Raw genomic sequence first — 71,440 nt, forward strand, 5'->3', positions numbered from 1 at the left:
TACTTCTAGCAATCAACAGGATGGACCGTTTTCTGTATCCTCCAAAGCAGATCGCACCCTGAGCTTCAGTTTGTTGTCAGCTAAAGGAAAGACAAGCTTGGTTTTGTTTGTGTTTCACCCTAAGGAGAATCAGTAGGAGAGATCAGAAGGGTGTGTGTGTCTGGTTGGGTACCATCAGTGCCCTCTGAAAATGCAGCTGGATACCATTGGCAAAGGAGGAGAAACAGCGGCTGCAGCTGCTATAGCCCTTTCCCTTTGGACCTATGCTCTGCCATGGCAGCTTTGCTCATCTGAGCAGGACCTGCAGGTGCCTTTCTACAGGTGGGCAAAATCAGCAACTGTCCATACACATACGTTCTCTGTTGTGGCCTGATGCAGTTAGGAGGGCCTGGCTGTCCACAAACTATGCTAAACTGAATTATTCAAGAGGGCTTTTTTGGCAAAGGTAAGAGGGTTATTGCATTGTTTTTGAATGTTTGTATTGACCTACCTGTGTAATCTGCCAGCTCTCAGAGCCTTTTTTGTAAAGATCTTTTTCTGTATTATGCCTTCAAATTATGCGTTTGGATAGACAGACAGATGCAATCATTTGCCCATTGTTCAGTTGTTGTGTGGGGCTGTTAACTTTCTGGGGTGAATCAGTGCCCCGTCCAGTTTTCTCCCGTATCCTCTCCCCAAGGTAAAGACAGCATGAAAAAGTGTTTTTAGCAACTGGATGTTTAGGTAGTGAAATCAGAGCAGAGGACCCCTTAGGAAAACATACTTTGATGTCTTCTCAAGGTGAATATTGACAGAAGCAGCAGGTTGGGTTATAGCTAAATGAGGATGCTAGAAATATAAGCAGAGCATGTTTCCTTAAATGTTTTGCTTAGCCTGGACTTCCTGCAATTTCTGAGAGGTTTTTTTTTCCTTTCCAGCTGCATAATGTATACACATAACAGCATACTCTTCTCATTATATAAAATTCTCACAAGCGTGCAGTCTCCCATGGGAAGCACAAACTGCAGGCTTGCGAGAATGCTGCAGCCCTTCCCCAGACCTGATTTGTGAATTCTAGTCTTCCACAATTCATATTGACATCTGCAGCACTGACAATGGTCAGACAGCAGTTGATTCAACATGGCACAGCACAAGTTGTGCTATGACAAGCCCCTGTCATGAGGTAATAGTGAAGCCAGATTTGGACACTAGACAGTCGTTCTGTAAAGGCACTCAGTTTTGGCATTCAACTTCTTTATAGCCTCATTTTCTGTCCCTTCCCATGAGAAGAGACAAAGAGGCCCAAAGTCATGTAAAAGTCATTGCTTTATGCCCACTGCCATGGCCCACCTTTGACTTTTAGAAATACCTGTCAGATGCTGCATGCTGAATCCAAAGCCTGTATAACCCTGTTGTCCAGGGCTGCTGTCAGAGAACACTCAGAAAAATTGTGGAGCTTGAGGGAAATTTGTGAAGATTGTTCTAGTCTCAGTTCAGACCTGATATGGAAAGATACTTTATTTACACTAACTATGGATAGCAGAATCATTCAAACACAAGCCACTTCACCAACTATAGTTAGTTAGGGTACATCAAATCAATATTTAAAACCATTGTTGGAAATTTGTTTGTTACCACAGGTAGTCTTAATTGTGGTTTTGCATGATGAAGGAACGTGGACATCCTAGCTTAATCTTGGCTTGCTTGCTGGCGTTTCCCTCAACACAAAGGATACAAGCTGAGTTTCTTACAGGGGAATGGAGGGCAAGGAGAGAGCATTCATTGAGGTAAAGAATGATTGTCCACAAGCTGAATCCTGGTTTCACAAACAAACCAGAATTAAAGTAAAACATGGGTGTGCATTCTGTTTGAATTGAGCCTAATAGCACAATCCTAAAAACACTTCCATGGGAGTAAGCCCCATGGAATCAACCTGAATAGGATTCTGAGCAGACTTGCTTAAGTATTCTCTTTCAGTGTCATTTCTACTATGATGCACTTTAAATATTAAATATAATGTGCTTTTCTACCATGCTGTTTTTGTACGAGCTAACCTAGGATGACTTCTGCCCTGAAATTTGCAGTATAATGATGGATACTAAGGCTTCTGTTGGAGATCGGTAACCCACTTATCCCACATTACATCACAGAACATTTTCTTAGGGGGGAGAAAGTGAAACTGGTTTAGGTCTGGACCAGATATTCCTGGGTTGTTACAGCTGTTTCTTAACAAAATCTTGTTGCTGCTTGCAGATGAGTTACAAGGACAAAAAGCATTAGATTAAATTGAATGGCAATTATTTACATAGAAAAAAATAAATATTTGATGGAAGCAAACAGACACTCCTTTTTTCCTGTTATACTCACAATGGGCTTGTGATACAATAACAATATCATCTTTTAAAGATACATTTCATACAACCCCAGAAAACATTTTCCCATTTAGATACCATAAACATGTATACTGTTATTTTCTCAAAATATTCAGAACTGCAAAATGCACATGATGGAATCTATAAAGCCATTCCACGAACACTGGCACGTTCCTCTAGAGTAAGGCATCTTCCCCTTCTCTTGTATCAGGGAAGGATCCTTGCATTGAGGGAAGGTACAGTTTCTTAGCAAATGTGTAACACTCAAGTAGGATAGACTGTATTTTGCCAAACAAATAGGTAAATAGGTAAAACGATTAGCAAGTAATCCAGTATTAGGTTTAAATTTCAGTGCATACCAACAAATTGCATGCATAATTTTTAAAAAAAGAGATGGTGTACTTCTTAAATGGACACAGGGCATTAAAATTATATTACCAAAACCTTTTCAAAATTCATTTGTATCTCTGGTAGGAATAATCCTGGATTAGCACCCGTGGTCAGATCTCACTCAATCCCCACTTCCCAGTTAGGCGTCTATGGACCCAAGCCCTGTCTCTTTGTGTGCACAGTCTATGCATGCATGGAAGATGCACCCTGTGGTGGATGCCCACCAAATTCTGCTATAGTTCCCATGGTGTCCCCTCTTGATCACCTCTGAGTCACCAGGACATATGAGAGTCCTGCATCCTTTCAGAAGCAACAGGGGACTATTATTTCCCCTGAAGAGATGCAGAAGATTAGCTCACCATTATTGTGTGTTTTCTGGGCCATCTATGCCCAGGATGAATGTCTTGAACATTGGAGCAAAAGCCAGCTCATATACTGCCCAGCACAATATGGAACATATTTTCATATATAGGGAAATTAATAGACAGGAGCAAAGGAAACTGAAACCTTCTAATGGCTCTTCAGTTATAACAAGTCACATATTCAGAAGAATTATATTTATGGGCCTCCAAAGGTGGCCAATATGGATCAAAACTGGAAGAGAGAGATCTTATTTGAAACCAGTGATGCTTAGCACTCATCAGTAGCTTTAATCTGAGGATGTTTCCAGTTACAAAGTTATGGTGGAAAAATTCAAAAGCACCGGTAATGTTTGTGTGTGTGCGCGTGCGTGCGCAAACCACCCCGTAATAAAAAGTCTGCCAAGAAAATGTCATGATGCGACATTACTGACCCCAAAATATCTGAAAGCCTGGGGTCCCGGCCATGGGTTAATACAGCCCTGTCTATATGGGGTTATATACTTTAGTATGTTAGTAATAATCAGGGATGCTTGAACCCCTGCCTGTTAGGCTCACATCCTATTAACTAGTTGTGAAAAGGGACCTGTTTTTTGGATGGACTATTCATCTGTTTATCAACCTGTTCATGGCTGATTGGCAGGTTGCTCCAGTTATTCCTTCATACCAGTACAATATGAAGCAATCAACATTTTGTGCATGCACATTCTCACACAGCCTAATGGAATTCTCCTTCTGCCCTCCTTGCTGTGCTGTTGCTCCTATCATCAGGCCATTGTTTGAACAGACAGTTCAACCTGTGCCACTCACCCCCTTTGATCTCCGCCATCTCCTCCTTCATCGACTCTCCTCCTTGCCTCCACTCCACTCCACTCCATTGCTCCAACTCAACCCACCCCACTCTGTGGGTGTGCTTCCCTTTTATCCCTTCAGCCTAGCCATGCTCTACCTGCTAACCACGCCCTCCTGCTGCCTTCCACCCATGGCCCTAGCTGGCCTAGGCAGCTGCACCTGTGTTCATTTGGTTGGAAGCACTGGGCTGGTCAATCTGTGCCTCGTTGGCTGGCTGTCCAGCCTCCCTGGCTGATCTGACAGCTGAAGGCAGGCACAGCTGAGCCTCCCTCGCTGGCTGTCCATCTCCTCCCACAGAATGCCTCAGGAAGCTCCACCTGGAGCTGCTTAGCTCCTAGCATCCCCTGGGCTAGGTTAGTGCTTTCCAGCTGGGCTGCAGGCTGGGGCGTGGCTCTGAGCTGCTGAGGCTGCTTCTCTTCCCTGGCTGGTAAGGCTTCAGCTTGGCCCGCTGCTGGCTGCCTGTCCGCACCGTCTTGGCCCTCTCTGTTTGCTCTAGCCCCCTCTGGGTTGCCCTCAGTCTCCTTACCTGGCCCCCTGGACTCCCACTGGAGGGTGGGGCGGGCTGGCCTCCACCTGCCCCTTCTAACCCTCTGAGGCTTGGGTGTCTCTTCCCTTCCCCCTGTGGCTGGCTGGTGCTGGGCCTGGCTGTCTGCTGAGGCACCTGGGCCGCTGTCTCCTGGGGGTCTCCTGTCCTTTTCTCCAAGTACGTCTGGGGGCTGGGCTGTAGACCCCGGACAAAGCTTATGCCATAATAAATGTGTTAGTGTCAGGTCCTGGATCATGACTACCATGCATCAGGATGCAGTCTGGAAAAAGCATCTTCTGTTGGCTTCAGATGGCGAGGGGTGGGGTCTGAACACCACCCTATTCCATTTCCTCCCCTAGTCTGCGCCCTTTGACCTCCTTCTGCCCTTTCCCTCTCCCCTTAGCTCTACTTGGGGCAAGCACAAATGATCTTTCTCTACCCAGAAGCACTGTGAGGGAGTGGCCAAGCCCAGTGAGAAACCAGAAGTGGCACTTGTCATCTGTGTATGGCTCTTTAAAAGTTGTGTCCACAGCCGCATGAGGCCTAGTAGACACTGGGCTTGGATCCGTGAAACATTGAGGGGAGGGAATCTCCAACCGTTTTTGGAGTCAGCCATTTTCTTTGTTAGTAAGTCTTTGTCCATAACTTTGGCTATTGTATGTATCAAATCACAACATACTTTAGAAGTACATTCCTTCATTGTCCTTCAGAATCACAGCTGAATTCTATGATGCATTCCTTAACATTTTTAGTGGGTAGTGGTAAACTGAGCAAAAGTGAAGCAGTTCTGAAGCTGACAGACTTCCTTGCTCTAACAGTATCCTGTTTTCCTAGTTACAAATTGATGTTTGTGTGTATTTTGAATGCCACCCTCCCAAAAAACCCAACCTATTAAGAACTGGAAGCACCAAAAGAGTTGTTTGTGGAGTAGAAGGTCGAAGAAATACTGGCAAGCTATACAAAGTTTGGGCTATGTACTTGCTCTCTTTATTAGCATTATGTGTTTTAATAAAATAGTCAATATTGTAAAATCAAATTAGTTAAAAATTTAAAAGCAGAGAGGAAAAGGGGGATCTAAAGTATAAATGTAGAAGTGTGAGAGCCTAGAATATCTTTGTTTCACAGGGCCTCACAGGGCAGTGGTGCTCCACTCTCCTTGGACCAAGGGAAAGGCGGCGTGAGCGGAGTGCCACCGCCCTGCAAGGCCTCTGGAGCCGCAGCGCTCTGCTCTCCAATCCAAACCTTCTTCGTTGAGGTCTCCCATCCAATTACTAACCAAGGCCAACGCTGCTTAGCTTCTGAGATCTGATTAGATCAACCTCATGTAGTTCTATCTAGGTCAGGGCTTAAACTTCATTATTTTCAATCTTTTATTCTATTTTTAATACCTTGGCTGGGGTGGGGGGCACAATTTGGGGTTCAGCATCAGGCATCACTTAAGCCACAGCTATCTTTCCTTCCTTCTTTAGCAGGAATTCTCACAATCTCATCCAGTCATCATGTAACACTTCTAGTGCTTGCAGCCCTGGAAGTTTAGAAAGAAAGAAAGAAAGAAAGAAAGAAAGAAAGAAAGAAAGAAAGAAAGAAAGAAAGAAAGAAAGAAAGAAAGAAAGAAAGAAAGAAAGACAGACAGACAGACAGAAAGACAGAAAGACAGAAAGACAGAAAGACAGAAAGAAAGAAAGTCTACATCATTTTGTTTCTGCTCAGAAAGAAAGGAACAAAGTGTCTTGCTTACAAGTACTGTCTGCCACTAGGTGGCTGGATGTTCTTTATCCTTCCATTTCTGTTCCTGGCTTGGTAAATTGTAGGCAAAGCCGGATTTAGATGAAGAGAGACCCTAGGCTACTCCACTTGTGAGGCCCCTCCCAATCCCCCACCCTCACGACTAGAAGAAAATGGAAGAGTGTTATAAACAGAGTGAAGCCAAGGATGATGACAGGTATTTAAAAATCTGCAATTCACAATTTCTCCTCTAAAGGACATAAGATGTTATTCTTAAATACCATAGTGATTATAAAAAAGGCATAAATGTTAAAATTAACACTGAAAAGCTTTTGCAATAACTGAACTTTGTAAACCTTTTGTGGAATAAGCATTAATTTTTAGGAAAATGAAGTTGTAATGTTATTCTTAAAAAAACCCCTTGAGTTTACAAATTATATTGCCTGGGAAGTGTAAATAACATGATCATGATTACCTGACAGTGTGGCACTATTAGAATCAACTTTATGTTGTCATTAAAGAGTCAGTTTTAAAATACATATTAAGAAGTAAACTACAACCATCAAATACAGTAAGACTAAAAATGTTTTTTTCTAGCCTTCTCATAGCAAAATCATCCAAAACTTCATCAAAATTTGTTTGTCTAAGTTTGTCACTTTCAATGTACAGAATGCTCAGTTCGGACAACCTCTCTTGAGACATCGTGGCCCTTAATTCATTTTCAATTCTTTTGAGTCTTGAAAAACTCCTCTCTCCCGAGCAGTTAGTGACCATAAAGCTAAGAAATAGTATCAAGATTGCTTCCACATTAGGAGGGGCCGTCTGAATTTTTTCCTTGTATATAATTTGATAAAGGTCTGTATGAGACAGAGAGTGCTCTTCTGTAAGCCTATGGCTTTGTCTCATGTACAGGTGAAAGTACAAAAATTCATCAATAAGTTTCAGGTCAATATCTTCTGGGTATGCTTCCATCAACAGTTCAACACCTTGCTGAATTTCTTGCTTAGTTGTTGTCAGATTAGCAAGAATGGAAAACAATTTAAAGAGAAGAAGTACTGTGTACTGTGAATGGAAAACAATTGTTTTCCATTCACAGTACACAGTACTTCTTCTCTTTAAATTGGTTTCAAGTGCATCTAATATAGGAATAAAGGATTTTATCCTAAACTTATCTCTTGAAAAAAGTGCATCTAAAGCATCTAAGGCCTTGGGATGAGGTTCAGTTACCCAACCTGCAGCCTGGCCTCCTGCCTTCTACAGGTAGTTCTGGATCCCTTCCCACTGTTGCCTTCCCTGATCCCCAAGGCCTCTCTCTCCCTCTGAGCATCTGCAGCAAGAGCCTCCTGGTCTCTCTGAGGGTTGCAGGACGACTCCCCCCTCCCAGGCTGGCTGGAGCATTTATATCTTCTGACTCTGCCCCCTGGCTTTCCCACACTTTTTGGCCATAGAGGTATCTGGGATTTTTAGGCCTACCCTAGAGTTTTGCCTAACTTCCCAGGGTGGGTGGCCATTTAAACTTAACTAAACAACCTAAAGTAAAGCAAACACAAGATGGAGTCTATTCTGTCACATCCAACAAACCAACCCTATAGCACAGCATCATTTTCCATTCTAAACATTTTCAAAAGTTTATAAACTCCCAAAATTGCCAAAAGGATTCAAAATAATTTTCTCCAAGACACATGCATTTAGGAGGCTTGAAAATGATGCAAAAACATCCTACTATATAATTCCCTTAGCGGGTTTCCTTTTTTTTTTTTTTTTGAAAATTTTTTTTATTGGGTTAGGATCATATATTTACACATCACAGTCAATTTTCCCATTTCCCAATTTCTAACCCCCTCCCTTTCCCCCCTTTTTTGTTGACTTCCAACAGTTTTCCAACCCTTTGTCCCTTTTCCCTTACTCTTTATATATTCCTCTATCTAATCAAATGTATATTCTCCTTTTATTCTAAGCAATACTTCTTTAACTATTTTTAATGCTCTGTACCCATAATGGATAAACAATTTATCCCATAATTCCGTTTTCAAATATTTCTGTATAACGTAAACTATATAAACTATATAAGCCATACAATCATATAAATCAACCAACTTAACTTATACTCTATATATTATTCATTCTATCTTCTTCTTTCTGTTTTAGTTATATTTGTTTACATTGATATTTTATATATGATATCAATCAATTTGACTCATATATACCTTCATATAAACATATTCAGTTTGGTACATTGTGCAAAATCAGAAAGAAAATATTATTAGTTAGTCAATCCTTATAATTAACCCTTATGATTAGTTATTTTCTATCAATATTCTATTTATTATTCTATATATATCAATCTAATAACATAACTGCTTAGAGATTCATTTTTACCTCTTCTCCCCCCCGGTAAAGTCACCCCCCTCTGCATTTTATTATACTTCAATAGTTCTCAAACTGCCACAGTTCTCCTCCCACCTCCCATTTCTTCTCCAAATATTGTTTCAGCTTCTCCCAGTCTGTGTTAAACTGTCCTGGGTCCAGATTTCTCAGTTTTCTTGTCATTTTATCCATTTCTGCCATATACAGCAATTTGTAAATCCAATCTTCAATAGTTGGCACTTCTTGTACTTTCCATTTTTGCGCGTACAAAAGTCTAGCTGCAGCCGTCATGTAAAATATCAACGTCCTATGATGGGCTGGAATTCCCTCCATTCCCAGGTTTAGTAGCAGGAGTTCTGGGTTCTTATTTACTTGAAATTGTAAAATCTCACTCATTTCTCTTATTATTTCCCCCCAGTACTGCCTAGCTACCTCACACGTCCACCACATATGATAGAGGGAGCCCTCGTGCTTCCTGCATTTCCAGCATTTATTAGAAGTATTCAAATTCCCTAGCGCAATCTTCTTTGGTGTCATGTACCAACGATAAATCATTTTGTGAATGTTCTCTTTAATGCTGGTGCATGTCGTTATCTTCATTGTAGTCTTCCACAAGTATTCCCATGCCTCCATTGTTATTTCTTTGTTGAAGTTAATGGCCCATTTCACCATTTGTACTTTAACTATTTCATCCTCAGTATACCATTTCAACAGTACTTGGTATACCTTGGATATTCTTTTCTTATCCTCTTTAAGAAGGGTCTGCTCTAGTTCCGAATTCTCTGTTCTTATACCTCCCTTTACAGAGTCCGAGTTATATAAATCTCTAATCTGTCTGTACTGGAACCAATCATAATAAGGTGATAGTTCCTCCTGAGTCTTTATTCTGAGTTTAGATGCTTCAATTCTAGTTATTTCTTTGTAAGTTAAACATTGTTGCTCATTATCAACAGCTCGCGGGTCTATCACCTCATATGGAACTACCCACAAAGGGGTTCCTTCTTGTAAATAGATTCTGTACTTCTTCCAGATTGTATATAAACTTCTCCATATATAATGATGCAGGAACATCGAGTTCGCCTTTACTTTATCATGCCATAGGTATGCGTGCCATCCAAATGTTTTTTTATATCCCTCTAGAGCTAGTAGTTTCTTATTCTTTAACGTCATCCACTCTTTCAACCACACTAGGCAAATTGCGTCATGGTAAAGTCTTAGATTGGGCAGTTGCATTCCGCCTCTTTCTTTTGCATCTTGTAAAACTTTCATTTTCACTCGAGGCTTCTTGCCTGCCCATACAAAGTCTGATATTTTCCTCTGCCATTTTTCGAATTGCTTAGAGTCTCTGATGATTGGTATTGTCTGTAGCAAAAACATTACTCTTGGTAACACATTCATCTTCACTGCTGCAATCCTTCCCAACCATGACAAATTCAGTCTGTTCCATTTAATCAGATCTCTCTCTATCTGAGTCCATAGTTTTTCATAGTTGTTTTTAAATAAGTCTATGTTCTTTGCCGTCAGTTCAATTCCCAAATATTTCACCTTATTTGTTACTTCACATTCTGTTATTTCCATTAGCGATTGTTGTTTTTGCTTAGTCATGTTTTTGCATAATACCTTTGATTTCTTTTTATTGATATAAAAACCTGCCAGATCCCCAAACTCCTTAATCTTATCTATCACTTTTGGCATGTTCTCCATTGGGTCTTCTACAATTAGCATTATGTCATCCGCAAATGCTCTGACCTTATAAGAATAATCCTTTATTTTTATTCCACGGATTTCTTCATCTTGTCGTATTTGTATCATCAGGATCTCCAATACCAAAATGAACAACAGCGGAGACAGCGGGCAACCTTGTCTTGTTCCTTTACTTATAGCTAATTTCTTAATCACTTCATCATTCACCACAATTGCTGCATTCTGGTCTCTGTAAATTTCCTTAATTGCTCTAATGAATCTTTCTCCCATTTGTAGCTTTTCCATAGTGGCAAACATAAAGTCCCAGTTTAAATTATCAAACGCCTTTTCAGCATCAACAAAGAAGAAACCAACCTCCTTATCACAACGCTTATCGTAGTATTCAATAGCATTTATCACTGTCCTCAAGTTGTCTCTGATTTGTCTGTCTGGCAAAAAGCCTGCTTGTTCCTCCTCAATAACTTCCGAAAGCCACCCCTTCAGTCTCTCCGCCAGTATCTTCGCAAAGATTTTATAGTCATTATTAAGTAGCGATATAGGTCTATAATTTTTCACGTTTGTCAAGTCTTGGCCTTCTTTAGGGATCAGTGATATATTCGCTTCATTCCAGGTACCTGGAATCCGTTGATCCTTTAAAACTCCGTTGATCACCTCTTTTAGGAATGGTGCCAGTTCATTGGCCATTGTCTTATAAAATTTAGCCGTAAGTCCATCTGGCCCTGGCGCCTTTCCCTTAGCGGGTTTCCGACGGGTTTCCGACGACTCACATTGATGCTGGTGCGCCTGTGCGGGGCGCACCAACATAAAAGCGCACCAGGCAGGCCGCTTTCGGAGGGCGCCACTCGATGCCGCGGGCTTCACAGCCCAGTTGGAGGGCGGAGGCGGTAGCGCGGGAAGGGCGGAGTGCCAGCAAGCCCCGGGGGAGCCGTGGTGGGAGAGAAGCCCACCCCCCTCTGACCCCTGCCGGAGCCGAGCTGCACCGCTTTCGGCAGGGATGGGGTGAGGGCGAAGCGCTCGCTGCCGCGTCAGCCCCGCCAGAGCCGGGCATGCCACTCTGCAAAGACCCGGGGCTTTGCACGGCAGCGGCGCTCCTCTCAGCCCTTAACGGCGGCGGCGCTCCTCTCAGCCCTTCCCACGGCAGCATGGGAAGGGCAGCAAGGGCAGCACGCCGGCAAGCCCCGGGGGAGCCGCGGCAGGAGAGAAGCCCGCCACCCTCTGACCCCTGCTGGAGCTGCGGCACGCCGCTTTCAGCAGGGACGGGACGAGAGCAAAGCACTTGCTGCCATGTCAGCCCCACCGGAGCCAGGCGCGCTGCTCTGCAAAGACGCGGGGCCTTGCACAGCGGCGGCGCTCCTCTTGCGGCGTCTCGCCCCGGGTCTGAGGAGAGCAGCACGCCGCGGCTCCAGGGGCCTCGCAGGGCAGCTGTGCTTCACTCTCCTCGGGCCCGGGAAAAGGCAGCGTGAGTGGAGCACCGCCGCCCTGCAAGGCCTCTGGAGCCGCAGCGCTCCACTCTCCAATCCAAACCCCCATTGCCTCCCTCCCTGCCTTTCCTCTCCACACCCCACCTGGCTCTCAGCCCTCCCCAAAACCCCATTGCCTCCCTCCCTGCCTTTCTTCTCCACACCCCACCTGGCTCTCAGCCCTCCCCTAAACCCCATTGCCTCCCTCCCTGCCTTTCCACACCCCACCTGGCTCTCAGCCCTCCCCAAAACCCCATTGCCTCCTTCCCTGCCTTTCCTCTCCACACCCCACCTGGCTCTCAGCCCTCCCCAAAACCCCATTGCCTCCCTCCCTGCCTTTCCTCTCCACACCCCACCTGGCTCTCAGCCCTCCCCAAAACCCCATTGCCTCCCTGCCTTTCCTTTCCACACCCCACCTGCCCCTCAGCCCTCCCCCAAAACCCCACATGTCTGTTGTTCACTGGCTTAGGGACCCTATTTGGGTAGAAAGGCAGTATATAATGTGATGGGTGGATGGATGGATCTCAGAGCTGACCTCCCTTAGTCAAGAAGTTATCTAGATATATTTGTACAAATGTTAATGCTTTCCCAAGAAGTCATGAGTTTCCTACACAAGTAGAAGATGCAGTCAGCAAATGTCATAATCTGATCTCCTGGAAGGAACTGAGATCAAATCACTCGTATGTGTGGATTGCCTTTTCTGCCTTACACAACTTGGGAGCAGCGGATTTAAAGGAATAAGAATGGATGAAGTCTCTCTCTCTCTTTTTTTTCAGGAATCCATTTGTCTTTTTACAAAAATAAATCTTCCTTCTTGGTCTCTAATTAGAGGAAGAATTTCTGCTTTTAAACTTTCATGGAAGGCTACCATCTCCCCTTTACAGTGAAATCCTAAGCAGAATTACTCCAGTTTCAGCCCATTGACTTTTTAAGTTCAGATTCTTGGAGACAGACAGAGCTTTTTTTGAGGAGGAACGCCCCGGAACGGTGTTCCGGAAGCTGTGGAATCTGCCCATGTGATTCCTTCCTCCTTCGGCTTGTGGGCTCTGCCGAGGAGGCTAAGCTGGTTTGAGTTCATTCTGCTTTCTTTTCATTCCTCTGTGAGTGAAAGAGAGAGCAAGAGCAAGCTGGGGCCCAGCGCAGGCTCTGCAGAGGAGGCTAAGCAGCTTTTTGAGTTCATTCTGCTTTCTTTTCATTCCTCTGTGAGTGAGATCAAGCTGGGGCCCAGCGCGGGCTCTCCAGAGGCAGTTAAGCTGCTTTGAGTTCATTCTGCTTTATTTTCATTCCTCCATGAGTGAGAGCAAGCAGTTCTGCTTTCATTTCATTCAGGGGTTTCTGTGTATACGTGTGCTGCTTTGAGTTCATTCTCTTTTATTTTCATTGGAGGAGTGGGTGGGTGGGGCTGTGTGTGTGTGTGCTGCTTTGAGTTCATTTTGCTTCTTTTCATGGGGGTGGGGCTCTGTGTGTGTGCACATGCTGCTTTGAGTTCATTCTGCTTTCTTTTCATGAGGGGATGGGGCTGTGTATGTGTGTATGTGCTGCTTTGAGTTCATTCTGTTTCTTTGTCAAGGGGTGGGTGGGACTGTGTGTGTGTGTGTGTGTTGCTTTCATTCTTTTGTTGATTGAAGTTGACATTGCTATGGTTCCCACAGCTTTTGAATGCAGATTGGTTCTGTGTTAGTTAAAATATCAATTATGGTTATTCCAGTTTCATGCTAGGAATGGATAGCTGTGTCCAAGTCACAGAAAGCTTTTATCAATATATTCCTCAGCCTATAGGTGTTCTTATGTCTTAATAGCTGTAACTCAAATGGTTCTCCCCACCCTCACCTGATAAACATCACTGAAATTGCAGTGTACGTATGGGTGTTAAGGAAGTTTTTACGAAGATTGTTTGTCTCGGACATTGGAATATTTATGAGCATTTCATAATGTCTCAACGGCTTAGCCATTGGTAAGGTAGAGTTGGAGGGCAACAAAAAAAAAGCCATTTTAAACTAAGTATAAATCGAATGCAGCTAAAGTTGAGTATCTTCTTCTAAATTGCTTCAGTGAAACAAAACCCTCCCTGAAAATTTGGAAATTCAATATTCATTAGATTAGGAGTTTCAGACCCTGTGGAATTTTGAGAAAGAATTTTGGATTTTTTAATATTGGTAACAGAGGGTTCTACCACCTCTTTTCCCAGGAAGAAAAGCCCTGGAGACAGAAAATACCAGGATTATCTTTTAGAAAAGCTGTGTACAATGTTTGTATTTTGAAAGATAAAGTTATGATAAAGTTATTAAATAACGACGGCTTCTTCCGCACGTAGAAATATGACTGAAGAATTTGTATCAAACCCAAACAAAGCCTCTGTTCTGTTGGGTCTCTTATTTCAGAGCTATATTTTCAATAATATTCAGTATAAACAACAGCATAACATTATTCATAACATGTACATAAATATTCATAAAACCACAACAGATCATTCACTCTAGTCTTCTTCTTCTTCCTCTTCCTCTTCCCCCTCCCCACTTTCTGGTGCTTCACCCTTAGCCTCCTCGTCCTCATCTGCTGCTGAAGATGCTCCTTTTGAACTGGCAGCTTCAGGAGTGCCCCCTGCTGCATCTGAACCCTGTTTCAAACTGGACGTTCGAGAAGAAGATGGTGGTGAAGGCGGTGGTGATGCAGCCGCAGGGGCAGGCTGAGGTTCAACTGTTGTGATAGATAATGCTCTTGAACTGATTTTCTTCACTGGGGCTTCTGGTAAGGAAGACCTTGCACTGCCCCAGTTGAGTATTTCCTCTGAGGATACTTCATCATCTAATTTGTCCACCATGTTCTTCTTTCGTATTTCACTCAGAGGCTCATACATGTCTTTAAGCCAAAGAGGCTTATCCATCAAAAAAGAGTCTGCTCTCTCTTCATTTGGTAATGGTTTCTTCCTTTCCTTAGAACCATCTCTGACTGCCGAACGCTGGGAGCAAATCTCAATCATGCAGACAACAACAATGATAATCATGAAAATGCCAGTCACCAAAATAGCCAACAGCAGCTTGTTTTCATGCACATACTCTGGAGTCCCCTGGCTTTCTAATGGCTTCTCCATTTTCCTTGAGCTTGCTGTGGTCATATTGGCTACATTCTTGGAAGGCCAGAAATATGACCTCCACAGGGAGGAAGTCTCGTTGACATTTTCTCTGTCACTGAAGAGTTTCATAAGGAGGCCTGTTCTGGCTATGAGTTTAGCGCAAGCCCTCTCCATTATGGGTTCCATGCAATCCATTTTCAGAATACGGATCACATGGGAGATGAGTTTCCTCACTGGCGCGTTTGGAATGAGAGAAGTCAACTGCTTGCTCAGCTCAGCTTGAAAGAGGTCACCCTGAAGCAAGTAATAATCCTGAGCTGCTGAGAAGTTCAGTGGGGGTGAAGCAGAGGTCCTCTGATGCTCCCAGTATGTCCCATGGGGCAATTTTATGTCAGGTGAGATCTCGCTTAAGGAGGGTTCTGAGCCAACGGCAGAGATTTCAGATGTACTTTCTCCCACAGGAAGGCTATGTCTGTGCAGCAGCCAGTTCAACAGTTCTTCTTCAGTCAAGCTCTGTGCTGTAACTCCATTTCCCAATACTGCCACAGAGTTTCTGTCACTAGAGGGGCTTGTTAAATCATTCTCATTATTGGAGGCTGTCAGCTTCAGGCCATTATTTGCAGAGTCTGAAATGGAGCGTTTCCAAGAGGACTGAAGTGCTCCTTGGTGAGATCTGAGATGGGACATGTCTAGCTGAGGGTCTACGTCTTCTGCTAGTTTCCTCCAGCTTTCAGCCTTGCTTCTTTGATTTGTTCCAAGCCAGTTTTCTGTCTCTACTTTCCTCGCATGCCTTTCCTTCCGGAGGGAAATATCCACAGACTCTTTTGAGGCCTCATCTCTGGACTTCTCTGAAACCGGGGAAGACAACTCAGTTTGGACAGCTGCTTCTGGATTGTCTTCAATAAGTTCCAAAATTTTTTCTTTGAGTGCCGCCCGCATCAGACTGACCAGCAGGTAAAGCTTTTTCAGCTCACCTTTGTCAGCCAGGTCCACATCCAAGGACTCATCTGCCTGTTGCATAATCGCTTTCAACAGGTTAAAACTGGCAGATAAACTGGAGTAGTTTGGGGCCAACATCTCATTGCTGGATGCAGCTCTATCTGGCAAGATGCTCAGCAGAATGCTACCATTCAGTTTCCTGGTTTCTAACCCCTTCATAAGTTCTTCTTGCAGCCTGTTCAAAGACTCTTCATTTTCACAAAGAGTTGCATTTACAGCACACGATTCTGTGCACTTCAACTTGACCGTGTCACACAAAACTTCAATGTCCTCCTTAATACGGCAAAGACAACAGGACAGCTTTTGGGGCAAGATGAGAGTTCTCAGCTGCAGGGAGGTCTGCAGCAGGTTCTTCAATATCCTTGGCGTTATTTCGGTGGCACCAAGGTCTAGCAGCTTCAGCGAGGGCAGTCTGTAAAAATAAGGATCCTGAATGACTGCCAGTGGATTGTGGCTGAGATTCACCTTGAGCAAAAATTGCGTGCCATGCCAGGCCCGGAATGTCCCATAAATGATCCTTTCAATGACGTTGCCACTGAGGTTTATGAACTGCAGGAACGGAACTGCCTCAAATGCATTTCTTTCAATAATTTGTATTTTATTGCATGACACGTCCAGATAGGTAAGGGACAGCAAGCCGTCCAGAGATGAGTTCTGAAGTCTGCTCAAGCTGTTGCCCTTGAGGACCAAGTACTCAGCCCATGGATAGGCCTGCCATGCTTCTTTTCCAATAGAAGAAATAGCATTCCCAGTAAAGTCCAAGTACTCAAAAGGATGCCGATGAACAGCCAGCTTGGGAAGTGGCACTTGGTGGAGTCCAGGAGAATTATTGATCCTGCTGCAGTTCACAGTTTTCAAGGTGCAGCGGCAGGGGACTGGGCAAGGCCATGAAGCTTCACTCAGCCTCATAAGGGACACCAGCAAGACCATGAGGAAGAGGTGAGTATAAGTCATGGCAAGAGGGCCCATGGCAATAGCGCCCAAGCACTGTCCCAGAGTGCTTTCTGAGCATTCAGAGTGCTTGTGAGCATTCTGATTGTGACATAACAGGACTTTTAGCATTATAGCATAGCAGTCTCTATGGCAACAGGGGAGGCCCTGACTCAGAGCCAAGGACTGATGGGCTTGAGACACTGGCAATGGCTGGACATTTTATTTATTTTTTATTTATTACCGTGATATTATAATATAAATATTATTACAGATGGAATCATCATAGAATGTACAGCATATTCAAGTATATCTAAATATTTTTCAAGGTTTCTTCCTTTTTTACACCTGTGTCTGATTTAATTTCGTTCCACTACAATAAAAAGGATACCATTTCTTAACAATGTATCTTCTGCAAATTGTTTACTATCCCATGTTTGTCTAGTAACTGTAATTTTCTCCATGTATATAATAACACCATATTTTATGGAGCCATTCCTCCATACTTGATCACTTCTGCTGTTTCCAATATTGTGCTACCAAAGTTCTAGCAGTTATTGCCAGCTCTTTACCTTTTCTTAGATGTTCTACAAGAACTATAATTGGATTACATGAGATCTTACTATGAATAAATTCTGATGTAATCTGATGTATTTCTTGCCAAAATATTTGGACAACACTACCAAATATGGATAAAAATACCCACCTGATGTTTACATCTCCAGCAAACTGAAGAGGATGTCAAACCTGTGTTTTCTCAGTCTTTATGGGATAGTACCTCCTATAAATCATCTTAATAGGATATTCTCTTATTCCAATATTCCATGAAGGTTTCTGAATACCTGTGTGTAACTGAAGTCAAATATTGTAAGGTATTGTGTCCAGTAGTACCTTAGAGACCAACTAGATTTCTAGATTGTGCTACTGGACCCAAATCTTGCTCTTCTACTACAAACCAACATGGCTAGTCAATTTCCCACCTCATCTTATAATAATTGGTCAATTTCCTACCTCATCTTATAATACTTATTTTTTCCTTTCCCTGTGTCTGCTAAAACATGCATGCATGCATGCATGTGTATATTTTGGTGACTAGCCCTTTCTGACCAGAAGGTCTGAATATAATCTGTTCCTATTTATTAAAGGGACAATATATATTTATCTAATAATCATAACAATAACAACAGTGTGCTTATATACTGCCCTTCTGGACAGATTAGTGTCCTCTCAGAGTAGTGAACAAAGTCAGTGTTGTTATTATCCCCACAAGACAGCTGGGGAGCTGGGGCTGAGAGGAGTGGCTTACCCAAGGCCGCCTGCTGAGCTCATGGCAGTAGCGGAAGTCGAACCAGCAGAGTGCTGATCTGCAACCTGACTACTTAACCACTATGCTACAGGAGCTCTCATTATAGGGACAAAATGGTACTTTTAATTTTAGTATATTGAGTATATTGAAACATTATAACTGGTGTTAGTCCTGTCTTAACATGTATTTTTGACAGGATTGGGACTGAATGTTCATATATAAAATTGCATGATGATGATGATGATGATGATGCCTCAATCCAAGGCTGAAATGGCCATATCTATCATCAGTAAAACAGGCGTAGATATATATATATATATATATATTTAGTTATCTTTCTTGTCTCACACATCTATCAAGACTTCTCAAATAAGCTTTCCTTTTGTTTTTGAGAGGAGCTTTTTGTTTATCCATAACCGAAACAAGATATGTTTATATTAAATTGAGTTTTGAACATGTTCTTATATCTTCACTTCCAAACTAATTAGATGACACCATTAGCTTCGTGGCTTTATAATAGCTTGTGATGTCTGGGGTGCTAAGCCTCCTTTAACCCATGGCTGTTGCATTACAATATTTTTAATCCTGTGTTTTTTTTCTGAGCCACAAAGTGATGGACAGAATAATCTGGAGGCCTACTGTAGCGATGGTGGTCAGCCACCAATGCAAAAGCAGTGCCCACAGATCCAATCCCTTAAGACATTCTGCAGGGGTAAATAACACCACCCTTCTTCAAGGCACAGATTGCATAGCAAGCATGGCAGAGTCTATAGCAACTCTGGCAATATCTAGCAATCAGACAACAGCCGATGATGCCCTTGTGAGTGGCACATACTGGTGCAGCCAATTACCATCCACTAATCCATCCACTGATGCTACTCCAACCCCCAATGGAAAGCCAGTGAACAGGGAGGAAAAAAACACAGTTAAAGCGCAACCCCCAACAGAAGCTTGTGGCCCAAGAAGCCCCCCCCTCCATCTTGTAGGGGAAGGGCATCTGTGCAGTGGACAGAACACTCTTCCCTTCCCATCAAGGGCTTGATTGGCAGCTAAAGTTCTCCCAATATGCAGCCATCTCTGCTCTGAGCCACACTTCCTTCCCTTGAAAAAGTAGTAATAGAAACACAAGAAAGAGGCAAGGTGTCAACCTGCAGTCCCACACTAAAGACCAGCATCCTAACCACTGGGCCAAGTGGGTAGTTTCAAAGGATGTATTAGGCTCTCCACTGCTGCCCTGATTACTATCAGCCACATGAGGCCAGGCAGCAACCATTGTGTACCTCAGTGGAAAGATACTGGGTTAGCACAGCCAGGGATCCTGGTTCGATCCCCACATGGGAAGAGGTGAAAGGCAGACAATAAACCTCAGAGTGCATGTTTGGCCCGTGGAAATCATGAAGGCAGGACTGGGATGGCCCAGCCAATGGAGCATCCTGAATATCCATTGTTTTGTCCAGGGCAAAACATGCAGACCCTCTTTGTTGCACCCATGCAGCCTCCTTACATTTACCCTGGTTCCTCTGCACCTGCACTGCCAAGTTGCATGGTTTAGATGCCAGCAGTGCTGTGGGGGAGAGTGGGGGACACGTCCCATGCCAGAACAGCCACAGGCATCCTTGGACCACCTACCAGCCCATTCCCCGTGCAAGCTGTACACAGCAGGTAACAGAGTGTGAGTATGTGTGAGTGGGGACCGATATGTGGGGTCGGCTTTCAAGACACCGTGTTCTGCAGCTGAACAAAACAGAGGTCCAGTGGCTCCAAAAAGGCCAGTAGCAGCAATTCCAGTATGGGAATCCCGGAGTCAGAGCCCACCTTCCCAGACGGGTGAAGAGGCAGCCCCAGTGAAACCTGCTGGGTGGACCCCAACTCAGGAACCCCAAGAAAGTCTGCATGCTTACCTCTTCTTCAGTCTCTCCTGAATTCAGGAAGACATGCATGGCAAGTGAAGCCAGGGTTCCTGTAAAATTCCAGCAGCCTTACTCTCTCCTGCATGTGATTCAGGAAGCAGCCCACCAAGTGGCATAGGTCTACTTGGAGGCAATCGTATCAGCCACCAACACCACTCCGCATACGATTCCAGTGGTGTCTCCTTGATTATGACTCAAAATAGCCTTAATGCACAGAAGGATCCTCCCAACATCTCCCTCTAGCATGAACTCATCAACCACCCCAGTCACAGCCATCAGGTGCACCCGGTCTTTTGTCCCCCAGAAGGATCGTGCCAAATTGTCACTCCGGCACTTACTATGTTCCTACCAGTACTTTTCCTGCCTAGCAGTTAATACCAAACTACCCAATAAAATCTGAACCTTCATCTGCAGTCCAATCCCATTTCAGAAGGACAGAAGCATTTCCGATAGCAGGATCATCAGTGCATAAAAGTAGCTCCAGTTTCAACGGTATTTTTCTGGCTCTTTTCTGGTTTGAGGCCTGCTTTGAGAAGCAGAACGGCAGCCATCTTTTGCCCCTCCCCCATTCTTATTCATCTCTTTTCAGTGTGACAGATTAGAATGCAGGATATTTATAAATCATTCGAGATCAGGGCTGGTGGGGAGAGTTACAGACCAGGAACTTTAACATAGGTTCCTCTGACCCAGAAAGTTTGGAGACATGTGGGAGATAAAAGAAAAACGACAGAGCCTTGGCTGCTTTATTAGAAGACAATAAGGTGACACCAAGGACCCAGCAGGAATTTCCCCTAGAAACAGAGGTAAAACTAGCCTGTTGAGTGACATAGACCAATCATGAGCAAAGGGGAGAAAACTGGGATTTGGGGAGCGTAATAGGAAGCCCAGCCTGACATGGATAGCCCAGGCAAGCCCAATCATATCACTTCCCATGGCCTTAGATGGGAGACCTCCCAAGAAGACCAGGGCTACTATGTGGAGGCAACTCTGTACATAACGACTGCTTTTTCTGTAGGCAGAAATGTGACTACATAATATGTGTCAAGTTCAAACACAGCATCCATTCTGTTGGTTTTCTTATATTTCAGAGCTATATTTTCAATAATATTCAGCATAAACACCACCATAACATTATTCTAGAAAATGTACATGAATATTCATAAAACCACAACAGATCACTCACTCTCTTCTTCATCATCTTCCTCTTCTCCTTCCTCACTTTCTGGTGCTTCACTCTTAGCCTCTGCAGTGGGGCTCTCAATTTTCTCAGCAGAGCCCTCCTCGTCCTCATCTGCTGCTGAAGATGCTGCTTTTGAACTGGCAGCTTCAGGAGTGCCCCCTGCTGCGTCTGAACCCTGTTTCAAACTGGACTTTTGAGAAGAAGATGGTGGTGAAGGCAGTTTACCAAGCCAGGAACAGAAATGGAAGGATAAAGAACATCCAGCCACCTAGTGGCAGACAGTACTTGTAAGCAAGACACTTTGTTCCTTTCTTTCTGAACAGAAACAAAATGATGCAGATTCTTTCTTTCTTTCTTTTCTTTCTTTCTAAACTTCCAGGGCTGCAAGCACTAGAAGTGTTACATGATGACTGGATGAGATTGTGAGAATTCCTGCTAAAGAAGGAAGGAAAGATAGCTGTGGCTTAAGTGATGCCTGATGCTGAACCCCTAATTGTGCCCCCTACCCCAGCCATGGTATTAAAAATAGAATAAAAGATTGAAAATAATGAAGCTTAAGCCCAGACCTAGATAGCCTACATGAGGTTGATCTAATCAGATCTCAGAAGCTAAGCAGCATTGGCCTTGGTTAGTAATTGCATTGGAGACCTCAACGAAGACCAGAGTTGCAGAGGCAGGCAATGGCAATCCACCTCTGTTAGTCTTTTGCCATGAAAACCCTGCCAGGGGTTGACAAAAGTTAGCTGTGACTTGATGGCACTCTCCACCACCACCAACGAAATCTAAACTCTGCAAAGTAGGTTGGCTTTTTGACCCTACTGAATAATTTGGTAGACAAGCCAGGCTCTCATCTTCTTTTCTTCCCTCCCCCACATGCGTTGCTAAAACAGTAATCTCCACTACCTGCACTTGGAGATCGAGATGCATATATTGCCATGGGTAAGACGTAAGCTGGATCGTGTCTTTAGTTAGTGGTAGCCCATTGCTTCAGAACCTGTGTCCTGGATAAATGAAGAAGAATCTTGGGACACAAAGGCTAATAAAGTTTTATTCCAGCAATGGACAAACCTGGCTATGGCTTTGTCAAAAGAAATAAAACTATCATTTACTCAGTCTTTTGCCCTACTAATACTCGATCCTCCCACATAATTCTATGGCATCTCATCACATTGCTGAAATGTGATCAGAGCACAAGCTAAGAAACTCCAATTTAGGAGCTCAGATTATCAGGAGCCACTGAATATTTTTAAAACTCATGAACGTTTAATGTTATAACAATCCACTTTCTGGCTAATTAAATGGGGCCTCAACTTTGACATAGCTGAAGGCTTCAGCATGTTTTAATCAGGTCCTGAACTTCATAGTGCCATATAGCAAAGACAGCTATATCTTCCTCAAACTGACCTCAATCAACATACCCAGACAGAATTTTCAATACAGAAGTGTCTGCTGGTCTAAAGTTGTGGGATGTTTGACCTCACACAGGCAGGAACTCTTAGCAAGCCCTGCAGGCCTAGCTTTTTTAGCTGAAACAGCTTCATAAAACAAATTGGCTGCTGAGTGCCTGTGATATTGTGATTGTTCTTGTGGTTATGCCAGCTGGGCTGTCATCTGTTTATTAAAATGTGTTACGTGGATTCCTGAAAAAAAGAGAGAGAGAGAGACTTCATCCATTCTCATCCCTTTAAATCTGCTGCTCCCAAGTTGTGTAAGGCAGAAGAGGCAATCCACACATATGAGTGATTTGATCTCAGTTCCTTCCAGGAGATCAGATTATGACATTTGCTGACTGCATCTTCTACTTGTGTAGGAAACTCATGACTTCTTGGGAAAGCATTAACATTTGTACAAATATATCTAGATAACTTCTTGACTAAGGGAGGCCAGCTCTGAGATCCATCCATCCACCCATCACATTATATACTGCCCTTCTACCCAAATAGGGTCCCTAAGTTAGTGAACGACAGACATTTAAACAAACTGAACTATACAATTAAAACATATCGCTGTCCAAACACAAATAGGGAGGAGGGCCAATTAAAGTTTACTGGGAGTACACCAAATAATACAGAAAAGTCTTCACCTGCTGGCGGAAGACAGTGGGCAAATCCACACTCACTCATCTTCTGCTTATCTTGCTCTGTCATGGCAATCGCCTTCATTCTGCTACCAGGCTGTGCATCCTCACATCCACCCTTCCGGTGCGTCTTCATGGCTCAATCAGTTCTCCACTTGCCACTGAGTAAAGCGTCACAGTGGGCAGTTCCATCCTCCGCCGTCAGAATTGACGGCGCTCGTCACTTCCCGTTTTTTTTTTTTAAAGGGTCAATTATCCAGTATACTGATATCTTGACTCCAGTGACCGTTTCTTCCCACTGCTCACTACAATTGGTTTACCAGTATACCGACCTTTATGCACTATGAAAAAAAAGGGGAGAAAACGGATTTCCGCGAATATCAGATGGTTTGGAGGGAAAGCGCAATAGTGGCACGGTGATGGCAGGGAACACGCGGAATGGGAAAGCATGTGAGTATCTGCATGAATAGCGCACCAATTGCGAAAAAGCCGCGGAAACAAATAGGTAGTGTGGATTCGGCCAGTGACCGAAAGACACAGATGAATCTCCTTCAGGAGGGAGTTCCAAAGTTCCAGTGCCATGTCTGAGAAGGCCCTTTTTTGGGTGGCCACCCATCTAGCCTTAGGTGGTGGGGGCACCCAAAGCCAGGGCTCCAAAGACGACCAGAGTGGATAAGCAGATTTATATGGTAGAAAGTGACTCTTAAGATATACTGGTTCCAAGTCGTACAGGGCTTTAAAGGTCAATACCTGCATCTTGGATTGAGCCTGGAAACAAAGTGTAGATGGAACAAGACTGGAATAGTATGGTCCCTGCAACCCACTCCAGTCAATTTTCTGGGCAGTCTGTACCAAGAGTAGCTTCCAGACGGTCTTAAAGGGCAGCACCACTGTTATGACCCTTACTTTCTCTAGGGTAGATTTTGCCTTTAATCCTTTCCTCACACCCTCTGGGTAGATTGCTGCCACCAGGAATATTATATTCCAAGATATTTTATTTAAATGTTCCCTTTTTTAACGTGCCTAAGCGTCAGGCTCCTTCGTGGTTCTATGTGGCCCTGAGGATAGGAATGGGATATAGCAATGACAGCCACTCTGGGATATAACAAAACAAAATAAACTTTTATTTTGTCAAGAAGCGTATCGGTTTCATAAAAGTAGTTCTCGTTTCTTAAAGTTACTTTATTTAAACTCATTCATACAGATCTCTTCTAAGGCTTCACACACAGTTAGCCTCTTTCTCTAACTCAATATTTCTCACAGACATGCTTAAAGTTACTCAGGCTGCACACAGCTTGCCTGCTTTCTCTAGACTCTATATTTCTCTCACAGAAATGCTTAAAACTCCTCACTCAGGGAGCACACAGCTAGCCTCTCTTTCTCTGAGCTTTGCTTTTCACTCTCAGTCTCAAACTGTATTCACTCTGCCCACACTCTCAGTCATCAACCAATCATATCACTCACTCATCCCTCTTTCACCCCCACTCTTCACCTATCTCACACCAATCATTTAAAGACACATGTACACATTTACTTGAAATCATTACAATCACCTACAGTGCATTGCAGTAATGTAAGCTGTTTGCTTGAGTGAGGACCTTGAAGCTGCACTGCTGTATTTGATGGAGTGGCTACTAGTGCAGTCCTACAGGGCTGCATGGGTTGCTTGTAAAAACTACAGAGTTGAATGGGTTGCTTGTATAAACAGGCCAATTCTGACCACGCCCGTCAAATCCTGAATCATGATTATACTCACGCCAAACTATGGAAGTGCATATATGTACAAACAGTTTAAAAATTCACCCATGTGTATGGAGCTAAAATAGAAGAATGGTTGGTGCAATTTCAACTTTGCTTCTCCCAATCCAATCTTCCTCTATAGAGCTAGGCTGTGTAGAAAAGGGTAAGTTTGCTGTACTGTGTAAGGTACATAACACACCTGTGATTTTGCACCACACCTCATGGATGGAACTTAACAATGGAAAATGGCGTAGAAAACTGTTACGTGTGAAATGACCCTTGGCAGTCAGGGATGAAGCTATCAAAATTGGATGATGTGTGAGTGCCGACTCTTCTTGGGGATAGCTTTCCTCCTGTCTTGTTCGGCAATCCAATCTCCCAAGCGGTTTCCTAAACAACATTGCTAACATTGCTAACAATTATAAGCTTGTTCTAGCAAAGGGAAGCACTTTGCACCCTTAGAGCTCAACTGTATTCAAAAGAATAAGCTAATTAGTTCTCAGATCAGCTTATGACCCAAAGCACCCTATTGATCTGGGACCTTAATAAGCCTTGCCAAACCTGAACTGCCAGATCGAAGCATCTTACGAATGAAAATACGTTGTGCAAAAACTAAGGCTATTGGACAGATCATGTAATTTCCAGGCAGGCCTTGCATAGGCTGTTTATGCCAACCTTTATAAATAAAGCAAAATAATAACAATGACTAAATATTCTGCCTTAAATTTTTCAAAGAAGTGTTCTTCTCTCATCCATTGATTTAGATGATCTAACGAATAAACCTCCTTCTGGCTGTAACCCACCATACTCCCCAGTGTTGCTTAGGGGGGGGGGGGTTCAAAGGATTCTCAGGAATGAGACCTGGGATGCTCGATCGGCAGAGGAGATGGGTACTCTTGAAAGCCTGCCACTTCTGCTAGCCCATGTAACCCTTTCTTTATGGAAGATGACTTTGGATACTGACCATTAGCTCTAATTGGATTGTGCCAAATGGTAAGAATAACTGGGTGAGGATTTTAGGGATGGATGTGGGGAGGAACTTTTCACTCTCAGATTTCTAGCTCTTGGTGGCTAAACCTTCTGTTGAGGGAAATAAGAACCATTAGTCATGGTATCTACAGGGAACCTCTATGTTCAGAGACAGTGTATCTCTGAAAACAGGGTGAGAATAAACAAGAGGAATGGGGCTGATTGCCTTCATGCTTGCTGGTAGGGGTTCCTGAAGACATTTAGCTTGTCCCTGTTAGAAATTGTTGGATGTTGAACCAGAGGAAACTTTGATCTGAACTAGTAGAGATCTTTTTGTTATTACTGTGATTAGAGATCTCTCATTTTTCAGAAAGGGAGAGAGAGATTTTTTGAAACTTTCTGTTGTAGGCTTAATAGGGGCAGGAAAAGTACAGAGTCGGAAGTTCTCGGCTCTGTTTCCACAGCAACCTCCTCCTGAGCAGAAGGCCATTTAAGTGTGGAACAAACAATAAGGGCACTTGATGGCTCACCCTGATTTTGAACTAAGACCTGCGTGAATGCACCACCTGTTCAACTGTGACCTTTCTCTCACTCAGTGTTTACATGAACCTCTCCAGCAAAGTGAACAGAAAATTAAGCATATTTTGCCACCTGTAAAGATGAAACACTGGAGTTCAAATTACCCAGGAAAAAAGAAATCACAAGGCCTTGAGCTCACACACATGCTGTTTTAACTAGGGTTGCCAGGTTCCCTGGAGTCCAACCCAGGGGAATGGGAGGGGTTGTGGGGGGCAGATGGGGTGTACTTATCTCACATGTGTGAGGAGCACATGGGAGCACGTTCTGGAGCTCCTGGGCCCATTCCCCATACTCCCTCTCCTACCAGCCAGATGAGTGGAGACGGGGTGAAGGGACTGGTAATGCTAGTTTTAACAGCTGTTCTTGTAGGCATTTCATACATGATAGTTTCTGATAACAAACCCATCCCTGTGCAGTATGCACACAACATCATGTCTGAAGCATTTGAAGCTATGAATGCACACACTAAGCAATTTCTGCGGCCTTTGGTGTTGTCAAAATTCACTTGTAACCTAGACTGGAAAATAGGCCTCCATGGTTAGGATGTTAAATAACTCTTCACTCTTTAAAAAATATTTATTTATATCATTTATATCCCACCTTTCTCCCCAGTAGAGACCCAAATTGTTCTCCTCTCCTCCATTTTATCCTCACAACAACCCTCTGAGGTAGGTTAGTTTGAGCATATGTGAATGACCAAAGGTCACCCATCAAATTTCCATGGCAGTGTGAGTATGTAAATCTGGGCCTCCCAGATTCTAATCTTCCACTCTAACCACTATACTGTACTGGATCTGTCCACCTCAGGAATATATCACTCAGATCATGACTTTGTTCACCCTAGCAAGATGTCATTCTAAAGATCTTGGGGTAAATACATTTCTTACTTTTAATTTAAGAAAAAGTTACCTCAAAATAAAACATTTACTCTTTACTCCCAAGGAACTGGCGACTTGAGTTTTGATGGTCTATGTCATCTGATGGAGAAGGAGAACAGAAACCTTTTCCACTGGCCAACTAGCCTTAGCAACCTCCCTCCATCAGCAACCAGTACCTTGGCAGGAACAGAAAGAAAGGACAGGAAAACCCTTCCCTTAACCCTTTTTTACCAATTTGTATTTTATGAGTGGAAGCCATTAACTGCCTTCCACTAAGTATTCCTCCAATGGGAGAAAAAAAATCCTTTCTGGTCTTGCTTAGAGGAAGTCTTTCTCTATTGAAGGAAGATTGATTGGAAGAGAATTATTGGTTCAAACCTGGCAGAATGATATCATTGGATCTTACTCAATATTTCTCTTTGAGCTTGCCTTGAATTTTTGTTTTGACCAAGAAAGGAGAGATAAAAACATAACAAATAAATAATCAGCCACAGGCCAGGACATTGAAGCTAAAAAGCTAGGGAAACCATCTTACTTGAACATGATCAGAAACCCTACAAACCCAACCAGATAATGTTCCTGAATAAATATAGTTTAGACTTACAACTAACTAGCTATGTTAGTTTTGGGACATGTGGAAGAGTACTGTGGGGAAGCCATATATGGATTCCATCCTACTAGATATCTTATCTGCAACAAAGATGCTAAATGGTTGTTGTGGGTTTTCCGGGCTGTATTGCCGTGGTCTTGGCATTGTAGTTCCTGACGTTTCGCCAGCAGCTGTGGCTGGCATCTTCAGAGGTGTAGCACCAAAAGACGACAGGAACTACAACGTCAGGAACTACAATGCCAAGACCACGGCAATACAGCCCGGAAAACCCACAACAACCATCGTTCTCCGGCCGTGAAAGCCTTCGACAATACAAAGATGCTAAACATTTGAAGAGTCCAGAGCAACCCTCCTATGACAGCTGGGGGTGGGGTGGGGATCTCCTAATATTGGAGGATCTGTTGTTGCAATAAGGGGAAGTTTCGTTGATAAATATTTTGTTGGAATGGAGACATTTTTACATTTGGAAGGAGAGAAACTGATATTGGGATGGAATTCATTTAGGACAGATTGCTCTGTGATCTCTAGTTTCCTATGTGGTCTGATATTCTGCTACTGTGTGCTTGGTTTTGTTTTATCCTTTTCCTTCTTTTTGTGGGAAGGGGGGAATGCTATTTTTAATCCCTGTTATGCACATTGTTTTGTTATGAGAGCTGAGAACAGCACCTGCTGAAACGGATTTGCATTTCTAATAACAACATCCATCTTATTGACGACTATATGAATAATGGAGCTTGAAGAAGCACAGCTGATGCTGTTATCCAAGGATAGCCAACTGTCACCCCACGATCACCATCAGGCTCACAAACACAATCCCAAAATCGATTACTAATTCTCAGACTCCGAATATAAGGATGAAAGGGTCTTAGATATATACTCCAACTAAATTCCATTTTTACTGTTGTATAATCTTGAATAATATTTGTCAGCCACATTGGTGGCACTTATGAGATGTTATAAAATATATAATAATCTTGTATACAAAACAGCTGTCAAAGCATCCTGCCAGCTCTCTCACATAATCTCACCCAATTCCCTTCCTTATTACAGCCCCCGTCCCACGTGGCTTTTGTCCATGCAGGTCTCATCATGACCCCCACCATAGCCTTTCATGTGGTCAAAGGGGACTGTGTTTCACCAGCAAAAAAGCCATTGGATCCATACAGATATAAATCAGTTAATGTTCTCAGTGTTAGGGAATCCCGCATATTTTATTTCTGTGAAGGCAGCAAGAGATGTCTAACTTTCTTAGTATCATTGCTAAATTACATTTCTCAAGAGGAAAGCATTTTCCCAAAAGCACTAATTTTCAGGAGAAATGGTCTCCATTCTTTGAATATCTGGAAAACAATAATATCTGGGCTGTATCAAAGTTTCACAAATATGTTTTTGAATTGCTATAATGTAGTTCTTAGAATTTAAGCCTTGTCACTGTTACTTTACATTGTATATAGTATTGTTATTTGGTTATTGGTTGTGTTTTAGTTACCAATTGTTACTTGTTAATCTATGCTATCTTGTAATGTATTGTATGCTTTATATTAATAAAATTCTGTTTAATTTTTTTTTAAAAAGAGGAAAGCCATTAGAATTAAACTGGTATCAAATCAAAACGGGTTTGTAGTGTAGATAGAACTAAACATGAAGGCATTCTATTCAAGGGAGATAAAAGGGAGGTAAGACAGTTCTGCCCTTATATTTTTGTGTTCCTCTCTATACCCAGTCTGGAAATGGCTGTTTGGTCTTGGTTTGAAGGGTTTTTTTAGGGGGTGGGGGAGGCATTCTCTGCAGTTGTACTGCTGTGTTTGGTTGGTTACATTGTGATCCTAAGAATACTTTCCTGGGACTAAGACCCATTGAATAGACTTGGGTAGGATTTGGGGTAGACCTGTTTAGGATTATTCTCAGTTAATCCATATTGTTTATGTACACCTCACTCGCACAAACACTTTCAGGGACGAGCGCTTGCTCAAGTTGGTTTGGAAGGCAGAGCCCTGGAGGCTTACGGCATTTTTGTAGTCTTTTGCTTTATTAACATCTATGCAGATACAGGAAGAACCAAGAGAGAATAAAAATCTGCTTCCTCATGAGGGACCCCAGTGGGAGAGAGAGGGAGGAGGGGGGAGAAAGAAAGAGATGCTGAACTTTCCCTTTGAAATGGATGGATTTCAAAGATCTCGTATAATCTAGAAAACTCACTTTAAGTGAGCATGCAGAAAAGCCCAAGTTATTGTGACTGTTCTACTGTTTTGTTATGTGGGCAAGATAAAATGGTATGTTTATTAAAATCAGAAGAGGGAGGTAAAGGACTGTGAAAGATTAAATGCATACACTGTGTGTGGCTTGATAGACAGGTTATCTGCCTCATTAAGCCTAGCTGTTTGTAGGAAGAAATTAGTCCTGCAGCAGGATGGATCCATCAGAAGCCATAGCTCAAAAATGCCTTGGTAGTTGAGAGGCATACATGCCCACCTTCCCCTCTCTGGGGGGGGGTGTCTCATCTAGATGAGCAGCTGGTGGTGCCAGGCTGCCTGTTTATCCCTATCAGTAGGCAGCTTAATAGTTCTGGAACCAGCCACTTCAACCATATCAATGTGCCACGCAGACCTATTTTCTGTCTTGGAGAGAAAGTTTGTATAACACTTCAGCTAAATTCAGTATTCTCTTGAGTGAACTACCTCGATGTTTGCTCACTTCTAGGGTTTCTGGGGATGGGGAGATTAAAGGGACAACATTTGGGGCATTCTGGTCATCTTGGAAGACTGGGGAGTTGTGCAAGGTGCCACTGGAGTGTGGCTGTAAATTTAGTGCCCCCCCTTTACTGTGGGGAAATGGAATGGGGAAGTATAGGAGTGCAGCAATCACTATCTCCGTTCATTATTTCACAGGACTGTTGTGAGGATCAAATGGGGAGGGTGTGTGTGTCCATGTAGACTGCCCTGAGTTCCTTGAAGGGAGAATGGAATATACATGTGAGAAATGGAATGGTTGGGAAAACAGATATGGCGTACACAACCAAATATAAGCCCGTTCATGTTAACAGCAAATCATGTGATATATTTTCATAAGATGTGTTGGACTGGAGAGCAGTGCCATGTGGTTGTTAGAGTGCTGGACCAGGACTTGGGAGAGGTGATTCAAAGTTCCATCTCAGGAATGAAGCTCACTAGATGAACTTGGGCCACTCACTCTCAGAGTAACCTATTTCACAGAAAGGATAAAATGAGGGAGGAAAGAACCTTATCTACTTCCTTGAATTCTTTGGAGGAAGGATAGGGATAAAAACATGAGACATTTAGATTGGATCCGATCTGGGTACTGTGGGGCTGAGGGTCATGGCATGTTTTGGCAGCTCATATTCTGTGATATTTAATTTTTTCCTAATTTTTATCCATTGATGCATATCAGTGTGAACCAGTATGGTATAGTGTTTGGGCTATCAGACCACAATCTGGAAAACCCAAGTTCAATATCTCACTCTTTTATTTGTTAGGATATTGTAATTTGCCTTTTGATGTAGATTGCTTCTTTAATTCTGAGAGGTCCATGATGACCCCCACTGCAGAAGCTAAATCTCTGAATTGGGATACGGCTGTGCATTATTCTGCAATCTAGTGATATGTGCATAAATGTACGTGTATGAATACTAAAGCATCATGTCATGCCCTGCCTGCCTTTTGAAATGCTGCAGCTGGTGCCTTTTATTTCAAACCTGTAAGAGAATGAGTTATGCTCTATGATTACCTCTACTCAAAACTACTCATAGGGTTCTGAGTTTAAATCCCTAATCACCCATGAACATCCTTAGGTGATGTATTGTCGAAGGCTTTCACGGCCGGAGAATGATGGTTGTTGTGGGTTTTCCGGGCTGTATTGCCGTGGTCTTGGCAAGACCACGGCAATACAGCCCGGAAAACCCACAACAACCATCCTTAGGTGACATTAGACTAGTCACACTCTCTCAGCCTAACCTATTAGGCTGAGAGAGTCTGACTCTTAGGCTGAAAGAATTAAAATGGATGGTGGGTGATGGTGGTTAAAACCATACATGCCACCTCTTTGGAGGAACAGCAGGATTTAAAAGCCAAATAAATAATAAATAAATCCAATGTACTGAGCCAAAGATCTCCAGGGACAGGCGAGATGCAGGCTTCTAATTATGGAGTGGCTGCTAATTATAGAGCCTGATATCATCTTTTAGCCTACTCAGCCATGAAGAAAACCATCCTGCAATCCTGTGAGCATTCCTTGGAAGTACAGAAGGTGTAGGGTGATTATTGTTACCTCAGAGATTGCTCATGCAGCTGGCAGCCAGTGCCTGGCTGAGAGGAAGAAATGGACAGCCCTTCTATGAATCAGTTCACTCATAACATTTTGTTGTTTTTTTTTTTGAAAAAAATTTTATTGGGTTAGAATCCGTTATTTTTACATTACATTCAATTTTCCCCAAATTTTTCATTTCTAACCCCCTCCCTTTCCCCCCCCCTTTTGTTGACTTCCAACAGCTTTCCCACCCTTTGTCCCTTTTCCCTTACTTCTATTAAATTCCTCTATCTAAAACAAATATACATTCTCCATTATACTAAGCAGTACATCCTTAACTACTTTTCTTGTTATATACCCAAACTGTAAGTCTTTGTTTCCATCTTGGATAAGCAATTTATCCCATTTTCCAATTTTAAATGTTTCTATATATCATAAACCTATATATCATAAACCATAAAAATCTTACACATTTAAATCAAACAATTTGACTTATTCTCTATATATTACTCATTCTATCTTTTTATGGTAATTCTATATAACTCATCACATAGTCAATCAATTTGACTCATCTGTACATTCAGTTTGGTGCATTATACAAATCTTATCAAAGAAAGAAAATATTGTTGGTTACTCAATCCTTATATTTAAACCTTATCATTAATTATTTTCTATCAATATTCTATTTATTAACCTATATATATCTATATATATATCAATCTGTTAATCTAACTGCTTATAAATTCACATTTATCTCTTCCCCCCCCCCGGTAAAGTCACCCCCCTCTACATTTTATTATACTTCAGTAATTCTCAAACTGCCACAGTTTTCCTCCCACCTCCCATTTCTTCTCCAGATATTGTTTCAGCTTCTCCCAGTCTGTGTTAAACTGCCCTGAGTCCAGATTTCTCAGTTTTCTTGTCATCTTGTCCATTTCTGCCATATACAGCAATTTGTAGATCCAATCTTCAATAGTTGGCACTTCTTGTACTTTCCATTTTTGCGCATACAAAAGTCTGGCTGCTGCTGTCATATAAAATATCAACGTCCTATGATGGGCTGGAATTCCCTCCATTCCCAAGTTTAGTAGCAGGAGTTCTGGGTTCTTATTTATTTGAAATTGTAAAATTTCACTCATTTCTCTTATTATTTCCCCCCAGTACTGCCTAGCTACCTCACACGACCACCACATATGATAGAGGGAGCCCTCATGCTTCCTACATTTCCAGCATTCATTAGAAGTGTTCAAGTTCCCTAGCGCAATCTTCTTTGGTGTCATGTACCAACGATAGATCATTTTATAAATATTCTCTTTAATATTTGTACATGTCGTTGTCTTCATTGTAGTCTTCCACAAGTATTCCCATGCCTCCATTGTTACCTCTTTATTAAAATTTATAGCCCATTTCACCATTTGTGTTTTAACTGTCTCATCCTCAGTATACCATTTCAACAGTACTTGGTATACCTTGGATATTCTTTTCTTGTCCTCTTTAAAAAGGGTCTGCTCTAGTTCCGAATTCTCTATTCGTATACCTCCTTTTACAGAGTCCGAGTTATACAAATCTCTGATCTGTCTATACTGGAACCAATCGTAGTTCGGTGATAGTTCCTCTTGCGTCTTTATTCTAAGTTTAGATGCTTCTATTTTAGTTATTTCTTTGTAAGTTAAACATTGTCGTTCATTATCAACAGCTCTCGGGTCTATCACCTCATATGGAACCACCCACCAAGGAGTTCCTTCTTGTAGATAAATTCTATACTTCTTCCAGATTGTATATAGACTTCTCCGTACAAAATGGTGCAGGAACATCGAGTTGACCTTTACTTTGTCATGCCATAGGTATGCATGCCATCCAAATATTTTTTTATATCCCTCTAGGGCTAATAGTTTCTTGTTCTTTAATGTCATCCACTCTTTCAGCCAAACTAGGCAGATTGCATCGTGATAAAGTCTCAGGTTGGGCAGTTGCATTCCGCCTCTTTCCTTTGCATCTTGTAAAACTTTCATTTTCACTCGAGGCTTCTTGCCTGCCCATACAAAATCTGATATTTTCCTCTGCCATTTTTCAAATTGTTTAGAGTCTCTGATGATTGGTATTGTCTGTAGCAAAAACATCACTCTTGGTAACACATTCATTTTAACCGCTGCAATCCTACCCAACCATGACAGATTGAGCCTATTCCATTTAATCAAGTCTCTCTCAATCTGAATCCACAATTTTTCATAATTATTCTTGAACAAATCTATATTCTTTGCAGTCAGTTCAATTCCCAAATATTTCACCTTGCTTGTTACTTCACAATCCGTTGTTTCCATTAACAATTGTTGTTTCTGCTTAGTCATGTTTTTGCATAGTATCTTTGACTTCTTTTTGTTAATGAAGAAACCTGCCAAGTCTCCAAACTCCTTGATCTTATCTATCACTTTTGGCATGTTCTCCAGTGGGTCCTCTACAATTAACATTATGTCATCCGCAAATGCTCTGACCTTGTATGAATAGTCCTTTATTTTTATTCCTCGAATTTCCTCGTCTTGTCGTATTTGTATCATCAGAATCTCCAATACTAAAATGAACAACAGTGGAGACAACGGGCAACCTTGTCTTGTTCCTTTGCTTATAGTCAATTTCTTGGTCAATTCATCATTTACCACAATTGCTGCAGTCTGGTCTCTATAAATTTCCTTAATTGCTCTGATGAATCTTTCTCCTAATTGTAGCTTTTCCACAGTGGCAAACATAAAGTCCCAGTTTAAGTTGTCAAATGCCTTTTCAGCGTCAACAAAGAAGAAACCAACCTCTTTATCACAACGCTTATCATAATATTCAATAGCATCAATCACTGTCCTTAAATTGTCTCTTATTTGTCTGTCTGGCAGAAAGCCTGCTTGCTCCTCCTCTATAACTTCCGAAAGCCACCCCTTCAGTCTCTCCGCCAGTATCTTCGCAAAGATTTTATAGTCATTGTTGAGTAACGATATAGGTCTGTAATTTTTCACACTAGTCAAGTCTTGGCCCTCTTTTGGGATCAATGATATGTTCGCTTCAGACCAAGTGTCTGGAATCCTTTGATCCCTTAAAACTCCATTGATCACCTCCTTTAGGAATGGTGCCAGCTCATTGGCCATAGTCTTATAAAATTTAGCTGTAAGTCCATCTGGCCCTGGCGCCTTTCCTAGATTTGCAGATTGTATTGCCTTACTTATTTCCTCATCCGTTACTTCACTGTTCAGTTTATTTCTCCAAGCGTCCGAGATTTCTGGAAGTGTCATTTTCTCCAAATATGACGCTATTGAATCTTTATTCTTTCTTATTATACAGTTTAGCGTAGAATTTATAAAAGGCTCTACTAATGGTATTCTGTTCCAAATACGTTTTGTCATCTTCACAAATTTTATTTATTGTTTTCTTCTCCCTTCTTTTCTTCAGTTGCCATGCCAGGTACTTCCCAGGTTTATTTGCACCCTCAAACACTTTCTGATTCAGCCTTTTGAGATTCCACTCCAATTCTTTATTACTCATTGCTGTTAGCTGTTCTTGCAGTATTTTAATTTCCTGGTATATTTTCTTTTTCCCTGGTCTCTTTTTTAACTGTATTTCCTTAATTTTTATTTTCTCCTCAATCTCTTGTCTCTTCTCCTCTTTCTTCTTTCTTGCTCTACCATTTAAGTCCATTAGTATGCCCCTTATAACCGCCTTATAAGCATCCCAAACTTTATCAGTTGGTACTTCTTTATTCACGTTGTATTGAATGAAAAACTTTGTCTCTCTTCTCAATATTTCCATATTCTCTTTTTCCTGTAACAAATCCTCATTTATTCTCCATGCTTTCCTTTTTCTCCTTTTCCCTAGTTTCCACATGATTGGGTTGTGATCTGAGCCTACCATCGGCATTATTTCTACATCTTTAGTCCATAACGCCAATTCTTTTGAGGCCCAGATCATATCAATTCTTGATAATGTGGAGTGCCTTGCAGAATAAAAAGTAAACTGCCTACTTTTAGGATATTTTCTCCTCCATACATCTTCAAGAGTCTCTTGTTGAATCAACTCAAAAAAGAGCTTTGGTAATAGTCCTCTTTTCTTTTGTGCCATTGTAGTCTTTTTATCCAGTTCCAAGTCTGTCACTCCATTGAAGTCTCCAGCAAGAATTATCTGGTCATATGAAAGATCATCTAAATGCTTCCTCAAATCCTCAAAGAAGCTCTCTTTTGCACCGTTGGGTGCATAGATTCCGACTACCAACACTCTCTTTAAATTCCAAGTACATTCCACTGCTACAAATCTGGCTTCCACATCTTTCATTATAAATTTTGGTTGTAGCTCCTCTTTTACATACAACACCACTCCTCTTTTTTTTTTACTTGAGGCCGCTACAAGTAAAAAAAGACCGCTTGAGGTCTTTGCCCAATTTTCCCAGTTTTAGATATTTTTCATCCTGTTTTCGAATGTGAGTCTCTTGCAAACAAACAATATCACATTTTTGTTTTAGTAGCCAGTGAAAAATATTTTTTCTTTTATTCGGTGAATTTAGTCCATTTACATTCCAAGATAATACTTTACACTCCATATTCATAATCTTGTTGGTAAGTCTTTTTCATTGTCCCTTATAAATCGCTCCATCTCCCGCTCAGATCTGATACGCTTTTTGGCGCCTCCAAATTCGAAGGACAAACCCTCTGGGAGCTCCCATCTGTACCTGATTTTCATGTCCTTCAGCATCTGGATTAGCACTTTATATTTTTTCCGATCTAGTAACACTGATCTGGATAGTTCCTTCATTATGATAATTGTCTTGCCATCGATCTCCAATGGATCTTGAAACTGTTTAGTCACAATCTTCTCTTTCATATTTCTTGTTGTAAATTGTACAATCACGTCTCTTGGTAGTTTCCTCTGGGTTGCAATTCTCGAAATCACACGATATGCCACATCTAGGATAGCCACAACATCCTCCTCCTCCTTCCCCAGGTATTCAGCTAACACCTCCGTCATCTGTTCTTGCGCTGTCTTTCCTTCCACTTCCAGCAGGCCGCGAAATCTCAGCTGCTTCTCCATATGTCTGCTTTCCGCAACCGCCATCCTTCCCCTCATCAGCCTCATCTCTGTTTGTTGCGTATCTGCTAGGTTCTCCATCGCTCCTTCTACTGTTTTAACTCTCTGCTGCGTCCCTTGTAATTCACTTTGTATTGTTTCCATACCTTTCTTCACTTCTGACAGCTCCGATTTTACTTCTGACAGCTCCGATTTTACTGTCTGTTTAACCTCTTTGATCAGCTCCAATTTCATGTCTTTAAATTCTTTAATCACCTCCAAAAGTTTTTTATCCAGGTTTTCTATTGCCGATTGCCACTCTTTCTTCGACATCGTGGGGCTTGCTTTAGCTCGCTCCCACGAGTCCGCTCTCTTCCTTAACTCCGTGGCGTTAAATTTAGTACCTTTTTTATTTCAAATGTCCCGGTCTTCTTGCATAAATAAATTTTAAAGGGTCCAAAATGTCGGGCGTCTTTTCTCTATGGTCTCTCTATGATTTTATAATCCAATATGGCCTACTTCCTTTTCCGCTGAGGCCGCGGCCCTTCCCCTCTCAAAGATGGCGATTCCCTTCTTCCTGCCCTCCAGCCAGGGCCGCTTCTCTCCAGCCACTCTATTGTTGTTACGCACTTCCTGTCTCCCGTCTTCCCACAGCAGATCTCGCGATGGTGTCTTTTTCTCACAGCTCCAAAGCCACAGGTATTCAAAACAATAGTCCGATTTCTTTAATAACTTCTTTAAACTTAGTCTCTTTTCTAATACAACTCCTGCCGAAGCTTCCCCTCCTTTTCACTAGTCTGTTGCAGTTTAAAAGTCTACTTTTTTTCCTCTCTGTTTTTATCAATCTGTCCCGTATCGGAAGATAGTGATCTTTACCTTCCCTTCACTTTTCTCGGGTTGTAATCGCTGTTTCGATTTCAAGTCCTCCTTTCCACTTCTTCCCCCAATCGAAGCTTGGGTATGTAGGTCGTATGCCAGCCGAATTGGCCCCAAAACTGCCGCAGAGATTGTAGCCGACCCGTCTCAGGGTGGGACCTCAAGGATCGGGAGGGGACCCGTTGTGTAGAGCCCCCCCTCGTCCGAGATCAACGCGCCCTAGGGTCTCGAGCGTTCTTTGCCTGCTCTCCGCCTGAGAGCAGTCGGCCGCGGGCTATTTTCACCCCGCCGGCTGCTTAAAACGGCAGTCCGGTCAGCTCCGCAAATGGAGCTGCGTTAGACCTCCATAAATCCCAAACCGGAAGTCACTCATAACATTTTGTGTAACTTACATCTTTATCATTCCTGAGTTCAGACTCAGGAGTATCAAAAGGTATCGGGAAGTGACTAGACTCAGTTGACTTGCTGTAACATTATTATCCCTGAATTCCTCACAGAAAGGTAACATTTGGATTATACTAATTATATCTAGATCCTCTGGCATAATGTATTACTAAAGCTGCAAACAGACTTACCTGGAAGTCAAATCCAGTTGACAGCTGCCTATGCTAGTCTCCACGTGTACAAATGTCTCCAGCCTATAGTAGCAGCAGCTGTCAGAACTGATAGAGGCAGGCACCCAGAGGCCTCCTTACTGGTCTTTATAGCAGTGCCATCTTCTACTGCAACCGCCTAGTCACTCAGTATCTACCAGAGAGCCAGTTTGGTGTAGTGGTTAAGAGCAGCGGGACTCTAATCTGGAGAACTGGGTTTGATTCCCTGCTCTTTTACTTGAAGTCATCTGGGTGACCTTGGGTCAGTCATAGCTCTTCCAGAGCTCTCTCAGCCCCACTCACCTCACAGGGTGATTGCTGTTGTGGAGATAATAATGACATACATTGTAACCGCTCTGAGTGATCATTAAGTTGTCCCGAAGGGTGGTATAATTTGAATGTTGTTATTGTTGTTAAGAGGAGCTGGCTTCCTAAGAGAACAAGTATGTTGAGGAGAAATTTCACCAAGGATCGAGCTTTTCTACTGGTTGAACCCTATTCCGCTGCTCAAGACTGAAAAGGTGCAACTGACCGGAACTGTGCAACTCATTATGAGGTAGCCTGCTCCAAGCCTTGCAAATCTGCCCTTCACTGGATTAGGAAAACGTAGGAAACCAAGTTCTCTAGCTGAGTTGCTGACAGTACATGAAAAGCAGAATTTTCTTTATTTTAAATATATCTGGTAATACCAACAACAACCAATGTATACACAGCCCTTCAGGATAACTTAATGCCCACTCAGAGTGTTTTACACTGTGTTATTATTCTCCTCACGACAATCACCCTGTGAGGTGGGTGGGGCTGAGAGAGCTCTGATTGACCCAAGGTCCCTCAGCAGACTTCAAGTGGAGGAGTGGAGATGGAATCAAACCTGGTTCTCCAGAGTCCTACTACTCTTCTTAACCACTACACCAAACTGGCTCTCTGGTAGATACATATGAAGTAACACAGGGCTGTTCTTACCTTATGACAGAAAATTAGATGATGGTTTGTCTGCAGGCCTTTTTTTCTGGGAAAAGAGGTGGTGGAACTCAGTGGGTTGCCCTCACAAAATGGTCACATGGCTGGTGGCCCTGCCCCCTGATCTACAGACAGAGGGGAGTTTAGATTGCCCTACGCGCCGCTGGAGCAGGTTGCCCTCAGAGAAAATAGTCACATGGCTGGTGACCTCGTCCTCTGATCTCCAGACAGAGGGGAGTTTAGATTGCCCTACGCGCTGCTGGAGCGGTGCGTAGGGCAATCTAAACTCCCCTGTGTTTGGAGATCAGGGGGTGGGGCCACCAGCCATGTGACCATTTTCAAGAGGTTCCGGAACTCCGTTCCCCCGCGTTCTCCCTGAAAAAAGCCCTGTTTGACTGTATATTTGCAAGCTGTTTTGAAGCCCATGCATAATTACCTGTGAGTAAGCTGACTGGGTGGCCCAATCTAGCCCAGTCTCATCAGATCTTAGAAGCTAAGCTGGGTCAGCTCAAATAACAACAACAGCAGCATTCGATTTATATACCACCCTTCAGGATGACTTAACACCCACTCAGAGCGGTTTACAAAGTATGTTATTATTATCCCCACAACAAAACACCCTGTGAGAGGTGGGTGGGGCTGAGAGAGCTAGAAGCTGTGACTGACTCAAGGTCACCCAGCTGGCTTCAAGTGGAGGAGTGGGGAATCAAACTGGGTTCTTCAGATCAGAGTCCCACTCTCTTAACCACTACACCAAACTTGCTCTCACCAAACTGGGTTGGATGGGAGACCATCAGGGCTTTTTTTCAGCTGGAACATGGTGGAACAGAATTCTGGAACTGCTTGAAAATGGTCACATGGTTGGTGGCCCTGCCCCCTGATCTCCAGGCAGAGGGGAGTTTAGATTGCCCTCTGCGCTGCTGGGTAGCGCAGAGAGCAATCTAAACTCCCTTCTGTCTGGAGATCAGGGGGCGGGGTCACCAGCCATGTGACCATTTTTGCTGAGGGTGATTTAAACTTTTAAAAACTCCCCCCTTGTTTCAGTTGACCCAAAGTGATGTCATTGGTCTTGGAAGTGTGTGCGCACTTTGCGCGCGCACATGTGGTACCAAGGGCACCACCTCTTGCCAAGAGTTGCCCCCTGTGCTGGCAACCCACTGAGTTCCACCACCTCTTTTCCCAGAAAAAAAGCCCTGGAGACCATCAAGGATGGGAGACCATCAAGGCATTCCAGGGTCACTTACTACACAGTGGCAGGCAATGGCAAACTACTTCTGGTCGTCTCTTGCCTTGAAAACCCTATGGGATCACCATATGTCAGCTGGGACATGACAGCCCCCCCCCAAGCTGATTAGACACAGTGGATTAGATTGGGTGATATGGCCATTTCCAGATAAAGTTTGGCTTCATTTTAAACCAGTTCCTATTGTAAACATTGCATTGGCTGAGATGTATGTTGGAGCTTGCTTCCAAAATCTGTTCTTTCATTGACTACATCCATGTGTGGTTTGAAAAGCATGAGAAACTCATATATGCTTGCCTATTATCATATATGAAAACATCTGTAGCAGCTGTTAGGTGATCAGCGTTTAGAGTCAGTAACAATGTTCATGTTCAGGGTGCTGATAGCCAAGCAGTTGTGATGCAACGCAATCTAGCAGAATTAGTGTAGGTGGCATGGCTACTGTTGTGCCAACACAGTGTGCAAGGAAGAGAATAAGGAGCTAGGACCATAAGTTTTGGGTTTGGCCTGTCAATTCCCAGGAAGTCTTCCTGACATGATCACACAGAACTAAGAAAAAATTAGTCTGATCCTATGTATGTTTAATCAGAAATATGCTCCACTGGGTTCAGCATGGCTAACTCTCAATGGTAAATGGGACGACAATCCTGTTGCTCAATTCTATGTATTTACTTAGAAATAAATCCCATTGCAGCCTCTCTTCTTCTGCAGCCTCTTCCCAGGGATCAAACATCTCCTTTTCAGAACCTCTTTCTCCTGCACACCAGCCAGAATTGTGGTTTCCTGTTTGGGGGGGGGGCTCTTCTACCACATGTAATCCTTATATCATGTTTCCCACCCTTCACTAAGATGACAGTAGTATTATTTTTCTCCCCAAGTTAAATATTTGCCACACACACATGAGAAACTCACTGGAAGCAACTGGACATGAGGAAGACAACACTCCTGGGACAAAATTACCCCAAAATGCGTAAATAAGAATCCTAGGATTTCTATCATTTCTGAGGTCGATTAACATGTTGCCAACTGTGGCTTTTATTCTTTTCCTCTTGGGTGGTATTGTGACATTGTAAGAAGGATGTTTCCAGAAAGCTTCTTGCTTACATGCATGGAAGAATCAAAATATATTTCTGCTTTGGTTCTTCATTTTTAAAAAATATCTGTTCTACAGAAATAACTATAGACAGTCAATATAGACAATCAATCCATAAAGCACTCAAATACATTTACAGTGCAATCCCAGAATTATTCCAGTCTAAGCCCATTGATTTCAATGAGCTTAGTCTAGAGTAACTGTTTATGATTACACTGTTAGTCCACTAAGACTTTTTTTCTTTTGATTTGTGATATTCTTCCAAACAGTGTTCTCAAAGTGGTCATCGCTACTGCTCAGTTTAAGAAATATTGCAATGCATTTAAGACTTTCAATTCAGGTTCAACAGGACACTTTAAAGGCTATGCATTTTTATTGCTTATACATCTTAGTTTATGCATTTTACTGATTAAAGACGGAAGAGTTTTCATTATACCAATACAAGTGTGTGGGTTCCCCCCCCTGCAAGTTACTTTAGCACATTTTTATCCCACCATTCTCCCTCCTCACTCCCTGCCCCTCAAAAAACCTACAGCCCTGCAAAGTAGGTGTAGATGACAGTGAATGTCCCAAGATGACTCAGCAAGCTTCACAGCAGCTCCTGCAGAGAATTCCTCTCTCATACTTGCTTAGTAGTTCAGACTTGCGTCTGACTCCCTCAGTGGTCTGGTGTCGTGTACCTCTAGGATTGCATTCTCTCTTTTAAAAGCTGGCTATAGTTTATATTCTGTGCTCCCCAAGATTTGACCATAGCAGCACGCATTCTGGAAAGCAGCCCAGAAAGAGCTGCCAAGACCTTCTTATGGCAGCTGTACAAGCAAGAGGAGATGCTTATTCATAAGCATTTTTTCCAGTTAGTAAGGTTATATTTTAAGATTTTAAATAATTTTGTTCTGCCCCTTTGAAGCATGTTTTTGTTCCCTAAATGGTTTCCAAATCACAAAATAAAGCTAATAAAAGTATATCCTTACTCCAGAGATTTGTGGCCACATCTCATTTATTTACTTCATTTCACTTCAGTGGGGACCCAAAGTGGCTTACATTGTTCTTCTCCATTTTCTTCTCACAACAACCCTGTGAAGTAGGTTAGGCTGAAAGCATCTGACTGGCCAAGGTCACCCCACAAGCTTCCGTGAAAGAGTAGATTCACACTTGGCTCCCCAAATCCCAGTGTCACCATGCTGACTCCTACAGTAACTATCATCTCTATTTATGAGCCCCACTCCCCTAAGAAGTGGGCATCCATGGGCAGCAGAGTTCAGGCAGGGAAACTTAAGTCCGTGCAAAAGTTAAAAACGAGTTGGGCTTACAGCAGCAGAGGCCAGGGCAGGTCAGATGGAGTACGCTTCATCTTCCTGCTCCCTCTGGGAAGAGGGAAGGCAAAAGCTGCGACTGCTCAGCAAAACCAGGGACGTTCTTAGAGCAGGTAAATAACAATACAGTCAGCATCACGAAAGTGGAGAGTTAGCTACAGGGCAACGCAGTGGAATGGAGTTCCGGCACCTCTTAAAAATGGTCACATGGCCAATCTAAACTCCCGTCTAGAGATCCGTGGGCAGGGCCACCGGCCATGTGATCATTTTCACCTAGGGCAATTTAAACTTTTAAAAACTCCCTTGTTCCAGTGGACCCAAACTGATGTCATTGTGCGGTCTTGAGTTCCACCACCTCTTTCCCCAGAAAAAAAGCCCTGGGTAGCTGCCACCAAAGCAATTACTCCAACAAGCATCTTCTTTTAGTATTTTTTCCAAACCTCTAAGAGATCACCATAGCAACTTAACCTGAGGCCAACCAGTAGGCCTCCTAAACTAATGCTCTATCATAACCTCCAACTCTCTCAACCAACAGACCAATGCTTAGGGGAGGAGTAAGAATGGACTGATTTGAATTTTATAAGCTCTCAGATGAAGTTGATGGTATGGGCCCCTATTAAAAAAATTGTCTTTAAAATGCTATTTAATGGATAGCTGCTTATTTATACTCCTCCTATCCAATGGGAACCCAAAGCAGGTAACATCATTCTACTCAATATGTGTTTTGAATGCAGAATATTTTGGCAAAAAGGGAGCTATTGACTTGAATATGATGGGAAGATGGCAACTACTTTACGAGGTAACAGAGCATCAGTAACTGATCTCCACGTACGAGGATATGTGTCCAAGGCACCTTTTGGCTTCTTGGTCTTCAGCTGACTTTGCTTGTACATTGTTTTGCCTTTGTAACGTACTTTTAAATAAAAGTGTCATATCATGTTGTCCTCTTCCAGAATCCAGACCCCCTCATTGATTTATTACATAACTTATTAAAACTGGACAATAAGGCACTAAGTTTTTGGCTAAGTGCCATAGCAATGGAGCAAGATGGGCCAACAGCCCCTGCAGCACATCTGGGCATTACCCAAGAATCCTTGCTTGTATTTTTTCCTTCAACACATTTATATATTAAGATTCCTGATACAGGTCAGCAATGCTAGAGTCCAGTAGCACCTTAAAGTTTCCAGGGTATAAGCTTTGGAGAGTCAAGCTCACTTTGGTTCAGATCCAAGAACCAAATAATAATCTCTTCCACACAATTGTCGATTTTTTTGGATTGCTCCCAGCACTAACCTTATCTCTCATCTCTGCACCCATCATTTTGGGAACTGAACAGTGTTTCAAAAACAGCCTCTGATATAGTTCAAGATGGGTAGTCATGTTTGTCTGTTGCAGTAGAAAAGAGCAAAAGTCTAGTAGCATCCATAAGACTAACAAAATTTGTGGTAGGCTACGAGCTTTTGTGAGCCATACCTGAGGAAGTGAGCTGTAGCTCATAAAAGTTCATACACTACCACAAATTTTGTAAGTCTTATAGGTATTACTGGACTCTTGCTCTTTTCTACTGCTACAGTCTCTGATATGACATGAGTCTACTATTCAAAGAAAAAAAGAATGTCTTTTAGTTGTACTCAAGCTCTACAAACTCCTAAAGTTCCCAATCACCGCACTGGCAAAACTAGCAGCCTGGAAATCAAAGCAAAATGGCATTGATCCTTTTTAGCAGGAAGTAAAACTTCCAGTATATGAAGTGCAACATGGCCAGTAACTGCAAACTGCCAATCACTTATTAAAGTCTTAGGTGGGTAACAATATTGGTCTGCAGTAGAACACAGGATTTGAGTCCAGTGGCACCTTAAGAGACCCGCCATATTTTCAGATTGTGAGCTTTCAAGAGTCAGAGCTCCAAAGATGCCACCAGACTTTAATCCTGCCATCAGTCATTAAAGTAACACATTTTGCATTAAAGTAACACATTTTGCAGTTACAATTTTGCATATTTTGCAAGTTTGGAGTGCAAACCAATCATGGTTGGCCAGACCTATTTCAACGTAGTGTTTGTATGCTACTAGGAGTAGGTCCAACCCCCAAAAGCAAGCAGAGTTTGATGGATTTCCCAAACCAAATTTGAACCCAAGGAGTACAATGGATGCCGGGTCACACTGTGCATTTGCCTACTAGCCAGGCTTTTCTAACTGATTAAGCCACATGAAACAAGTTTCTAGAGCAGAGGCAAATTTACAAGGAGTAGCATTTTTATCTCTACACAAGTGTCATTACTCTTTAATATTTTGGTTGTGGTCCATAAAAAGTTGCCTGCAAGCATCTGTCAGAGAGGGTAAAATATAGTTAAATTTGGATTATCTCGTAAATTGGTACTGCACAGTGACTCAAAATCAACCATCTTACACCAACACCTTAAACACAGAGCAATGTTACCAAGAAGTTCAAACTTGTACCCACGGAAGTCCTCTTCTTGAAATGAAAAGCAGAACTGCAAGTATCAATAGTAAAACAAAGGAAATAACACTGTAATTAAATTTGGGGTGCCAGTTTTCACCAGAGTTCAACCAACGAACACTTCAGATGAGGTACATAGGTAACAGCGTGATCTAGTTGCTTCATCATGTTCCATGAAATCAGATTGCCCTAAACAAGTGTGCCCAAGGACAGCATCTCTCATATCTTAAAATATTTCAATCTAGCTGACAACAGAGTTCAGCTACAATCTGAGTCACTGCATCTCAAATATAATTAGACATTAGTACAGACCACATTTACTTTAATACAAGAGCTATTCCATTTATTACCAGGGGATGGATGAGGATTAACTGCAAGAATACACTATCAGTTCTTAATACAAAAAGCTATTGGAGTGGATTCAGGTTGGATATTCTGCAAGAGCCAAAAAACCCCTCCCCCCCCAAAGAAAGAAGGAAAGAAAGGGATCCCCAATATTAGATATCTGCCGGGGGGGGGGGGATTTCAATTTCTATAGCTGAAGTCACAGAGACATAACATTTATCTTCACCCTAATCATTATCACTTGTAGATTTGGGCCAGCTAAACAATATTTTTATACCTTCTGTTCACTTTAAGGACTCACTAGCTGTAAAAAGGACCACACTGTCCAAATATGATGGAAATGGACAAGTGAACTGATTCTTGAGTATCACCACAAGTGACTGTTGAAGTTAATCCTCAACTCTCCCAACAGCCACTGACATGGTCAAAGAGTCATTTTTCCCTGTGGCTGTGCAACGTAAATCTATATTAGCACGTTTTCTCAGATGCTGTTTTTAGTAGCTCCAGATTCATTCTCTCTTCTGCATTTGCTGGGATATATAACGTTCAGCTATTCCATTCAATCAGAGGGTACTAGAGTGGTTGCAATGTAAGTTACTGAACAGTTAAATGAACATCTTTTGAAGACATAGCCACAGCAATGCATATAAAGCTACCTAAGGTTTATTAATACTAAGTATAATTTGAATTACACTATAGCTTAAGTCTCAGTCTCTCTTGGTTGATGATATATTACAACAGAAGCCATAGACCATTTTGTCAGATGTAGTATGAAATACTTCAGAATAATGAAATAAAAGGACAAATTTACTTGTCTAAAAGGCAATTCACTGTACACATTTTATTTACAGTTTTGTACACTGTCTTAATATGAATGGGACTGCTTTTCTATTTGAGCCGTTCTTAAACCAAAGCAAAATATAACCTAAGGAATACAAAGTGTTAAAATACAGCATAAGATACAAAAAACAAGAATATTATTTCTAGTAAGGAATGTAATTATGGTGTTACATTTTAAAAAATCCACAATTATGTTCAGGAAATCACACAAACATATCACTGATTTGACTGAAATGCATGAAATTTGTAGCAAAGCTTTTGATGTTACAAAAATAATTACCAAAGAATGCACAAAATTAATGTTTATTAAATCTTTTTCATATTCCCAGATCCTTCACCAATGTTACATGAGCAAGAACTGAAATCAGATTATCACTAATGTTATTAAAGAGGGAAACAAATAAATTAAATCTAGCAGCCATCAGCATCAGTTACAGCAATGACCATGCTGTATAAAGAAAGATTTGCTAGAAAAAAAAATGTATGCATCATACTCTTCTTCCAAACCAGCAAAAACACATTATTGCATATAATGCAAAGGTGAAAAAAGTAGTAGTTTTTTCCCCTGTAGAAATGGCACTGTTTTCGGGATACTTTTCACAATAGTTACTTTCCTAAGAAGCATCACAGAGTGGGCTAGGGAGACCTTTACGGATTCAGGGGCTGTGTGTACTGAAATTCTTTGATCGGTTAAAGGTTACTTCAGCCAAAAATGGAGGAAAAAATGAACACAGAAGTACAAGACAAAAGCAAATGAGACTTTTCACAAATTTAGCAACATTTAGATGGAAACCAGATTTAAATGCAGTCCACTCTGCTTTTATAGAGGCTTTGGTTCAGCTCCCAAATCTCGATTGCTTGACGCAGTCTCCTATGAAATACTCAGAAGGTGTCTTCTTAAACAACAAACCTATTTTTAGTGGTGGAGCCGCTCTTAGTAGCTGTGTCAGCATGGGACTGATAACCAATCACTATCTTTGGAGGAAGTCCTAACCTTTCCTTGTATACTCTCCTAAAGGAGGAAAAACATTAACACAACACTTTAAGTAGGAAGAATACAGCAACAGTGCTTTCAGCCTCACCATTTATATATAAAGCATGAAATTAGGCTCATCTATCATCTTTTTCATATAAAACCTCATGGACTGTAAACTGACTGTTGGAATGACAATTAAATAAACCTCTCTAGATAGGAGCAGAAAACAAAGATCAACTTAGTACACAAAATGTTACAAAGCGAAAGGAGTTTCTAAAAGAACACATTTTCACATGCTCCATTTCAGTTTAAGAATTATCATAACTGCACAATCATTCACATGATAACCAAAGTTATCAGCAGCCAAATCTAACAGCTCTTCATTTCACCACTACAGAATCACAGGGAGACGGCTGTTTTATTCTTAGGGTTATCTCCTCGGAACTTGCTATCATCTGCAAGCCACCACAAACAGAATGTCATCACCCAGATCAACTTCCCCAAGTTCCAAGATCAATGGATGTTTCTTTTGTGCAGGAGCCAACCTTAACCTGAGATGTTACTAACTGGGACCCACAAAAGAATCTCTTGGTGGCCAGCTCCATGATGTGTTTCCTTCTTCTGGTGGTGTGATTGCCGCTGCTCCTCCAGGCTTTCACAGCAAGTTGAAAACAATTCAGTTCTGCAAGGTCTTTGACCTCAATCAGGCAAGGGGGCAGTGTTTACTGTTTCTCTGTCAGCCTTGACTGTTTTTATATATTTATGCTGGTGGTGGTGGAAAGTGCTATCAAGCTGCAGCTGACTTATGGCAACCCTGCAAGGTTTTCAAGGCAAGAGTCATCAGAGGTGGTTTGCAACTGCTTGCCTTTGCACAGCAACACTGGTCTTTCCTAGTGGTCTCCCATCCAAGTACTAACTATGGTCAACCCTATTTAGCTTCCAAGATCTGACAAGACTGGGCAAGCTCGGGCCATCTAGGTCAGGGCATTTAACTACTACTTAATCAGTTTTGATTTTATGATTCTAAAATTCTGATTTGTTAGCTGCCTTGGCTTTGAATGGCTGAAAGGTGGCATACAAATGCACTGAACAAACCATATTATATCATAATCACCACTGTTAACTTAAAAGCAACTTTCATAAAAATACTGTAAAGACAATGTATTCATTTAAGTAGATTTCAGGAAGCAGTGCCAGTGAAGTGTGCTGCTTGCACACTGGTAATGCAACTTGTGAAGCACAAGTTCTTAATACACTGCTCCAAAGGAATGGTTCAGTTATATGATGACCAGGAGGGAACAGTATTAGCAGTTCTCCATTGCCATTTAAAATAGCATCCTATTCTGACACACCGTAAATCTACACATTTGATTCCAAACTTGGCCCAGAGTGCAGATCTAAAATTTCACTTAATGGAGCCAGGAAGAGAAAGGAGTGATTTTTCTGTAAACCTAGGGGAACTAGGAAGTGTGAAAAACCCTTAACTTTTTTAAAAAAAGGGGGTAGGGATTATGTCCCCCTGAAACCAATGCACTCAACTCAAAATGCTCAATGTGATCTTACAAGTTGCCACAGACATGCTTTCCATAGACTCTCACCCTCATAACCTCACTGGTGGTGGCAGAGGAGGCTTAGAGCAGAAGGCATGTGTGATGTGCATTCCGGCTGAAGCCCATACCCCTCCATCACTTGGAGGGGGGGGGGCTTATCACAGCAGAGGTCATAGGAACTAGTAGGGAAGGAACGAACGGGATTTCCCTGTGAGTTCTCATTGGTTCCCTGTTTGTAGCTGCCAATTCCAGTCTAAAGTAGCCAATTCCAGACTACCTTAGAATATAGCATAAAATATTATATTTGACCAGGCACTACATTACACTACTATTCCACTTTAACAGAATAATAACTAGTTTTAACTTCTGGGACTAATCCCTGTTTAGTCTAGATTAGATTAGGCAGGAAAATTGTGCTCTGTGAGCGAAAATCACTGCACCTGCAAAAACCTGAGTCTGAATCCGAACTGTATATAATGCCGTTCATTTCTGGCAGCCTCTAATCTTTCACAACTGCCCAGATAAAACTTTATTATGAGAGATACTATCAGTTTCAGCTCAAATTCGCTGAAGGGAGTGTATGAATTTTTGTCCTTCAGTGTAGGTGATTCCCCCCCCCCCCGGGTTTGGACTTTTCTTTCACATAGTTGTAGAAAAATACTGTTTTATGAAAGCATGCATAAGAATTTGTGGTCATGCTACATCAATAAATCATTATTTCACTTTCCCTCAAAAGATACAGATCTGACTTAACTTGGCAACCATCTTAGAAAATCTTCCAAATTACAGAATCTCTTTAAATGAAATCAAAAAGAGTCCAGTAGCACCTTTAAGACTAACCAATTTTATTTTAGCATAAGCTTTCGAGAATCAAGTTCTCTTGATTCTCGAAAGCTTATGCTAAAATAAAATTGGTTAGTCTTAAAGGTGCTACTGGACTCTTTTTGATTTTGCTACCACAGACTAACACGGCTAACTTCTCTGCATCTTTAAATGAAGAAATCGTAGCTTACCCTATATGTGTAACAGCATCCCTGTTTTCACATTCAGTAGTCCATATTGCTATTTTATCTCCCTTGGCTCTAACATTAACAACAGCTCCACATACATCATCACTGTAATCATCAAAGGATTCTCCAATAAGGCACAGCAGCTATAAAAATAAAGAGAGCATTAAAAAAACAAATAGTCCAAACAGCACTTATTTAAGGATGTAAATAGTAGGAACCAACAGCAATAGGAAGAACAAGTGATGCCTCCATACAACCTGTCACTTGTGCTGGAGCTGATCCATTATGTTGTCATCTATGTGGAAGTGATGGGGCACACCACCACCACAGAAACATCCCAAACATCATTACCACAGCAATGCAAATTCTAACACCTCAATTCCAGGTCTAAGTTAGGATCATGACTTGTAAATTACTTATTCTTTCCGTTTTTGAAAATGTATTAAACAAAGATTCACTGTGGGTGGATCAAACCCGTTCACAAGAAAGCAAACAACTTCAAGTATTGTAACTAGGCAATCTTAACGATGCAAAATCGTGATTTCTCAGAAAATGTCGACAAAACGTTAAGCTGCTAAAGGCGCTCTTTGTTATCAACACCCATCTAACTAGGAGCAAAACAAGGTTCAGTAGAATTTCACAGCTCTTTACCTGATCAGACATGGAGATTGCCACCCCATCTATCACAGAAAGGATGACCCCCATCTTGAGATTTCCCTACCAGCATTCTCTTCAGCTGGATTCAATCCAGACCATTTAACTCTTCCACTCAGCCACACCCTCCAATCACTGATTTAGAAAGGAGATAGTTGCTACTGAATGCTTAGTTAGCAAAATATAGAGCTGAATATTGGGTTATGACAATCCCATATTTCCAGAGGATAGTATCAAACAGAGCCACTAAGGCCATCTCACTGCAATGACCAGGTTGTAAGGCTAACCAAAATGGTTGGAAGGATATCACACCCAGATACACTGACAGTTCTTCTGCCACCACAATCAATTACCTTCCTTAGAACAGAAAGATTTGAGAAGAGTTTAAAACTAGCTAAATAATCTTTGCCTAAAACAGTTTTTTTCCCAAGGAATAGACTGATGACTACCTCGTTTAATAAAGAAAAAAGCTTTATGTTTATGATGTTTATGAATGGCCTGCATCCAACCATTAGCAAAAGGTGCTAGCAGGTACAGATTATCCTTGTGCTTCCCTCCTCACACTGGACCCTTTCAACTCCCCATAAGATGATTCTTGGAGTTGTGAGATCCACAGATAAAAGCCACATGGTTCAAGGGGCTGCAGTAAGGAGGAGGGAAGCAAGCCAAATTGTCCCCTCCTTCTTCTATTGGTGAAAGATGAGCTTGATGAAGGAAACCATTTGCTGTGTGGCTTGCTGTTTGTATGGGTCAAGAGATAATTTTCTGGTAGTTAAAAACTGAGGGTGGGAGGAAGTGTAGGAAAAATCCACTTGTCTTCTGCTGACGTTCGGTTAGATCCAAACCTCTATCAACCACTAGGCTTTAACCAGACAAGACGGGGCTCTAAACAGCATGAGATGGCTTTCAGTGTTCACAGGCACACTGTTGACTTTCCCAGGAGAAATAAGGCTAAAGTAATACAAGCAAACATAAATAGCAGTTGCTTCCAACACCTCACTCTAGATTGTTACAACTATCAAAACCATGTCACCCTGGATTTGAGTGATTTTACTAGACAAATGTTAAACAAAATTGCTACAAGCTGTAGGTGCCTTGTTCTCTGCAGGATCCTCTTGGATACACACATTTTTTCAGCAACAAGAACACCTTAGCTACATGCAATTCTGCTGATACATTGGTAGCAGAGAAGAATGATATCTTTATCACCACTGTGACTGCCTCATATGCCTGCTAATGCTATGGTATGTATGACCACCAGCTCTGGCACGCTATACCATTTGCACTGTAATTGCCATCATTTTCATAACTCTCAGCTCTTCTTTTTCAGGGAGATGTTCAAGTTAGGGGGAAGAAAGTCACAGAGCAACCTTATCAATTATCCTAGTCAACATTTCTACTCACACCGCTTCAATCAAATTTAAGAAGCAACTGTCGGGTCCTCTACATGCGTCCTTCCTTTAGGAATCTCGTACGACCACAACTAATGCCATAAAACTTACTGTCTCTAGCCAGAAGCGATCAAGGTCACTCCGCCTCTGCTGTTTGTTTAATGTAATTAGCCATCGTCCTCCTCGTTTATTCTTCTCATCTTCCCACATGGGCTCAATACCATCCTAAAAAAAATCCAGTTTGATTATCAAACACTGAAATCTGTCACATGCAACCCAGTAACATTTAGTTTTACAAATGCTATTTAAAACCCACCTCATGATATTAAGACATTACTCACATGTGTGACTGAACACTGCTTTCTTAGCAACACACAAAAGAAAATATGGAAAAACCTTTCCCAATCCTGGAAAAGTCTAGGAGACTGACTAGAGCATTAATTTATGTATTTTGTGGATAGCATTGACTTGAAAGACAGAGAAAGCGTGGCAACACATCAAGCAGACTAGGAGGACTAACTCTGAAGTTGAGTGGCTGGTGAGGGACTTGTGTTTGGTCTCTACTTTTATCAATTCTAGGCTATGATTCTTTATTGTCATACTTATGTAGAAATTCTACAGTACAATGTTAGTTTTAGAAGAGGTAGGATTCTGAGGTCTGCAAGCTGCACTAAGAGACCTTTTCAGATGGGAAGACTATAGAAACAAAGCTCTTTTTTTAATAAACTAGTAGACTAAACCTGACTTCAAAAGACATTTACTCTGCATACCTTAAAAAGTGAGTAGTCACAACCAGGCATTAAGTTACTAGAGAGCTGGATATGGTTGTATAACCTATTTTAGAAAAACAAACAACAATCAAGACAATGAAACACACAAAAACATGAAAAATCCAGCCATCAATTTAATAACCTTTCAATAACATCAGGAACTTTTTCTCATCAAGCCTTTTAGTCTCATAGCATAAGGTAATCCAATAAACGTTTCCATTATTCCGTACATTACAGCATAATTGTTAATACACCCCACCACATAACTGCATAGCTTCCAAAGCTGACTGCCAGTGGCAGCTGAATGTACTAGTAGGTACAAGAATAGGTTCCAAATCAACTACTTTTTATTAAAAATTCCCACAGGGACAATTTTCACCTCACCCCCAATTGTTCCTTTCTTAGATCTATTTTTAAAAAGTTTTAAACCCCACCCTACTAAGAAGCTCACCTGGTGACCGTTGGCTGTTACTGAGTCTACACGATGCTACCTCACTGGGTCATTATGAGGATAAAATGGAGATGTGGGGGGCGCATGTGCTCCCCCCCCAGGGGCTCTTCTGATTAGGGGCATGATAAAAAATCTAAATGATAAAGGTACAGCGCAGGAATTAATGAGATGAGCACTGCAAGCATTACTTACGCCCAAAAATCTTCCACAGTATCAAATTTTGAGATCAGACGAAGATTTGCTTGCCAGGTTTTACTTTTATCATTTTTGAAGAACCAGAGAGCCCACCTGAAAATATATTGATTTTACATTAGAGCGTAATACACTGCATGTAATTAAGGGGTTGGAGTAAATCAAGAAATAAAGGAAAATCCAGTCTGACCACAGAGCACACAATTAAGACTGGAGAACAAAATGACAAATTAAGGCAGCAGAGAACATTGACAATTTTTAGTTCATATTGCAAACCTGGTCAAGTTGCAGAGTGTAATCTCCTGGCAGCTGAGAGGGAAAGTGAAAGGATTTGGTTGGCTTGCTGGCAGCATTCTATTTTGACTGACCCTTTTCCTCTTCTTCCTACAGGTATTTAGCCTGGGCAAGGCTAGAGGTATCGGTCAAAGGACTCTCACCCTGGGACCTGTAGTAGTCTGCTTGGGAGACCCAGGACAGCCAAGGTTTGCTTTGGGGGGTTTATGGATGTAATCTGAAACTTCTTTTTTATAAGGCTCTTTGTGTCCCTCAGGGGAGATAAGCAGCCTAAAAATTCTTGAATTTGTAAATTAAGAGTTAATATGTTTAGACTGGAGTAACTGCACAGGATTGCACTGTAAGGCTCTGGACACAAACAGTAACAAGAAAAGAAAGCTGAGAAATCCCACTATTTAAATTTAGATATAATGACCGCTTGCCTAAGATACACACATTATAAATATAATTTCACATTCAACCTCCTTTTAGAAAACTTCCAGTAAAATATATCTAAAGACTAATCTCTGTCACATGTCCTTGATGCCCTGCTCCAGCCAGGTGTACTGAGAGAAGGAAAGCAGGCTTCTACCACATATTCCGAGAAGGAAAGCAGGCTTCTACCACATATTCCTATATGGATTTATCTGTATACAACTAGATGATGTGCATGGGATTTACTTCTCCAATCCAGTAGCCAGGGCTGTGAGCATAGAGGGTTTTTAAACCATCAGGCCATCAGTTGTCTGGGGAGCTGTATTCAGCCCTTGTCCCACAACCCCGAAGATGGGAGGTCCTGTACTTGGGTTGTTGGCTGTCGGATCCGAGGTTCCATCTCCCAGCCTTTGGCGGGGGGGGCCACGATGGAGCCTGTCTCATTGGTTAGGAGTCTTGGCATGATCTTGGATTCCTCCCTGTCTATGGGGGCCCAAGTCGCGTCTGTCGCCCGGACTGCTTTTTTCCATCTGTGGCAAGCCAGGCAACTTGCCCACTATCTCTCAGGCCAGGACCTAACGACAGTGATCCATGCAACGGTCACCTCCAGGCTGGACTACTGTAACTCACTCTACACAGGGCTTCCCTTGGGTCTGACCCAGAAACTACAGCGGGTCCAGAACGCTGCTGCTTGTGTCTTGATGGGTGTTTCTTTCAGGACACATATTGCACCAATTTTACAGCAGCTTCACTGGCTCCCCACGGAATTCCGGATCCGTTTCAAGGTGTTGGTTTTAACCTTTAAAGCCCTAAATGGACTGGGACCAGCATACCTGAGGGACCGTCTCTCCCAGTACGTGCCCCAGAGAGTGCTTCATTCAGCATGGAAGAGCTTACTGGTGACCCCTAGCCCTAGGGAGGCTCGTTTGGCCTCAACCAGGGCCAGGGCCTTTTCGGTCCTGGCCTCAACCTGGTGGAACTCTGTGTCTGAGGACACCCAGGTCCGCCAGGATCTTGTATCATTTCGGCGGGCCTGCAAGACAGAGATGTTCTGCCAGGCTTACGGTTGAGGCCAGCATTAGGACCATCATTGAACCTCCCACCAGTCTCCGGTATTTGAGTACAGCTTGTCTGTCTGTCTACCTCCTCTTTGTATGCTGGGGGCAGGAATGTGTAGCCAACCATCTGAGGTTTTTGTATATATATGATTTTAATTTTTGAATTTTATTGTAAAATTTGTGATGCAATTGTATTTTATGATTGTTGTACCCTGTCCTGAGCCCACTTGTGGGGAAGGCGGGTTAAATACCGAATAAACTAAACTAAACTGCCAATCAGCAAGATCTTAGCTTTCAAAGCATGACTCAACATCCACCGTTTCAAATGCTGCGTAAGTGAACTTAAACATTGCTGCATGGTTTTTATTTCCTAAAAAATAGTGCAAGTAAAAAGACATTTAATCCAATGTGAAAAATTGGTGTGCCTTTCTTTACCTTTACTTATAAACTTTGTTATGGGATAATCACGTAACTAATGCATTTTTAAAATTAATGCAGCTACAATTCTGATAATTCTAAGAAAGGGTTCATTCTACAAGGAATGTAAAACTCTACCAACACATTTTACTCTTTAGAGGTTGTGTACATGACTGACAAAAATGCATTATGTGGATTTATTAATAAGCTATGTAATGTTAAGAAGCAGCTTAGCTCCAAATGCGGGAGGTGGGGAGAGAGAACAGCGGAGCACTAATATTTTATGCTCCCCTTGTAGCTTTCTGGAAGCATTTGGCTACCCACTCTTGAAAACAGAACATTAAACTAGCTGGACTCTTGAGCTAAGCCAGCCGGGCTCTTATGTAAACCCCATCCAGCTATAAGGTTCTAAAAAAGTCGAATTGGGTAACTTTTGACTATTTCCTTAATCATCAAAGTACTGCTTAAGAGTTCACCAATGTCTTGACCTTAAAGAAAACTCTACCTCTTGAGCAGTCTGAAATTTATCTTAAGGTCAGGCATAGCTGTTCCCAAACTAAAAACATCAGTAATATTACTAAATGCAGCCACAAACATTGTAAGATTGCTCAAGAGAGGTTAGAAATTTCCTGCAAGGCTCAAAAACAACATGCAGGGAAGAGGCCAAGATCCACTGAAACCTTTCGGGAAAGGCACAGCATACCAGGCGCTGTATGATGCAGAATGGCAGCTATTCAGCATAGAATACTAGTGGAACAAATTGCTCCTGCCTGAAAAAGAACTGTATCATGTGATAATACAAGAATTCAAAGTGCCAACCTAATGATACATACCAACATTAGAATGAAAGTACATACCAAATGAGTATGCAACCCAAACCAGTTCCCACCTACAAAATGAGTATGCTTTATGATCTCATCTGTGTGGCCTAGCTATGGCAAAACTAGAAGGATCTCAGTGTTTGACGCAGAGATTGCTACATTTGATTCATCTGAAATTACACCAATCCCTGTGTTACGCCTTTTTCTATATTACTTTGACAGACTAATCATATTTCAGTATAAAATGGATGAGGAATAGACTTTTATTCTTAAGTTTTTGCCTTTTGTTTAAAAACTGTAGTACTTTTCAAAATCATTTCCACACAGAAACTTTTACACATACTTCCATTAATTTAACACAGCCCTGTTGTAACATGCTATTATATTGGTTGAAAGAACATGCCTCACCTGTTTTGTAATGGATGCTTGATGTATGGTTCAGGGCTGACTACCTCCTGACTTGCTGGTGTCTCAGTTTTCTCTTCTTCTGAAGTCTGAGGGTTAGAAGGGGTTTCCTATTCAAATATAAGAAGTGATTTAACTTGCATCTTTACAAGTGCATGAAACACATTTTCTGTTTGCAAGATTTGGTGTCCAGATATATGATCACGAATACTTATGGATCCTAACAATAGGAATGTAATCATAGGATTACTGATATTTTTGCAACATTCAGCATTAAAATGGCTCCATGTGAACAACAACACAGGCAAGATAACCTCTTCTTTCCCTTTCTTCAAGAGAGTATCGTAACATGCAGCACATGATTTCCAATACTGAAAAAGTGCTTTGAGGGAACATAAACACAGCCCAATATCTTGATCTTAGACATGAAGCTCTGTAAAGATGTTTTAAGAGAAACAAAGCTAATAACAAAAAAACGATTTTTGGCTTTCTACAACAGGTTACAATTCAGCACTAGTAGTTAAGCATCAGCCTCCTAACTCAAAGGATGGTAAATATGAAACAACCCAAATATTTATGACACAGGAACTTTCAGTTGTATCACCTACATGCTTAGTTATAATGAACAACTCTGATCTTCCCGTCATACTATTCCTTATAGTCTCCTTTGAACAATCTACATCACAAAGTCTTCAGGCATGCCACTTGGCATCTCTCAGATGCCAATGTAACAACTCGTCCTGAAATTAAAGTTGGCACAGAATAGTTGAACACCAAGAAAGAGAAGTCAATGTGTCATATTTACCCAGGTGGTATGGCAAAGCAACTTTCAGAACAAACAGCTAAAACTACTTTCCCAACAATCTCATTGAACTTAAAAAAATGTATACTGCATTAAGTACTGTGAGGGGGAAATTTTAATGTAACCATCATCATCTGAAATTGGTCTTAGTAGAACTGGACAAATTTTCTACCCTTTCCCCAATCTCACACATTTCTGATTCTTTCGGATGCTTAGCACAAGCACATATCAATGGAAGAATCTACTATTCAGAGTAAGTCCTAACATTTTAACAAACTACACCATTGTATAGAATAAATATTATCAAGCACCATCTCTGTCTCAAGGAAACAAATTATGTTATGTTCTACCGGATGTAAATCCTTAAAAAACTAAATACTTACCATTGCACTACGTAGCTCAAAAAGATTTCCAATCACGGCGACTAACAGCACATAAAATCTAGTACTTTAACACACCAACCCCCCCCCCCCACACACACACCTGCACTTGATTTTGAAGTTGATGAAAGCTAGAAAAACAAGAGGCTTCTTAACACTGAGAACTGTCAGGATTGGTGCTTCCAAATCAAACAGAGCACTTAAGACTGTGGGTGGTAGAATCTATGGATTGTTCCATAGCTATTCTATTTCTGAGACACTTCTGAAGTAATTTATACTACACAGAAATGAATGAGGGCTAAGAAAAATAATGCTCTTTAAAACTATGCCTATTTTTGAAAAGCCCAATACAAATAGAAAGCAGCATTTTCCTGCAGAGGTTCATACTGAACAGTTGCTACACCCAAGCAATCCACAGTCCTTTGGTACATATAATTAAATGTTTCTATTCCAAGTCAGGAGTTAAATATGCAGTATCAGGGCCAAACTACAGGACCACCTGGCCTAAAGCCAAGGTTTCTTCTCATTCCACAGACTGCAACATGGCTCTGGTGATTAAAGTTGTCATGATCCCTCACTGCACCCACAAAAAAACTCTGGGTATGCACATCAACACTCAACCCACGTCGGGAATGCTGGCAGTGTCAGGGGAAATCTTGACTTGTTTTGTAAATGATTCAGACTACCGAAAAGAAAATTTTTTAAATGCACAAATGCGGCAAGGGTGAAGAGCCCTTGCTTTAGTGAGAACTGACTCTAAATCAGGGCCAATCGTGTCTTTGCTTTGCACGTCAAAAAGCAAAGAGATCCCGAACGTTCAGATCAGACGGGGAGGAACGGTTCATTTTTGCTGCTGCTTCTTGCGGGCCACCTCTCAGAAGAACACGTGAGAGAGAACCTGCAATTTGTGTACACGCTAAACCGGAGGGGACTTAAGGGGCAGAGAGGGCCGAGTAGAAAAAGCAGAAGCCCTTTCCAGGGCACCTCCTCGCTAACAGGAGGGGAAGCCTAGAGAAGGGAACCAGGCCAGGGCGGCGAGCCTGGCAGGGCCAAAGCAAGCGAGAGGGGTGAGGGAGGCGAAGGCACCGCGAGAGTCCTCCCCCGACCCGGCCTCGCACGCCGGCACAATGGAGATTTTGGGTAAGGAAAGAAGCGGCGTCCTTGGCCTTGCGCGCCACCCTCTCCTCGGGCGCCGGGGTCTCCCTCTCCCCGCTCCTCGTCGCCCCTCGCTGCTCAGCGCAGGCGGTGACGCCACAATCGCCCGCTGGGCGGCCGCCCTCCTCAGTCGGAACCCACCCGGTGGCCCCTCCCTCCCCGCCGCCGCCTTCCTTCCTTCCCTTCAGCCGCCCCTCACGCCGGCGCCTTTCGCTCTCCGTAGGCGCGCGCCACACGGCCACACTCCCAGGCCGCCGCCGCCCCCTCTTCTTTAACCACCGATTCCTCTCGCCTTTTTCTTCCAATTTCTCTCAGGAACGGAGAACCTCCCCCTTCTGTCGCTCTCCCCTCAGTCTTGCTGGCGGGCGAAATGGAGGAGGGAGGGGGACGCGGCGGGAATGAGGGACACTCACCGGTTCCACCGTCGCCATCTTAGATCGCCTCCGATCGCACAGAAGTGCGGAGGGGGAGGGGAAGAGGTGAAAAAGGAGAGGGGCGGGGAACAATTCAGGTTCGAAAGCGATTGGCCAGCAGGGCGTCACGTGGAGGCGGCGGCCGTTTTGGCGGCTGGGCGCGTGCGCGCGGGCTGGGGAAAGGGGACGGTTGAGGCGGAGAAGGGAGAGCAAGTGGCGTCTGGGAATTGTAGTCTTCCGAGATCCACGCCCTCCCCTGAAGAGGAGAGACGGTCACGTGGGGGAAGCGGACGGGGGCATGTCAGGCTGTGGCGGCATTCGTTGCGGCTCAGAACGGAAAGCGACCCCTGGCGTCCAAAAGCCGTCACTGCAAAAGCAGCCGCAGGGCTGCTTCCCTATGCCGATGCGCTGGCCTGACGGGCGCCTGTCCCCTTTTCTGTCATGGGGCTGTCAGCATGTGTGATGCAAGCACCTCCTCATCCCGCAGGTCACCGCCACTCAGAGCCAAAATCTGGTGAGGAGGGAGGATTGACGGGCAGCTGACAGTGCGATCCTGTCAAGAGCAGGGTTTGAATCCAGTGGCTAAAGACCTTTATAAACTTTCGAGAGTCGGAGTTCTTTTCTTCAGAGATGTCACTGGACTCAAATCCTGTTGTTCTACTAGAAACCAGCACGGCTATACCCTACTAAAGTAGAAAAGAGTCCAGTAGCACCTTTAAGACTAACCAACTTTACTGTAGCATAAGCTTTCGAGAATCACAGTTCTCTTCGTCAGATGCAACATCTTTCCTATTTTGCTACTACAGACTAAGAGCAGAACCACAAGTGACAAAAGGCACAGATTGGACACTTGTCTGCTTCCCTCAAGTTTTGATGGGAAATGTAGGCTGCTTGGCGGAATGTTGGACAAGTGACAGTTGAAAAGTCCATTGGACAGCAGTCAGAGAGCGAAGCTGCGAGACCAGGATGCCTACATTTCCCATCAAAACTTGAGGGAAGCAGACAAGTGTCCAATCTGTGCCTTTTGTCACTTGTGGTTCTGCTCTAACACGGCTAACTCCTCTGGATCTATGACCCTACTAAAGCTATCCTATGAAGAGTTATTCCAGTCTCAGCCCATTGATTTCAATTGGTTTAGACTACTCTTCATAGAATTGCGTGGTAAGCCAGTCTGGCTGTTCACAATAAGTAAGTCATTAAATGTTTAGTACCGGCTGGACCGCATTGCACTTTATTTTATTTTTGTTATTTATAGACCACCTTTCTCACTAAAATGCAAGGAGGATGACATTGTTGAGTCAGTACAGTCAATTTCAGACATTTCAGTAAACACTAACAAAGTATATGGATGCAAATTTGTGATCTAAATTAAAAAAACTGGTTAGATTTCTGGGATCATTTATGTAAATCAGGTAACATTTACACAAATACCATGTTCATTCTTGCTTTTTTAAATATCACCCTTTCCTACACTCAAATCATATAATCTTTCTGCCAACCAACCAGAATTTCATTGTCCATTAGCAGTCCTCATCCTAAGGGTTCTACTCTTCTAAGACCATTGAAGTCAGTTGTCCTAAATTGGTGTAACTCTATTTTCTCCTGGGTACACTGGGAAGATAAAATCCAGAAGGGTGAGGGGAGTTTTAGTTAGTACATCTTATGGATGCTTCCCTGTCTACCAAATGTAATGGCTTCATAAAAGAAAATAAGATACTCTTCAGAGTTTCAGGGAGGTTTGACTCTCAAAAGCTTATATCCTGGAAATCTAATTGGTCTTTAAGGCGTGAATGGATCCAAATCTTGCTATTTTTGCAGTCCACTCCTAAGCAGAGTTACTTCTTTGGGACAAATTAAATAAAATGAACATTGACAAGAGGTTACTTTCACTTATTAAGTTATATACCCCCACAACCTGTCAAGTAAAATGCTCCCTAACAGGTAAATCTACACCAAAAATTCCAACTAACAAAGGAGTCAAACAGGGTTGCATTTTAGCTCCCACTTTATTGAATCCTTTTTAAAACAATTTGGCCCTGTATTTTGCAAGAGTTGGTGGGCATAGTAAACTTGGCTCCGCTCATGTGCCATTGTTACTCTATGCAGATGATGCAGTACTAGCACCTTGCTTGCATGTGGGCCTGAAACATCTCTTGAACCGATGTCTTTTTTGCATCTAATAAGCTTCAATTAAACTATGGCAATTAAAAATTCTTGTTTTTTCAAGAATGTGGAAACCATATAAGGGGGAAATAGAACAGAACAAGTTAAACGTTTTAAATACTTAGGAATTCATTTTCAATACAACGCCTCTTGGACCACTCACTGTAGGTCAGCAATAAATACCGCTAGCATTAGTGCCCTGGCTGTTACTCACTTTTTCTATAACAGAGGCAACCAATTTGCTGCACTTAAGGTCTTTAAAGCTAAACTGGGTCTGCAAATGTTATATGGTATCCCACTTTGGTGCATTTGATTACTCATTAGAACGTATTCAGTCTAAGTTTCTTCATAAAATCTGGGAATGTCGCATTGTGTGCCTTATGCACCACTCTGTTTGGAAACTGGACAAGCCTTAGTGGAAATCAGGACGTGGCTCACACAACTATTAAATGTTGGCTGCGATTACATTACAATTCTGAGCCCTCTAGTCTTATTTATCAAAAGCTCTCGGAATCTGAATCATCTAATTGGTTAGCCAGCATTGAAAAGAAAATCAGTCTTATCAGTTTATCCTTGGATTCACTATTTATGCTTTCCCATTCAGATGCATTCCATAGGATTAAATGCAGAATTTTGGACATTGAATCACAAAATATCTGTAGTGCAGCCAACAAAACTCGCTCTCCTTTGTGTCTGGAGATTCCATGGAAAAGAGGCCAGATGGTTTCATATCTCTATGCAAATTCCACAACAGCGTAGGTCTTTTTCTTTGGCCAGATTTAATGTTATGCCATCTGGAATCCTATATGGAAGATTTCAAAAGGTACCATACTTAGCTAGATATTGTCCCTGTAAGCTAGGTTGTATTGAAACAATCTCACATATCCTTTTCTATTGTTCCTTTTATGTAGAAATTCATAGCAAATATCTAAATTCAATTCTGGAAAATAAGATGAGATTCTCTGACCTCATTAAGAGTCTAGTTAGGTTTCCTGTATCAAATTATTTACCTCCTGGCTAGAGATGCTCCACAGATAATGTTTTAGGCTTGTTACCAGGTATAATACACAAGTAATACTATCACAGAATACCTAAATCATACCATCTATTATAACAACTACAAAGACATTTAAAGATATCAATTACGAGTCCAAAAAAGTATCTTACCCAAAGATAAGGTCACAGACAAGGAGCCTCATCTAGGAAGAAGCAATTTAGCTTGTCATATTTATAGGGTTTCAGAACCTTCTCTTTAACAGTAACTGTGTCTGTCCCACTTTAAAGGAGTGCACATTCGTGGCTAACCTGTTTTATAATTTCAACAGCAGACAGGTTTATCCATATTTGAAACATTTTCTTAAAATACATAAAAATAGTTCATTCTTGTTACCTCTGATCTTAACAAAGGCTATGTAAAATTAGTGATTTCAAGTTTCTCATATATGTATCTTTTGGCCCTCAACTGATCCATCCAGCCTTGGATTCTGTTTCTGACTTCTGTGAAGTTAGACATTGTTCCATTCTCAGATACCCTCTGCAGCAGGGCTTTAATACATTCTATGTATCAATAGGAGCTAGATGGCTCTTCTAATCCTCACGTGGTCATACAACTGTGTTACTCCCATTGTTTCATGCCCCTCTCTAAGGTTGTTCTGTTCTAGGCCTCTAGACTCCCTTTGTGGTCTGTCTAGTTATGGGGCAGGAGGAGGAGTTCTGTTTCTGTGTGCAAAAGGCATCTTGAATGACTTTCTTGGTCATATCCAGCAACTATGCTCCTATAGGTCTTAATCGAACATGATCTTAATTGAAGAGAAGCGGTATAAAAATGGAATAAATAAATAAAATAAAAATAAGTCGGTCTAGCTATACCCATGACACTATGCAAGAGAAATGTGCTAAACTGAAGGAACAATACTAAGAAAGCCCCATCTTCGTCACCGAGGCTTACTCCATTCTTAAGATTGTAGCTTCCGATCCAGGTTTCATTGAACTAACTTGGGTACATCATGCTTTTAAGGCAAGAATAATCTCCTAAGCAGGCTCACATATGTCTGCACTTAAACTTACAAACTAAACAGATAAGGAGGGAAGAGGGCAGTTTGTCAACAAGATGTTCTACCCTTGCTGGTAGATTTCCTGAGAGGAAGTGGCCCTTAGGCCTTTGGCTACCGGCAGAAGCCAGAGTTTCCTTTCCCTCTCTTCTCCAGGGTAGTTGAATATAAGGTGGTGAATCCATTAACAAGAATGTGTTCCCTGAATGGTCAAGTTATCATGATGAAAACATGAGCTCCACACTCTACCACAGCTAGACTGTGAATTGGCCCTATAAATTTTCCCTAATGAGTTAAAATTCCTCTTTCCAGGGTAGAGGAAAGAACATTTCTGTTGGAAAAACGGGGAATATTCCCTCTTTCTTACATCCAATATTATTGTTTAAATACCTTAGCTCTTTTACATAAAATATCAATCAAATACCACAGAACCACACACAGCACAGCTATTTAAAAATGCTTGAAATGGCCCATGTGTGACAAGGAACAAGAAATTTATGCATCACAATAAATGCTTTTAGATAAACAGATGCTGATGATGAGGTCAGACTGAACCACCAAGATTTACTCTATTCCCATATGCATTATTCTCCAGGTATGACCTGACAAGCTAAGGAAGAATATTTATTTATTACTACTGATAGAGATGTAATTATATTGAGACTTAAGCTGCAATCCTAAGAACACTTTCCTGGGTGTAAGTCCACTGACTAAAGTGGGACTTACTTATGAGCAGAGCTGCTTAGGTTTATAATCAAGTAATTCAAGCTCTGTGTGTGCCACCAAGTCACAGCTGACTTATGGAGACTCAGTAGGGTTTTCAATGCAAGAGACATTTACAGTGCAATCCTATGGAGAGTTACTCCAGTCTAAGCCCTATGACTTCAATGGGCTTAGACTGGAGTAACTCTCCATAGGATTGCACTGTTAGAAGCGATTTGCCATTGCCTACCTCTGCATAGCAACCCTGGCCTTCCCTTCCAAATACTGACCAAGGCTGACCCTACTTAGCTTCTGAGATCCAACAAGATCAGGCTACTTGGACCATCCAAGTCAGGGCAAGGTCTATTTACTTGGAAATCTTGATCATACACATCTGACAACAAAATAGAGCTGCATGAATACCTTGCTGGATAGTGTGCTACCCTTGTGCTGCAGCAATCATTCACAACTGGTCTGGGAGCTTGTTCACGCTGGAAAATCCAGTTAGGAATGACTGCAATAGTGCAATGATAGCACAGTAGCCAATAATGAGGAGATGCACCCTAGGACTCAATTTCAACAGGACTTTTAGACTTATCTTTGGCTGTAAGCACTACATGATTCAGTGGGGCTATAAAGATGTGCATTGTGCACAGGATAGCCGCTTTAGTGATAACTAATTTTTGCAGCATTTGTGCCACTTGGTTTTTAGTGTAAAACTAGCACAAGGGAATGCAAGGCCATTTTCACACGTCTTACCGGCTCCGGTATGTCGCACAAAGCTCCCGCAAGGACAGCATCTTCCTGGAGCCATTTTCCGGTTCTCGAGTGAAATCGCACCAGGAAGACACTGTCCTTGCGGGAGCTTTGCGTGATGTACTAGAGCCGGTAAGACATGTGAAAACGGCCCAAGTTTAATTTATACTTCAAACCAGACTGATTTTATTTTACTGGGTCTTGAATCATGATAATATACAGCACTGAAAATGAAAACTATGCTTTGAAATCTTTTACAGCGCTGTCATTCTGGAAGAGTCAACAGAGGGATTAGGAGCTACTGAAATCCTGGTGTAGGTTGTGTTCATGATCCAGTGAGAAGTTACGTAGATGTAAAATGATAGTTTACATGTCACAGTTCATCACAACATCTGATGTTCAGTATCTTGCCTTTCCACCCTTTCCATCACGAACTGCAAATTGCATTTAAAATGTATAAGGTCACATTTCACTTATAAGGTCACATTTCAAGGGCTCATTTCAAGGGGTAACGCACAGGAATGCAGTTCCGGCAGTTCCCCAAAGAGGTCACATGTCAGGTGGCCCCACCCACCTGATTCTCAGCCATTTGGGGCCTGTTTCAGCCTGGACTGGGGCCGAAACGGCCCGGATCGGGCCTCTGATGGGTGGTGGATTACTCTCCCACTCAGCAGTGGCCTGATCCTGACCATTTTGGGCCCAATTTCGACCCTGGCCAGGATTGGATCCAAAACAGCCAGGATAGGTGATGTCAGGGGGTGTGGCATATGCTAATGAGTTATGCTAATGAGTTCCTCCAGCTCTTTTTCTACTAAATGACCCCTGCACATAACTTATACTCTGTTAACCAACTGAAACATCTTAAATACATCATAAAACACAGCTAACATAGACACAGTAGCCCAAAGAAAGAACAATTCAGTACCTATCAGTTATGCACAGACCCTGCTTCTTTTTTTAGATATATTATAACTTTATTTAAAAGAAAAAGACAATAAATAGTGCATAAAGAATCTTAGAGTACAGAATAATAGATTTAAGCTACAACAAAGAATATAAGCAAAATATATAATGACACAGCTAAATTTTGTTATATTACTCCTCTCCCTCTCCTTAGCTATTTATACCCAGACACTGCTTCTTGGCCAATATCTAGTATTTTCTGACTGAAACTCAGCAGAATAAGAGATTTTACAATTTGTCCTGAGAGCTTTAAATGAGACAGTTTAAGGAGGTAAGCTTCTCTGGCTGCTGTGGAGAAGGCTCTGCCTCTAGCAGAAATCAATTTGACTTCATGTAATGAAGGCCTCTGAAGCAATTCCTCTTGAAGATTACAGTACAGGTTACACTTAAGAATGTGAACTTATTTCATTGAGTAAGCATGTGGGGTTCGAAGTGCTGACAAGGAAGCCACACATTTACACCACAGCATGAATGAGTCCAAAATTTGTATACACCTAAATCTGGATCACAACCTATTACTCTATCTACTAGTAAATAAACTGGCCTGCATGAATAATGAAAGCCAGATAACTGGACAGCTCACAGATAAGTCAAAGTTCTCTGCATTCTTGGGGAATTCCCCAAGTATACAGAACAATGTGTCTTTGTACATTAACCAAAAGAAAAAAAGTGCTTTAAAAAGACCCAATAAGGAATAAGCTCCATAAAGGACAGAACGTGGAAGGAAAAGGGGGGATTAATCAAGCTTCCAAGAACTTAGAGAATACTTGAGGAAGAGCTTTTGTTAGGTGCGATGGGGTTTTTATTGGGCAAACTTACATGAAGTTACTCTAGTCTGAACTTATTGAAATGCGTAGGCTTAGAGTAACTCTGCATAGGATTCTGAAGTTGATTACACTGTTTCCTTCCCAATCTCGTGATTTCTCATGAGCACCGGCCTAATCTGTCACTACAACCAATAGTAAAGTGACTTCCTCCCCACCCACCACCAGCCTTGTGATAGTATCATAATGTATCTTCATCTAGTATCATAATGCCCCTGCATAAATCAATGGTACGGCCTCATTTGGAATACTGTGTACAATTCTAGTCACCACACCTCCAAAAAGATATTATAGCACTGGAAAAAGTGCCGAAAAGGGCAACTAGAATGATTAAAGGGATGGAACACTTCCCCTATGAAGAAAGGTTAAAGCACTTGGGGCTCTTTAGCTTGGAGAAATGACGACTGAGGGGTGACATGATAGAGGTTTACAAGATTATGCATGGGATAGAGAAGGCAGAGAAAGAAGTATTTTTCTTCCTTTCTCACAAGAACTCGTGGGCACTCAATGAAACATATGGAGCAGAGGTCCATCAGTGGCTATTAGCCGCAAGGTATAGATGGAACTCTCTGTCTAGGGCAGCGATGCTCTGTATTCTTGGTGTTTGGAGGGGCAATCAGTGGGAGGGCTTTTAGTGTCCCTTCCCCACTGGCAGACCTCCTGAGGACACCTGGTTTTTGGCCACTGTGTGACACAGATTGTTGGATTGGATGGGGCATTGGCCTGATCCAACATGTCTTCTCTTATGTTATGTTCTTAAAGCCACAAAACTGGTCAGCATGTTACACACAGAGACAAGGTAGGGGTCCCAAATGGCCTGAGGCCTAAGGAAGCAATCCAAAGCAAGTCTACTCAGAAATAAGTCCCATTTTATTCAACTGGGCTTACTTACCGGAAAGCATTCCTAGGGCTGCAGCCTAAATGTGCTCCAGAAGGGAAGGGACATTAACAGCAGCCAAGCACGAGTTATGGAGGAAGGGCAGGGGAGTCAAGCCCCTTGAGAGAAGACTGAATCCTGGAAATGAGACGTTTTGAGGAGTGGGATTTTCAAATTGTTCCCTCTCTTCCACAATCCCTCAGACCCCCCAGCTTGTGTATCAATAATTCATGAAATAAGGGACAAACATGGAATGAATGATGAACACATTTTTCCCTCCGTGCACTGTATAAACATCCATCTTCCAACATACAGTTTAAAATATATTTACTATCTACAAGACAGAAATGTTGAACTTCCATGCTTCATTAGGTACATCATGTTACAATTTGCAAAAAATGAATCAAGAATGCTATTTTTTTGTGGGACCAAGATACATACATGCCATTTGAATATGGTTTTTAAATTGTTTTATCGTATACAAAGCTAAACAACTCAAGGTTCATTTTCTTTCTGCTAATTTTCTCTTGCACAAAGTTTGGATTTTGCTCTCTCAGAGAACGAATTTGGGTGGCATTTCCACCCACAAAATATAGCGCAAATTGCAAAGGGTGTCCACAGATGATTGGAATAACCACTAAAATGTGTACGTGTGCAAGACGAGCATTTGAATCCACATTCAATCTATGTACACAAAAAGGCTACTAATGTTAAGTACCCTGATGTTCCATTTTAGATTGTGGCACATGTGTCAATCAGCAAGAGAGGCAATTTTGTTAATGTGATGCATATAAAGCCATCCCAAAGGAATCATTCTTCAGAGGAGAGAACTCCGCTCATGAAGACAGATGCGCTACTGGGTGATAATGTGAAGTGATCAGAATCTTAACTAGCCACCGGAAGAAGCACCAGCTTTAGAACATTTTAAAGCATAGGTGTTTAAAAGTCTGACACTTACAATTAATTGGCTTTGAATTTTGGAATGTTGCAGCACCACTAACCTTCAAATAGTTTCCTTTGTTTTGACAACTGAGAATTAAAATGTATAGTGTTACCAGAACTGCTCTTTATTATAATGGGGAATTAGCTGTAGCAGTCTGTAACTTAAATTTAGCGCGGATCTTAACCTATGTCTACGGAGATCCCGATCCCAGACACTCTAGTGAAAAAGAGGCAGACTACAAATAAGTTCCAAACACGTGTATTTAGTGTGGCGTAAGCCTAAACTTGCACAAGCATACAAAGAACACACAAGATCTAGGAAATACAGAGTAGGAAATACAGAGACGTTCGCATTAGCTGGTTCCCAACGATGGTGGGGAATACTCACTTATCCTGAAGCGAAGCAGAGACACAACAGCGAGGGTGGCCCAATGCCAGCACTGGGACCACAGACGGACAGCGAGGGGTTCTGGATGGGAATGGCCTAAGCCACAGACAGCGAGGGGTTCTGGATGGGAATGGCCTAAGCACCGAGTGGTCTGAGAGACCAGCTTAAATACCCCAAAACGTACCCTGGGGCTGGTGCTGTACTTGGTGGTTCTCACAGTTTAAAACAAAGGTTCTAATGGGTTACTGAATGGCTTGGAGGGGTCACTTTGGTAATCAGATTGTGATAAGTGACACCTCAGGAAGAGGGGACAAAAGAGGGAGGGGGAAATCCGAGTGGGCTGAAAGGATGTTCCAGCGGACAGGGCTTGTCCTGATGTCATCAGCTCTGGAATGCGGAGGTTTCTTTGAGATGCATTCTCTAAGTGCTTGGGATGGTCGGCACTTAGTTCTTCTCCGGGGCGGCTCCTAAGATATGCAGAGCGGGGCGAGGGGCTCTCGCTGCGGACGTGGTGTGCCCGCTTCGCCGAAATGGCTTCCCAAAGCAGTCTTTTCCTCTGGGTCTTCTGGGTGCCTGAGAACATGGATGCCGGCTGGACATAGCTGGGGCTGGATAGCAGGCTGCCCGGTAGCGAGGGCAAGCTCGGGGACCGGCTTGCGGGAGTCTCCAGGCGGGAACTGACCAGGGAGCGCCTAGCCAGGCTCGCTGGAGGTTTCCCCGGCAGGTGCCCGGCTGCTAGCAGCGGCTTGGGCCCATATGAGGCAGGCTTCCATGGAGGCAGGGGGAACAGCACACAAAACACAGTCCAAAGCAGGGAACAGGCACGGTCCGTGGCAGATGGCAATGCAGGCACGGGGCACACTTGTAATAAAGTCCAAACGCACACTGGGAAGTCCAGATACAGGTCAGGGCAGGGCTGCCCAGAAAGAGAGTCCTTTGTGTAGTTATCCAAACATGGAGTCAGTAAACTACACAGTCTATAACAGCAGCAAGGCAATTGACACGCAGGCAGGAAACTGACACGTGCATCAGAACACACACACGTGCAAGGCAATCTTTGTGCAGCAATAAAACAGCAACGCAGGAAACTTTAACACAGTTCATGGCAGGCCTTAAAGCAGGGGAGGGGGCCTACTTGGCAACAATTGGGGTCTTGGAATTTGTCATTAGCATGTCCACAGTAGCATTTTCTTCATGCTTGTCGATTGCCCGCTGTATTTCTCTTTCCTGCTGCTTCACAATGGTTTACACAGGTTACCTTTCCTTGTGGCCCTTTCTGCCATAATCTCTAAATCCCCTATCTGCTTCACCATTTTCAGAGAATCTGAAGTGGAACAACTGGACTGATGCAAAACAGCTATCTGATCATCAGGGCAAATGACACTTTCCGTATCTCACATTTGCCAATCTTTAAATGCTTGCCTCCCAAATATACCCCATATCAGAATTTCTCTGCACCATGTAAAATCTGTAATATTTCTAGGTATTTTTTGTTCTTACACATATACAAAATACCTAGAAATATTTACATTTATTTGATTTTTATCATGCCAACCCTCCAAGGAACTGGAGGTGCTGCATATTCTTAAGGGTACCCCAACCTTTTAACCTCA

The 71,440-nt window shown here is 42.3% G+C and overlaps 1 protein-coding gene across 1 annotated transcript; it reads right to left on the reverse strand.

Moving 5' to 3' along the window:
* Positions 1-46,974: 46,974 nt before the first annotated feature.
* Positions 46,975-60,208, reverse strand: EIF4E (eukaryotic translation initiation factor 4E). The gene is made up of 7 exons (XM_054990437.1): positions 60,162-60,208; positions 57,415-57,521; positions 54,003-54,098; positions 53,360-53,423; positions 52,701-52,814; positions 50,548-50,687; positions 46,975-48,020 (listed from the first exon to the last, which is right to left on the reverse strand). Exons 1-7 carry the CDS (start codon positions 60,177-60,179, stop codon positions 47,906-47,908), a joined length of 654 nt encoding a protein of 217 aa, XP_054846412.1. The 5' UTR covers positions 60,180-60,208; the 3' UTR covers positions 46,975-47,905.
* Between the last annotated feature and the right edge of the window lie 11,232 nt (positions 60,209-71,440).

This window comes from Eublepharis macularius, chromosome 10 (genome assembly GCF_028583425.1).
Source record: "Eublepharis macularius isolate TG4126 chromosome 10, MPM_Emac_v1.0, whole genome shotgun sequence".
NCBI classification, from domain to species: Eukaryota; Metazoa; Chordata; class Lepidosauria; order Squamata; family Eublepharidae; genus Eublepharis; species Eublepharis macularius.

What these genes read in the sequence shown, in the direction of transcription:
- EIF4E (XM_054990437.1), bottom strand. An exon ending in AAGCATCCATTACAAAACAG is followed by an intron (nt 54,099 to 57,414) that starts GTGAGGCATGTT and finishes ATATATTTTCAG; the next exon opens with GTGGGCTCTCTGGTTCTTCA. An exon ending in GATGCTGTTACACATATAGG is followed by an intron (nt 48,021 to 50,547) that starts GTAAGCTACGAT and finishes TTCCTCCTTTAG; the next exon opens with GAGAGTATACAAGGAAAGGT.